Consider the following 72089-nt stretch of genomic DNA (forward strand, 5'->3'; position numbering starts at 1 on the left):
ACTGTGGTGCTGTAGAAGACTCGAGAGTCCTTTGGACTGCAAGGAGATCCAACCAGTCCATCCTAAAGGAAATCAATCTTGAATATTCATTGGAAGGACTGATGCTGAAGCTGAAACTCCAATACCACCTGATGAGAAGAACTGACTCATTTGAAAAGACCCTGATGCTGGGAAAGATTGAAGCTTGGGGGGGGGGGGGAAGGGGACAACAGAGGATGAGATGGTTAAATTGCGTCACCAACTCAGTGGACATAAGTGTGAGCCGAAAGTTGGTGATGTACAGGGAAGCCTGGCATGCTGCAGTCCACGGGGTCACAAAGAGTTGGACACGACTGAGCAACTGATCTGAACTGAACTGATGTGAATGCTACCATTAAAATATTGTAGCGGTAACTAGGCTGTATTCAACTCTTTGCAACTGCATGGATTGTATCACACCAGATTCCTCTCTCCATGGGGTTTTCCCAGTAAGAATACTGGAATAGGTAACCATATCCTTCTCCAGAGATCTTCTCAAACGGGAGGTAAAACCCAAGGCTTTTGCTTCTGCTGCATTTGTAGGTGGATTTTTTACTGCTGAGCCACTTGGGAAGCATTAAAATAATGAAGTATATCTACAAGATTATACACAAAAGTTACTTTGATAAGAGTGTTAAATAATTTAAGCAGGAAAAATAAATCATGTTATATGTAATTTTATAGAGATCATAGTAAAATAAAAGTAACTAGAATTGAATACAGCAGATTATTAGCAATTATTTCTGATATGACAGAGGTGATGGTATACACTTAGATTATCACTTTTCTTTGTGGATTGACAGGAACACCACATTTCTCAGCCACACTTTCAGTCACAATGAGGTTAGGTAGCTCAGTATTTTATGAAAAGCGGTCATGGGTTAAGATTGATATAAAACACTTCCACTGCAGGCCTCTTAAAAATTTCAGACACAGACCTCCAGTAATAACCTTGAGGCCCTATGTTTTAAATAGAAAAGTTAAAAGATAGATGAAGCCACATTAACTTACATTAAAGTTTGGGTGAGTGAGAAATAAATATTTATTATGGTAAGAGACTGATTAATATACCTTTGAAATAGGATAATGAGAACATTTTCTTCCTACTTCACATGTTACTAAATTGCATGCTTTAACAAATTAACCCATCAGCTCAGTGGCCTTGTTTCACCATCCAGTATATTAAAAAAAATTTTCCCCACACACTTGTAGATGAAAATCTCCAAATGTAACACATCTCTTATGGACTGAATTGTGGCCCCCACCCAAATACATATATTGAAGCCTTAACCCCCAATGTGACTGTGTTTGGAGACAGGTCTTTACAAGAATAACTTAGGTTAAATGTTCATAAGGATGGAAACTTAATCCAAAATGACTAGTGCCTTTAAAGTAAGTGAAGAGACACCAGGGATACACAGGCACAGAGCAAAATCATGTGAAGATAAAGCAAGAATGCAGCCATTTGTAAAGCAACATATATAAATATTGATATATATCACATATGCATACATATACACACACATTCTAAAGCACAGTCAAGACACAGACTAGGCTTTAGCACAATTAGCAGCCACTCATATTTCACTAAAGGAGAAACCAAACTGATCCCAGTTGAAAGCTTACTCTTGAACTTCTAATCTCCAAAACTGTGAGAAAATTAATTAACTATATTGTAAGTCACCTACAAACAGAGCTAGTAGAGATTATGGAATTCCAGCTGAACTATTTCAAATCCCAAAAGATGATGTTGTTAAAGTGCTGCACTCAATATGTCAGCAAATGTGGAAAACACAGCAGTGGTCACAGGACTGGAAAAAGTCAGTTTTCATTCCAATCCCAAAGAAAGGCAATGCCAAAGAATGTTCAAACTACCATACAGTTGCACTCATTTCACATGTTAGCCAAGTTATGCCACAAATCTCGTTAGGTTGCAACAGTACGTGTACCAAGAACTTTCAGATGCACAAACTAGCTTCAGAAAAGGCAGAGGAAACAGAGATCAAATTGCCAACATATCCTGGATCATTAAAAAAGCAAGGGAATTAAAAAAAAAAAATCTACTTCTGCTTCACTGACTATGCTAAACCTTTGACTGAATGGATCACAATAAACTGTGGGAAATTCTTAAAGAAACGGGACTACCAGACCACCTGACCTGCCTCATGAGAAACCTGTATGCAGGACAAGAACAAACAGTGAGAACTTATTGTGGAATAACAGACTGGTTCAAAATTGGAAAGGGAATACTCCAAGGCTGTATATTGTCACTCTGCTTATTTAAATTATATGCAGAATGTGTGTGTGTGCTAAGCAACTTCAGTCATGTCTGACTGTGCGACCATGGACTGTAGCCTCAGGTTCCTCTGTCCATTGGATTCTGTAGGCAAGACTACAAGAGTGAGTGGTCATGCCCTGTTTCAAGGGATCTTCCCCACCCAGGGATTGAACATAGTTCTTTTGCATTGCAGGTGATCTCTTTACCAACTGAACCACCAGGAAAGCCCACAGGCAGAGTATATCATGTGAAATTCTGGGCTGGATGACTCACAAGCTGGAATCAAGATTTCCAGGAGAAACATCAACAACCTCAGATATGCAGATGATACCACCCTAATGGCAGAAAGCGAAGAGGAACTGAAAAGCCTTTCAATGAAGGGGAAAGAGGAGAGTGAAAAAGTTGGTTTAAAACTAAACATTCAAAAAATTAACATCATGGCCTCTGGTCCCATCACTTCATGGTACATAGACGGGGAAAAAATGGAAACAGTGGCAAGGCTCTAAATCACCACAGATGGTGACTGCAGCCACAAAATTAAAAGACACTTGCTCTTTGAAATAAAAACTATGACAAACCTAGACAGCATATTACAAGGCAGAGGTGTCACTTTGCTGAGAAATGTCCTTATAGTCAAAGTTAACAGTTTTTCCAATTTTCTAGTAGTGTACAGATATGAGAGATGGACCATAAAGAAGGCTGAGCACCAAAGAATTGATACTTTCTAACTGTGGTGCTGGAAAAGACTCTTGAGAGTCCCTTGGACAGCAAGGAGATCAAACCAGTCAATCCTAAAGGAAAGCAGTCCTGAATATTCCTGAAGGACTGATGCTGAAGTTCAAGCTCCAGTAATATGGCCACCTGATGTGAAGAGCCAACTTACTGGAAAATACCCTGAAACTAGACAAGATTGAGGGCAAGAGGAGAAAAGGGTGACAGAGGATAAGATGGTTGAGTGGTATCACCTGCTTAATGGACTTGAGTTTGAGCAAATTCAGGGAGATAGTGATGGACAGGGAAGCCTGGCCTGCTGCAATCCATGGGGTCGCAAAGAATTGGACACAACTTAACGACTGAACAACGATAACAATAATCTGTGATAATTTATGAGAGTCCTAAAAAAGTAATGTAACATCTAAAACTGATTTTTGTAGTTTATATATGTATATATATTTAATTCTATATTTGATATTTATATATATGTTTTCTGAAACACTCATAATTTACTTTACACTGAATTCTCTAGGTATTATCTCTAACATTACTTACTATGTTGAATCTTTCTCCTTGTGCATTTTAATTTCCACCACTTTGTTCATACCCAGTCTTCTATTGTCTGAACTTATGCAACAGCCTTATAAATATTGTCCTCATTTCCAGTTTCTCCTTGTGTAAATCTATCACTCATAACTGTGACCAGAGCAATTATTAAGGAATAAAAATCTACTTATATAAATCACTTGTTTAAAATTTAGTTGACCCCAATATTTGATAAATTATCAAAAAGTACCTTCACAGTTTATTTCCCATCTACTGTTGAGCCTTTATCACAAGACCAAGTTTAAATATCACTGTTTCTTTGAATACTTTTCTCATTAACTAAAAATGATTCTCTTCCCTTCTAACTGCATATAGATTACAGCTTATCTTAGTATTTAGCATGTTGTTGTAATTATTTTCCTGTCTGCCCTTTTACTAAATAGAAGCAACAGTGTCTTATTTATCATCTTACTGACTACAGTGTGGACATTTGCTCAAGCATGCTATACACTTAAAAATTGTGTTCTGATTTAATTAACGAATTCTTCATTCTTGGAGGTTCTTTATGTCTTCTGTAACAAATGGAAAGATATCCTAGACTTTTACCAACAACTCCAGTATTAATAGACATTGCATTACAATAAATGCTAAAATACATGGTTTGACTAAACAAGTATAAGATTCTTAAATATAATGTATATGTTAGCTGTGGCACACAAGATTATTCAGCATCTGTGACAATTCCTTATTAAGGCTTACATAATTTAACGAACCCCTTGCTTGCATTTCATGATTAACAAAAATATTTTAATTGTGTTTATGTGCATAATGTAGACCTATTCCTTTTTATTTAAATTTAGAATTTTAACATTTTAAGCAGGATAGCAAATTTTATTCATTCTTAGCTGTCATGCTCCCTTCAAGCCATTCCAATCATATGCTTCCCTATTATATTTCTCTCCTTTTCAAGATAATAATAATAAGAAAGATTAAGTTCTCTTTCTGCACACAGTGTCAACCATGCTCTGTAGAATGAATTTTATGGTAAAATTCATTTTAAGAAATTGTGTCCTTATTCATTCAGGACTGATTTTTCAGGATTTAAGAAAGAATGAATTTAGGAAATCAGAGACATTGTGCAATATTGAAGCCATCTTTTTCTTTAAAGTCACATTGATTTATTCATGTCACTCAGAAGACCTTTTTTTTAGATTTTCAGATAGAATCTATTACTGCAAAAGCAAATTTAGCAAGTTTATTATATGCTGTATGGATCTTTGTTTAGCTATCTAATTATAACAGAAATCTGAGATAAGATCCTTTCCCTATAAATTAAATCCATTGCAATGAAATATATTGTTCAAATACTTTACCTTGTAAATATTGTTACCTTGTATTTCTGTTCAACTATACCAACTTTTATAATAGATAACTTTTAATTTCTTTTGAAATCTAAGGACTATTGCTCCCCAAATTAATTAATGGGGGGTGTTTCTTTTAAAATTATACTAGACTGGTATAGCTAATTATCTCAGTTTCTTTCTTTTAAAAATGTATTTGGAACAAAAAGGAAAATTTGAATGAAAGTTGCAATTGAAGGAAAAAAAAAAGATGAAGTTAGTCAATAACTATTGAGTAAGGGTAATTTTTATATCTGCCCTTAGGAATTGTAGCTTCAGAAAAATTTGATATCTTATATTTATGAAAGATTTAAATTCTAATGCATTTTGAAATCAAGAAACTAAATGAATGACTCTATCTTACTAACATATATAGATAAAAATGGACATTCTGATCATTGAAAATAATCAAATGTAAGCTACATGGCTTATGTTTTATCAGCCTGAATATTTAGAATATGATTTTTCTTTTTTAAAATATCTGTAATAAAAATTCCCATTCATATGTAATTGTCCAGTATCAGAACTTGAACCAGATTTTTAATTCCTGAGATCTTTAAAAATTATTGGAGAGTGCCTTTATGGTCCATGTATCCATTCTGTGTGCCCAAAGCCCCATCAGAGGCATATCTTATTTCTCCCTATTAGTGCATCTGCTGCATTCTTAGTCAGTTTCCATCATGTTTTACCTGTCTTCTTGTTAGAGAGTCACAATTCTGTTCCTAGTGTCAGTAACTGACCATCCACTGTAACTTTTACTGTTATTCCTAAAGAAAAGGATAGGTCTAATAATAGTTACTATAAATAGTTATTCTTGAAACTAAATGTTAAATATACCCTAAGAGTCTTTTCCAGCCTTGCTGCCCAACTTCACATGGCAGGCAGAAACTCATTGTCTCTCTTTCCCCACTACTGCCAGGGATATGCAGGCAATTCTTTGACTATATCCCAAGCCCAATTGGACATTTGCCTCTTAGGTAGAGTTTCATTTACCAGATTAGTGAATGCAAAAAAAAAAAAAAAAAACAGATGGGATCAATTTGCTGTAAGGGGTCTGTGGATAGAGAGCAGGGGATGGATTGTGAAATAAGAAATATTTATATTTAAATATATATATATGTAAAAAGACATTAAGAAAAGATAAAAAAATATTTTATCTGTGCCCCCTCCCCATTTCCTGTTGATAGTTGGTCTTTGACTTAACTTCTTGACACAGAATACATAAAACTCTTGTAGTTTCCTAAGAGATAGGAGCATTTGACACTGAGATCCTAACTCCCTTGGAATTTCCTGGGTGATAATAAAGTACCATTTGTTCTAATGAAGTGGAGCTCAGTGGGCTGGGTTAGAAGGACCAAGACATGATTAGAATATTTTCAGCCCTATGCCTCCACCAAGGGAGTAGTGGGGCTGGAAATGAGTTGATAATCACTCATGAGTACATAAATTTCCCTAAGGTATGGGATTTAGATAGCTTCTAAGTTGGTTTACACATCCAGTTGCTGGGGGGTACTCCAAGTCCAAGGGAATGGAAGCTCCTGCAATAAGCACCCTTCAGGACCCACCCCATGCATCTCTTTATCTGTATATTTATTTGCATCCATTAAAATATCTTTTGTAATTAATCAGCATTAGTAAGAAAGCTTTTTTCCTAAGTTCTGTGAGTTACTCTAGGAAACTATTGAATCCAAGAACAGGGTTATGAAAATGTTTATTTTTAGCTGATTAGTCACAGTGACAGCCTGGACTAGAAAACTGGATCTTTGGTTGGCATCTGAAGAGGGGCGCAGGCTTGTGGGACTGAACCCTTAACCTCTGAAGTCTATGTTAACTCCAATAGTGTCTGAAGTGAACTGCTCAAGGACAACCAGCTGGTGGTGGAGAACTGGTTGTTGTGGGGAAAAAATATCACACATCTGATATCAGAAGTATTTTGAGTGTTAGAGAAAAGGAAAAGGAAAACATAGTGTTTTTCTGTATGATAAACGAAGTTTAAATACCAATGAAAAAATTGGAGAAAGAAGAACTTGGATGGAACCATTAGTGAGACTGTGTCCAGAGGTAACCTGAAAAATATAACATGAGCCAAGTAAAGTTGTGTGCATGCCTGCTTAGTCGCTGGGTGGTGTCCACCTTTTTGCAACCCCATGGACTGTAGTCTGCTGGGATCCTCTACCGTGGGATTTCACAAGCAAGAATACTGGAGTGGGTTGCCATTTTCTTTTCCAGGGGAAATAAAATTGTGGTGGGCTTCCCTGTGTTTCAGATGGTAAAGAATCCACCCACAGCGCAGGAGACCTGGGTTCAGTCCCTGGGTTGGAAACATTCCCTGGAGGAGGGCACAGCAACACTCCCCAGTATTCTTGCCCGGAGAATTCCCATGGACAGAGGAGCCTGGTGGGCTAGAGCCCATGGGGTCACTAAAAGTCAGACAGGCAACTAAGAACAGCACAGCACATGGTTAAAGAAATTTTCCTGTAAAATATCAATAGTGCCAGTTGGTTTACTTTTGCTACTTTTTATAAGTTGTTTCAAGAAAGGTGATTTATTAAAGAATTGTTCATTTCTTAAGCAGGAATTGCACATATATGTCTGCCCTAAAATTTCAGAGTTGAAAGACAAAACTATTTCTATTGTCAGTCTCTACAGATGGCAACACATTCTCAGAGCAAGAAATAGCCTCAGGGAAAAGATTAAATCCAGGATGCTTTTCAGTTCAGTTCAATTCAGTCACTCAGTCATGTCCGACTTTCTGCCACCTCATGGACTCCAGTACACCAGGCCTCCCTGTCCATCACCAACTCCCAGAGTTTACTCAAATACATGTCCACTGAGTCAGTGATGCCAGCCAACCACCTCATCCTCTGCTGTCCGCTTTTCCCCCGCCTTCCATCTTTCCCAGCATCAAGGTCTTTTCAACTGAGTCAGTTCTTTGTATCAGGTGGCCAAAGTATTGGAGTTTCAGCTTCAGCACCAGTCCTTCCAATGACTATTCAGGACTGATTTCCTTTGGGATCTTCTTGCAGTCCAAGTGACTTTCAAGAGTCTTCTCCAACGCCACAATTCAAAATCATCAGTTCTTTGGCATTCAGTTTTCTTTATAATCCAACTCTCACATCCATACATGACCACTGGAAAAACTATAGTTTTTGACTAGATGGACTTCTGTTGGCAAAGTAATGTCTCTGCTTTTAATATGCTATCTAGGTTTGTCAGAGCTTTTCTTGCAAGGATCAAGTATCTTTTAATTTCAAGGCTGCAGTTACAAACTGTAGTGATTTTGGAGTCCCCAAAATAAAGTCAAAACTGCTGCCACTGTTTCCCCATCAATTTGCCATGACGTGATGGGACCACATGCCATGATCTTAGTTTTCTGAGGTTTAGTTTTAAGGCAATTTTTTTTCGCTCTCCTCTTTCACTTTCATCAAGAGGTTCTTTAGTTCTTTGTTTTCTGCCCTAAGTGTGGTGTCTTCTGCATATCTGAGGATATTGATATTTTTCCCACCAATCTTGATTCCAGCTTGTGCTTCATCCAGCCCAGTTTTTCATGATGTACTCTGCATATAAGGTAAATAAACAGGGTGACGATATACAGCCTTGTCATACTCCTTTCCTGATTTGGAACCAGTCTACTGTTCCATGTTCAGTAATAACTATTGCTTCCTGACCTGCATACAGATTTCTCAGGAGGCATGTCAGGTGGTCTGGTATTTCCATCTCTTTCAGAATTTTCCACAGTATGTTGTGATCCACATAGTCAAAAGCTTTGAAATAGTCAATAAAGTAAAAGTAGATGTCTTTTCTGGAACTCTCTTGTTTTTTCAATGATCCAGTGAATGTTGGCAATTTGATCTCTGGTTCCTCCGCTTTTTCTAAATCCAGCTTGAACATCTGGAAGTTCATGGTTCATGTACTATTGCAGCCTGGCTTGGAGGATTTTGAGCATGACTTTACTAGCGTGTGAGATGAGTGCGATTGTACAGTAGTTGGAGCATTCTTTGGCATTGCCTTTCTTTGGGATTGGAATGAAAACTGACCTTTTCCAGTCCTGTGGCCACTGCTGAGTTTCCAAATTTGAGTGCAGCACTTTCACAGTGTCATCTTTTAGGATTTTAAATAGCTCAACTGGAATTCCATCACCTCCACTAGCTTTGTTTGTAGTGATGCTTTCTAAGGCCCACTTGACTTCGCATTCCAGGATGTCTGGCTCTAGGTGAGTTATAATACCATTGTGATTTTCTGAGACATGAAGATTTTTTTGTATAGTTCTCTGTATTCTTGCCACCTCTTCTTAATATCTTCTGCTTCTGTTAGGTCCATACCATTTCTGTCCTTTATCGAGCCCATCTTTGCATGAAATGTTCCCTTCATATCTCTAATTTTCTTGAAGAGATCTCTAGTTTTTCCCATTCTAAGGTTTCCCTCTATTTCTTTGCACTGACACTGAGAAAGGCTTTCTTATCTCTTCTTGCTATTCTTTGGAACTCTGCATTCAAATGGTTATATCTCTCATTTTCTCCTTTGCTTTTCATTTGTCTCATTTTCACAGCTATTTGGAAGGCCTCCTCAAATAGCCATTTTGCATTTTTGCATTTCTTTTCTTGGGGATGGTCTTGATTCCAATCTCCTGTACCAATGTCATGAACCTCTGTCCATACATTATCAGGCACTCTGTCTATCAGTTCTAATCCCTTGAATCTGTTTCTCACTTCCACTGTATAATCATAAAGAATTTGACTTAGGTCATACCTGCATGGTCTAGTGGTTTTCCTTACTTTCTTCATTTTAAGTCTGAATTTGGCCATAAGGAATTCATGATCTGAGCCACAGTCAGCTCCTGGTCTTGTTTTTGCTGACTGTATAGAGCTTCTTCATCTTTGGCTGCAAAGAATATAATCAGTCTGATTTAGATATTGACCATCTGATGATGTCCATGTGTAGAGTCTCCTCTTGTGTTGTTGGAAGAGGGTGTTTGCATTGACCAGTGCATTCTCTTCACAAAACTCTGTTAGCCTTTGCCCTGCTTCATTCCGTACTCCAAGGTCAAATTTTCCTGTTATTCCAGGTGTTTCTTGACTTCCTACTTTTGCATTCCAGTTCCCGAAAATGAAAAAGACATCTTTTATGTGTGTTAGTTCTAGAAGGTCTTGTACGTTTTCATAAAACCGTTCAACTTCATCTTCTTCGGCATTACTAGTTTGGGCATAGACTTGGATTACCATGATATTGAATAGTTTGCTTTGGAAACGAAGAGAGATCATTCCGTCGTTTGGGAGACTGCATCCAAACTCAAAGATTTCAGACTATTTTCTTGACTATGATGGCTACTCCATTTCTTCTAAGGGATTCTTGCCTACAGTAATAGATATAATGGTCATCTGACTGAAATTCACCCATTCCAGTCCATTTTAGTTCACTGATTCCTAAAATGTCAATGTTCACTCTTGCCATCTCCTGTTTGACCACTTCAATTTTGCCTTGATTCATAGACCTAACATTCCAGGTTCCTATGCAGTATTGCTCTTTACAGTATCAGACTTTACTTCCATCACCAGTCACATCCATAACTGGATCCATCTCTTCATTCTTTCTAGAGTTATTTCTCCACTCTTCTATAAAATATCGGGCACCTTCTGACCTGGAGAGTTCATCTTCAGTGTCTTATCTTTTTGCCTTTTCATACTGTTCATGGGGTTCTCAAGGCAAGAATACTGAAGTGGTTTGCCATTCCCTTCTCCAGTGGACCACAGTTTGTCAGAACTCTCCACCATGACACATCTGTCTTGGGTGGCTCTACAAGGCACAGCTCATAGTTTCATTGAGTTAAACAAGTCTGCAGTCCATATGGTCTGGTTGGTTAGTTTCTGTGATTGTGGTTTTCAGTCTGTCTGCCCTCTGATGGAGAATACAACAGAGAATACAACAGGTAAAGCCTTCTGATGGGAGAGACTGACTGAGGGAGAAACTGGGTCTTGTTCTAATGGGCAGGGCCATGATCAGTAAATCTTTAATCCAATATTCTGTTGATGGTTGGGGCTGTGTTCCCTCCTAGTTATTTCAGTTCAGTTCAATTCAGTCACTCAGCCCATGTCTGGCCCTTTCTGACCCCATGGACTGCAGCACACCAGGCCTCCCTGTCCATCACCAACTCATGGAGTTTATTCAAACTCATGTCCATTGTGTCAGTGATGCCATCCAACCATCTCATCCTCTGTTGTCCCCTTCTCCTGCTGCCCTTAATTTTTTCCAGCATCAGGGTTTTTTTCAAATGAGTCAGCTCTTTGCATCAGGTGGCCAAAGTATTGGAGTTTCAGCTTCAACATCAGTCCTTCCAATGAACACCCAGGACTGATCTCCTTTAGGATGGACTGGTTGGATCTCCATGAAGTCAAAGGGACTTTCAAGAGTCTTCTCCAACACCACAGTTCAAAAGCATCAATTTTTCGACACTCAGCTTTCTTTATAGTCCAACTCTCACATCCATACATGACCAGTGGAAAAACCATAGCCTTGACTACATGGACCTTTGTTGGCAAAGTAAAGTCTCTGCTTGTTAATATGCTGTCAAGTTTGGTCATAACTATTCTTCCAAGGAGTAAGCATCTTTTAATTTCATGACTGCAATCACTATCTGCAGTGACTTTGGAGCCCCCAAAAATAAAGTCAGACACTGTTCCCACTGTTTCTCCATGTATTTGCCATGAAGTGAGGGGACTGGATGCCATGACCTTTGTTTTCTGAATGTTGAGCTTTAAGCCAACATTTTCACTCTCTTTCATTTTTTCACTTTCATCAGGAAGCTTTTTAGTTCTTCAATTTCTGCCATAAGGCTGGTGTCATCTCCATAGCTGAGGTTATTGATATTTCTCCCGGCAATCTTGATTCCAGCTTGTGTTTCATCCAGCCCAGAATTTCTCATGATGTACTCTGCATATAAGTTAAATAAGCATGGTGGCAATATACAGCCCTGACATACTCCTTTTCCTATTTGAAACCAGTCTGTTCTATGTCCACCTCTAGCTGTTGCTTCCTGACCTGCACACAGATTTCTCAAGAAGCAGATCAGGTGGTCTGGTATTCCCATCTCTTTCAGAATGTTCCCCTGTTTGTTGTGTTCCACACAGTAAAAGGCTTTGGCACAGGCAATAAGGAAGAAATAGATGGGTTTTTTTTTTTTTTCTGGAACTCTCTTGCTTTTTCGATGATCCAGCAGATATTGGCAATTTGATCTCTGGTTCCTCTGCCTTTTCTAAAAGCACCTTGAACATCTGGAAGTTCACGGTTCATGTGTGGCTGAAGCCTGGCTTGGAGAATTCTGAGCATTTTTTTGCTAGCGTGTGAGATGAGTGCAATTGTCTGGTAGTTTGAGCATTCTTTGGCTTTGCCTTTCTTAGGGATTGAAATGAAAACTGACCTTTTCCAGTCCTGTGGCCACTGATGAATTTTCCAAATTTGGGGGCATATTGAGTGCAGTACTTTCACAGCATCATCTTTTAGGATTTTAAATAGCTCAACTGGAATTCCATCACCTCCACTAGCTTTGTTCATAGTGATGCTTCCTAATGCCCACTTGACTTCACATTCCAGGATGTCTGGCTCTAGGTGAGTGATCACACCATCGTGATTATTTGGGTCATGAAGCTCTTTCTTGTATAGTTCTTCTGCGAAGTATTGCCACGTCTTCTTGATATCTTCTGTTAGGTCCATACCATTTCTGTCCTTTATTAAGCCCATCTTTGCATGAAATGTTCCCTTCATATCTATAATTTTCTTGAAGAGATCTCTAGTCTTTCCCATTCTGTTGTGTTCCTCTATTTCTTTGCACTGATCACTGAGGAAGGCTTTCATCTCTTCTTGCTATTCTCCTTGCTATTTCCTGTTATTTACCTTGGGCCAAACTATGGTGGAGGTAATGAAGATAATTGTGACCTCCTTCAAATTGTCCCATACACGCTCTGCTACACTCATTATTCCCGACCCTGCAGCAGGCTACTGCCAACCCATGAGTCCACAGGATACTCCTGGACACTCATGGGCAAGTCTGGGTCAGTCTCCTGTGGGGTCACTGCTTCTTTCTCCTATGTCCTAGTGCACACAAGTTTCTGTTTGTGCCCTCCAAGAGTCTATTTCCCCAGTCCTGGGTAAGTTCTGGCATATCTATGGTGGGGTTAATGGTGACCTCCTCCAAGAGGGCCTACTGCATACCCAAATCTGCTGCAACCAGCCATACCCAAGTCTGCTGCACCCAGAGCACTTGCCTCTGCGGCAGCCCACTGCTGACCTGTACCGCCACAGGAGACACTCTAACAAAGTTCTGCCTTAGTCTCTGTTTGGTCTCTAGGTCCTGGTGTGCACAAGGTTTGATTGAGTCCTATTAAAAGCATGCTTTTAGTAAAATATAGCCTTAGGGTTTTGGAGAAGGAAATGGCAACCCACTCCAGTGTTCTTGCCTGGAGAATCCCAGGGATGGGGAAGCCTGTTGGGCTGCCGTCTATGGTGTCGCACAGAGTCGGACTTAGCAGCAGCAGCAGCAGCAGCAGCCTTAGGGTTTAGATCAAATTATGGGTGAGGCTTTTGAACTTGTTGCTAAGATTTCAGGATGATTTAAAATGGTGCTTCATAAACTCTCTAATTTAGATAAAAAGGTCATCTATGAAGGATAAGTGAATTGTTTTAGAGCAGTCTCTCAACCCTAGGTAGACAAGTAATCTTTTGTAAACCATCTCTCTTTGTACTCTCAAGTGAATGTAGCCACATGAGTGACTTCAGCTACTTCATATAGAACACCACTGTCCTTAGTCAATTCATATGTAATAAAAAATTCCTAAGGTACATAGTATTAGATAAATGATTTATATACAATCAAAATCAATATAGAAAAATATGAGAATTTAATTTATGTTAAAGATGAGTACTCAAAATTCTTTATACTTATTAGCATTGTAAAATATTGCATCATAAACCATTTTTAAAGAAAGCTGTAATTATAACCCTGTATTAAGTTTAACAATGGCCACATGAATGATTTTCTAATCATCAAGTTATTTTTGTAATTAAAGGCATGGCAATTGAAAGCTGAAATTTATAATAGAGAATTTATGTATTCCTGTAGCATTGAGATTAATATTCCAGCAATAATTTATACTTTTAACAAAAATGCCATTTATTTAATAAACACATTTTTAATGTATACAAATTGAACTGTGCTCTTCAACATTAATGCATATTTGAAGCTGACAGTCTCAAATAATCAAAAGATAAATCATAACACAGACATAATGCACAAAAACTGTCAAATCCAATTGTGTAAGAGCGTGCTTGAGATCATTCTCCATTTTTAGAAGCAACAGCAGCAGCAGCAGCAGATACATTATATACTTATTATTGACTATTGTATTTTAGTCATGAGTCTTTCCTTTTTCTGTAACTTACTTTTCCAATGGTAATTCTTGTTTTTCAGATTATTTTAACTGGTTCTACTATGAAACCCATATAACAACAATAATACGGTTTTCACACTTCTTCAATAGTTAATTTTATTGTAACAAATTCAGTAATGTTCCCAGCATACAAAGCCAACGTGCAAAAATCAGTGGTATTTCTGTACACTAACAATGAAATACCCCAAGAGGAAATTAAGAAAACTTCATTTGTTTAGAGTTCTTTGTTTCCTTTACTTTAAGAGACAGGTATAAAAAAATATTGTCATGATTTATGGCAGAGTGTTCTGCCTATGTTCTTTTCTAGGGACTTTATAGTTTCTGGTCTTACATTTAGGTTTTTAATTCATTTGAGTTTATTTTTGTATATGATGATAGAGAATGTTTTAACTTCATTCTTTTACAAAAATGTGTCCTGTTTTCTCAGCACCACTTAGTAAAGAGACTGTCTTTTCTCAATTGTATATTTTCACCTTATTTGTCACAGGTTCAGATCAGATCAGATCAGTCGCTCAGTCGTGTCCTACTCTTTGCGACCCCATGAATCGCAGCATGCCAGGCCTCCCAACTCCCGGAGTTCACTGAGACTCACATCCATCGAGTCAGTGATGCCATCCAGCCATCTCATCCTCTGTCGTCCCCTTCTCCTCTTGCCCCCAATCCCTCCCAGCATCAGAGTCTTTTCCAATGAGTCAACTGTCCGCATGAGGTGGCTGTGGGTTTATTTATGGGGCGGCTATACTGTTCCCTCTATCTATGTGTCTGTTGTTGTGCCAGTAGCTGTACTAGTGACTTCTGTAATCTTGTATTATAGTCTGAAGTCGGAGAATGCAAAACCTTGATCTCTTTTCTTTCTCAAGACTATTTTTCAATGCCATTCTCCCAAATTATACCCCCCCCACCCCAGAGTCCAAAAGACTGTTCTATACATCTGTGTCTCTTTTGCTGTCTCGCATACAGGGTACAGGAAGCTTGGGGCTGGTGCACTCGGATGACCCAGAGGGGTGGTATGGGGAGGGAGGTGGGAGGGGGGTTCAGGATTGGGAACACGTGTACACCTGTGGCGAATTCATGTTGATGTATGGCAAAACCAATACAATATTGTAAAGTAAAATAAATAAATAAATAATAAAAAAAGACTTTTTTTTTTTGCTATTTGGATTTTTTTGTGTTTCCTATATAAACTTTAAAATTACTCCTTCTAGTTCTGTGATAAATGCCCTTGGTATTTTGTTAGGGATTTTGTTGAATCTGTAGATTGCCTTGGGTAATGGTCATTTTGAAAATATTAATCTTCCAATACATGAGCATGGTATTTTTTCCCATCTCTTTGTGTCATTCAAAGTTTATTTCATCAATGTCTTCTAGTTTTCTGAGTAGAGATCTTTTACCCCTTTTGGTATGTTTACTCCTAAGTATATTATTCTTTTTGATGAGGTTGTAAATGGGAATGTTTCCTTAATTTTTCTTTATGATAGTTTTTTGTTTATATATAGAAGTGCCACAGATTCTTATGTATTAACTTGTATCCTGCAACTTTACTGGATTCACTGACAAACTCTGTTAGTTTTTTGGTGGCGTGTTTAATTCTAGGTGTCTTGAATGTCATTAAAGGAGGAGTGAGACAGAAAAATGGTTATGAAAGCAAAGAAATCAATGGAGGTAAGATTTTACAAGAATGGAGGGAGTAAATTATTATAAACTCTGAGAGCAAGGATACTTCCATTGTCCCACTTCGTTGCCCTGACAATATGCAACCTGCAAGTCAGCTTAAGGAGACATGCTTTCAAAGTAACTTTCCACATACAAATCCTAGGAGAAATATTTCCTGGTAATAAAAATTTGCATTAGTCAACAAAAGCAAATACCTTAAATAATTCATCTTTTTGTAGCTGTTTTACATTTTGTACTAAAGAATGTTATTTGATTTCTATTCTGAAATCTATGGTGCTATTTCAGTAAAGTTAAACACATATATAATAAATTATGTAATATAAACTAGTTGCAATAATGAGCACGGAATTGCAGTATTCTTAACAAATTAGTAGATTTAATTTATGAAAGAAACACAGCTGTGTATTTTTCAGTGTTTTGAAAAATAAATTTCTATTACATTTGTTTTTCTGTTCAAATAGATGTAAAGAACTAAAGACAAGAAATAGCCAATTAAGATTGAAACATATCTTTATTAATAAAAGCATTTTTTGCTCAGAAACCAAAGGCACTACTATAAGGCTGAAGCATTGTTCATGAAAAGCTGGTATATAAATGCCAGCATGTGATGTGAGGTTTCTCCTTGTGCATTTTTTCCTGTGCAAATCTGTTCTTGATTGGTATATAGACAGAACCCAGAGGTGAAGGTTAATACTAGAGTAAAATCTCACTGTAATTGGGGTTCTCTTCCTAGACTTGTCTTTTGCAGAAAAGTGATGAAAAACATTCCATAGGATTATTACAGACTTACCACAATTTCAGGGAAATCTCTGTAGGTCTGATTTATCAGATCCAGAAATGGAAGTTGAATACAGCTTCTCTAATTAGTGTAGGTGGTGCAGTAGTAGAGAATCTGCCTGCCGACTTAGAAGACACAAGAGACATGGGTTCAGTCCCTGGGTTGGGAAGATCCTCTGGAGTAGGAAATGGCAACCACTCCACTATCTTTCATGGAAAATTCTATGGACAGAGGACACTGGTGGGCTATAGTCCATGGGTAAAGATTCAGGCACAACTGAGCAACTGAGCACACACACACAGATTTAGATAACTGCTCACATTTAATTATTAAAAAGGTATTTTATTGGAAATGGCACACTTTAAATCTGATATTCCTATAACACATATCTGATTCTTAATGTTCAGATTTTTTTAGAAAAATTACATTAAAATGGAAATATGCACAATGTGTAGCTTGATAAATTTTTCAAAAATTAAGTGTGAATCCAGAATAAAACACAGATAATGCCATATACCTAAAGTGCTGCCTTCATGTTTCCCTTCCAGTCTCGCTGCATCCGTATAACAACATGACTTCTGTAAACATTGAATAAATGTCTCTTTTTGAAGTTTATACAAATTTCATGTCATAAGAATTATTTTGCTCAACATTATGTCTCTGACTTTTTAATATTTTGTATCTAATTATGACTAGTATATTGTATTCAAGGATAGTATTCTTTGGTATGAATATAATAACAGTTTATCCTCTTAATGAGTCTTTATATAGTATCTCACTATAGGATATTACATATGTTTGTTTTAAATATTATATTTATTTGTATTATTGTTGAATACATATGTGCATATTTGTTGAGTATATATTTAAGGATGAAAGAAATGTCTGGTTTATAGAACATGTACATTCAGTTATTGTTGGTAGGGCTCAATCAACAATTTTCAATAATAGCCAAATCAGTTAACAGTTTCACATTAGTAAGTGAGAGTTCTGGTTATTTCATGTGGTCATCATTTAATACTAGTATTTTTCCTCTTTTTTCATTTTAGGCACATATGCAAATATGTAAATATATCAATTTTTTTGCCTTTTTCTATTTCTTTTTTTTTAATAAAAGTACACAAAATCCACATTTAATAATCATTCAATAATTTGCTTTGAAAACTTTATGTGTGTGTGTATTTTTATATATCTGTTTACAAAAAAACAAAATATCATAAAATTATATTTAATGCTATAAAATGATTCTATACACCATTACAAATTTCAACCTTATTCCAACCTTCTTATGTTTCATTAACTCAGACCAAGAAAAGTGTTGAAATGAATGGTTTTAAGTTTTGTTTTGTTTCTTTTTTTTTGTTTTTGTTTCTTTTAATTGATTCACAGGAATCTTTGAGAAAGTAGTTAAGGACTCACTGGACAGAGAGGCCTGACATGCTGAGGTTCAAGAGGGTCTCAAAGAGTCGGATACGACTGAGTGACTGAACTGAACTACATGCATAAATGACCTTTGATCAAGGGATACCAGTTTCACTCACCTCAAGCTTTGTTTGTATGTTTGTTTGTTTTGATTTATCTGTGGCACATAAATAACAGCAAGCAGATTATGAGTCTTCCCGTGTTTGAAAACAGTCTTTCTTGAGTCTTCATCAGAATCAGTTATCTAATCTTGCAAGGTGCACTTGAACCTTAAAATTCATGACCCAGATTTTACTTTCATTAAATTTTCCTTTTTTGATCCCTTGCCATATTGATGTTTCACAGAGGCAAAAGAAAATGTTTAAAATCTTTGGGGAAAAAACAAAACTGATTTATCTTTAAGTTCACAACATTGATTATTTCTATTTTAATCATAAATTCTACATGTGATTTTATAAAAAATATATTGTAATCATTACTTTTCCCCTATTTGTTTTTCATTAACATATGTTAAAAATTACAAAATTATGAAATATAAATATCTTAAGTAATCATACAATATTTTCACTCATGGCAATGCATAAGCTTATATAAAATTTTTAAAGATTTTAGGCATTTATTTTTATATTACATGTAAAATTTTATATATTCCCAGAGGTCTTAAGGCATAACATTTTACCTTACAACATTAGATGTAGATCCAATAAAGTCTTCAGACTTGAACAAAATATTAAACTAAGAATAACAGTAAATAATAGCATGAATTGCAGTTGTAACTACTATAGGCACCATGAAAACACAAAAGTTATTATAATTGGCTTAAAGTAAAAATGCAGATTACCACAGATATACATGGTTACAGTTATATACTTATAACATTTAAAAACTTTGCTTCAGGCTCAAGATTTAGAGTTTATAAGGAAAACACATTTGCCGTTAATTTTCTGCTTGCAAACCCCCATAAAAATATATAATATAATTACCTCTGATACAATTTTTAAATTATTTGATAAAGTTTTATTCATCTAACAAGAGTTTTGGAAATCTTCACGAAGTATTCATTTATCTATTTACTTGCCAACCACATTAACAAATAATAAGTAAATGATTTTATCCCAATATCCCATCTATAAAATGATAAACTCCTTTGGAATATAAAGCATTCACAATCGTTTTTTAGTGAAAAATGAAAGTTAAATTAGATCAAAAGGATTTTACTAATTTATATATTTTAAACTGTGTATTAAATGTGTATTACTATATAGAGTCTTTTAATAACAAAGTGATGAGATCAATAATATGCTTTTGAAAATTTTACTGAAGTATAGTTGATTTCCACTGTATAATCATAAGTGACTGGATTTAGGTCATACTAAATGGTCTATTGGTTTTCCCTACTTTCTTCAATATAAGTCTGAATTTTGCAATAAGGTGTTCATGATCTGAGCCATAGTCAGCTTCCAATCTTGTTTTGCTGACTGAATAGAGGTTCTCCATCTTCAGCTACAAAGAATATAATAGACATTTCTCCAAAGAAGACATACAGATGGCTAACAAGCACATGAAAAGATGTTCAACATCACTCATTATCAGAGAAATGCAAATCAAAACCACTATGAGGTACCATTTCATGCCAATCAGAATGGTTGTAATCCAAAAGTCTACAACCAATAAATGCTGGAGAAGGTGTGGAGAAAAGGGAACCCTCTTACACTGTTGGTGGGAATGCAAACTAGTACAGCCACTATGGAGAACAGTGTGGAGATTCCTTAAAAAACTGGAAATAGAACTGCCTTATGACCCAGCAATCCCACTGCTGGGCATACACACTGAGGAAACCAGAAGGGAAAGAGACACGTGTACCCCAATGTTCATCGCAGCACTTTTTATAATAGCCAGGACATGGAAGCAACCTAGATGTCCATCAGCAGATGAATGGATAAAGAAAGCAGTGGTACATATACACAATGGAGTATTACTCAGCCATTAAAAAGAATACATTTGAATCAGTTCTAATGAGGTGGATGAAACTGGAGCCTATTATACAGAGTGAAGTAAGCCAGAAAGAAAAACACCAATACAGTATACTAATGCATATATATGGAATTTAGAAAGATGGTAACAATAACCCTGTATACAAGACAGCAAAAGAGACACTGATGTATAGAACAGTCTTTTGGACTCTGTGGGAGAGGGTGGGATGATTGGGAGAATGGCATTGAAACATGTATAATATCATATATGAAACAAGTCGCCAGTCCAGGTTCGATGTACAATACTGGATGCTTGGGGCTGGTGCACTGGGACGACCCAGAGGGATGGTATGGGGACGGAGGAGGGAGGAGGGTTCAGGATGGGGAACACATGTATACCTGTGGCAGATTCATTTTGATATATGGCAAAACCAATACAATATTGTAAATTTAAATAAAATAAAATTTAAAAAAATAATATAATTAATATCATTTTGTTACTGACCATCTAGTGATGTCCATGGGTAGAGTAGTTTCTTATGTTCTTGGAAGAGGGTGTTTTCTATGACCAGTGCATTCTCTTGACAAAACTCTGTCAGCCTTTGCCCTGCTTCATTTTGTACTCCGAGGCCAAACTTGCCTGTTACTCCAGGTATCTCTTGACTTCCTGCTTTTGCATTCTAGTCCCCAGTGATGAAAAGGAATTTTTGTGTGTGTGTGTGTTAGTTCTAGAAGGTCTTATAAGTCTTCATAGAACCATTCAACTTCAGCTTCTTTGGCATTAGTGGTTAGGCAATTTACTTGGATTACTGTGATACTGAATGGTTTTGTCTTGGAATTTCAATTTGCCTTGGAAATAAACAGAGATCATTCTGTTGTTTTTGAGATCACATCCAAGTACTGCATTTTGGACTCCTCTGCTGACTATAATGGGTACTCCATTTCTTCTAAGGGATTCTTGCCCACAGTATTAGACATAATGGTCATCTGAATTAAATTTGCTCATTCTAGTACATTTTAGTTCACTGATCCCTAAAATGTTGATGGTTACTCTTGCCATCTCCTGTTTGACCCACTCCAATTCATGAACTTAAATTCTAGGTTCTTATACAATATTGTTCTTTACATATTGGACTTGACTTCCATCACCAGTTGCATTCACAACTGGGCATGTTTTACCTTTGGGTCCAACTCTTCATTCTTCCTGGAGTTATTTCTCCACTCTTCTCCAGTAAAATACTGTGCACCTTCTGACCTGGGGAGTTCATCTTTCAATGTCATATCTTTTTGCCTTTTCATACTGTCCATGGGGTTCTCAAGGCAAGAATACTGAAGTGATTTGCCATTCCCTTCTCCAGTGGACCGCGTTCTGTCAGAACTCTCCACCATGATCCGTCCATCTTGGGAGATCCAACCAGTCCATCCTAAAGGAAATCAGTCCTGAATATTCATTGGTAGGACTGATGCTGAAGCTGAAACTCCAATACTTTGGTCACCTGATGTGAAGAACTCACTCATTTGAAAAAAACCCTAATTCTGGGAAAAATTGAAGGCAGGAAGAGAAGGGGACAACAAAGGATGAGATGGTTGGATGGAATCACCGACTCGATGGACATGAGTTTGAGTAAACTCTGAAAGTTGATGAGGGACAGGGAAGCCTGGTGTACATGGCATCACAAAGAGTTGGACACGACTGAGTGACTGAACTGAACTCAACTGATACTGATACTGGTGATAGATCCACATAGCTCCCAATGATCTTCTCCTGGAATTCCAGTCCTTGTGTAATCCCCCTGATAGTGGGTGGACCTAGTTATGTGCTTCTATTAAATAGAACAGAATTAAATATATGAGGTGTCACTTTCTCTGATGAAATATCACTTCTGTGATTAAGATACAAAAGAATATGATTTCCATCTTGCTGGACTCTTTCTATCTCCTTTTTGGCTCATACATTTTGATGAAGCAATCTGCTATGTTGCAGAAGCCCACATAATAAGGAATTCAGAAAAGCCTTGACTATAGCACCCAAGAATCTGAATCTACCAATAAAATTTGAATAAGCTTGGAAGCACATCTTTCTTCAGTCAAGCTTTGAGATGACTAGCAACTCAGCCAATATTTGACTGCAGCTTCTGTGAAACCCTGAGAATAATTCCTAACCCTTAGAAACCATGACTTAATAATGGTGACTGTTGTTAAGTTTGGGGCGTAGTTTGTTATACAGCAACAGATAACCAATACAAATGCTTTCAAAACTTAACATTTCATGGAAATTCCCTGGTTGTCAAGCCAGGTGATATACCCATAAACTGTTCAGCTCAGGACAGTTAGACTCTGTGACTCCACTGCAGGGGTCATGGTTTTGATGCCTGGTCAGGGAACTAAGATCCTATATGCTGTGCAGTGTGGCAAAAAAAAAAAAAAAAGAGAGAGAGAGAGAGAGAAAGAAAGAAAGAAATTTAATTTTTCAAATATTTAACAGAAAATTTAGGGATGTATAATCACAGATGGCTCCAATGTTATTAACATAATCATGACCTTTTCTGTAACTGACTAATAGATTATCTTTTGAATATTACAACTTTTAACTTAGATTCAGGTTATTCATTAATTACATCACCAAATGGATATAATAGCTTTCAGTGTTCACTGTTTTTTTTTTTTTTTGCCATAATTTCCTCATTTTAAGTTTGTAATTATATTTATCTTGTGTAATCAAGTGACTCAAGAATGAATGGAAATACAAGTATTAATATTTTTGGCTGTTGTCCACACATAATGATCAAAGCCAAAACCTCATGGTTTTCATGCATTTTGCAAAACTATGCAAATATTGGGTATATGTGTCTTCTAAAAATAACATTAATGGATCCCTTCAGGTTCTCTCAAATATAAAGGATCTAAGACTAAGAAAACTAAGGAATCAGAGAAAGGAGTATTTCACAAAATTTATGAGAACTATGGCACAATTTAGGGGAGATTATTTATAACATACAAACTAAAGGCCCATATTTTGATTATTATTATGGACTTAGTTATTCATGTGTTCAAAAATGTATATATGGTGCCTAGTGTGTACCCTATGCTAGATAACTGAGATACTTGGTATTCTAAAACAAACCCTAATTCTACTTATTGTGCTTACTCTTTATCCTAATTCTTCCTTTACAGATCTTAGTCTGTTATAGGTTGGATGTTATTATCCAAAATGTTTTGTATTAATATAGAATATAGTAAATGTGAGAAGTGTTGTAATAAGAATTCAAGGCACAATGGGAACACCTGGGAAGGGCAGCTAATGCAAACTTCCACAAGAAAGCCAATCCTTAGATGATCCCCAGAAGATGAGAAGGTAGACCATAGAGTGGAAGAAGAAAGGTGGATTGTTTTAGTACAGGAAATGGCAAATGCAAAGATGATAGAGAATAAGTTAAAACCTCAGAACTCAAAGACTTAGTGTGATGGGGGCACAGAATGAATGGTGGAAAAAATTTAAAATGATATAGAATTGACAGACAAAACATTATGAAGGGTTACCTGTTTGTTAGTTCAAATTTGTTTACATTAATTTCCTAAAAAAAAACAATAAAATTTGAAAATTTCTAGCTTCCAATTGAAATAAGACTCCTAGTATTTCTTTTAACTAGAAACAGGTCAATGAGCTGAAAAAAATACACACTAGTTTATATTATGATATTTGATTGATTGATTAAACTTTATTTATATAATATTTTATTGGCACATGATCATAATATGATTTGTTTTATCAAAATTCTATCTTTTACATCTGTCAATAATAAATATATTTGAATTTTATATAAAAATAAAAGCAGTTGCTCCTGAAAATATGGTACTATATAACTTAAATCCTACATAAATGGCAAATACCCTTAAACTGAAATTTTCCAATAATTTAAACTAAAGTACTCCTGAGAGATTCAAGGTATGAAGTAACTTTTAAGAATGTTGAGGCTTCAATTCTTAAATATATGACTTTATTTATAATCATAAAACAGTAATAGCTCTTTATTATGTTTGTTTTGAAATTTGTTCCTTCCATAGATAAATAAATCACCAGTTACCTCAGTGTTACCATTGACCAATCCAATTACTGTATAATATTTACACTCTCTTTGCTTCATTAATTATGTGCAAAACTTTTATTTTAACATTGCTGAGAGGTTAATTTGCACTTAAATCACAGCATTTCAATTTATCTTCTTCATTTTGAGTTTCAGGCTTTTAAATATCAAATATAATATTGCAGAATATCTCACTGCACTAGGAAAATTACATTCCTTGTCTCTTCTTGTTCAAAGCCTTTGTGCCACAAGTTGTTAAGCATCCTTTCAGTGCAAAGATACAGAAGACATCAAAGCATTTTAAAAGAGTAAATCAATGATTGGATAAATAAATTAGTATTGTTTGAGAAGTATAGCTGTCAGTTACATTGAACACTGATATTCAGAATTATATAAACAAGAGTCACCAAAATAAGACCATATAACTATAAAAGTGTTAGTCACTCAGTCATGTCCTACTCTTTGCGACCCCACAGACTGCAGTCCACCAGACTCTTCTGTCCATGAAATTCTCCAGGCAAAAATATTGGAATGGGTATCCATTCACTTTGATAACTGTACCACATATCAGTAACTGACCTTCCACCTGGAAGACATGGATGCGGGTTTTTGTCAAATTATGAGTGGCTGACACATTCTTTAAAGTGAACACAGAAAAGAGTGACATCAGCAAGATGGCTGAATAAGATGTCCCTAACTCCTATCCCCATCACAACTGCAATAATTTGGCATCCATCCACCGTGGATCACAACAAACTACGGAATATTCTTAGAGATATGGGAATACGAGACTATCTTACCTGTTTCCAGAGAAACCTGTATGCAGGTCAAGAAGCAACAGTTAGAACCTTACATTGAAACAACAGACTGGTTCAAAATTAGGAACGGAGTACATTAAGACTGTATATTGCTTATTTAACTTATATGCAGAATACATCATGAAAAAAGCAGGGCTGGATAAATCACAATGTGAAATCAAGATTGCTAGGAGAAATATCAACAACCTCAGATATGCAGATGATACCCCTCTAATGGCAGGAAGTGAAGAGGAACTAAACAGCCTCTTGATGACAGTGAAAAATGAGAATGAAAATCTGGCTTAAAACTCAACAACCAAAAAAATAAGATCATGGCATCTGGGCCCATCACTTCGTGGCAAATAGGTGGGGAAAAAAATGGAAATGGTGACAAAATTTATTTCCTTGGGCTCCAAAATCACTGTGGACAGTGACTGCAATCATGAAATTCAAAGATACTTGCTCTTTAGAAGGAAAGCTATGACAAACCTAGACAGCATATTTAAAAGCAGAGACATCACTTAGCTGACAAACGTTCGTGTAGTCAAAGCTATGGTTTTTCCAGTAGTCAGGTACAGAGGTGAGAATAGTACCATAAAGAAGGCTGAGTGCCAAAGAATTGATGCTTTCAAACTGTGGTGCTTTAGAAGATACTGGAGAGTCCCTTGGACTGCAAGATGAAACCAGTCAATCCTAAAGGAAATCTTCCCTGAATATTCATTGGAAGGACTGATGCTGAAACTGAAGCTCCAAGACTTTGGCCACTTGATGCAAAGAGCCAACTCATTGGTAAAGATCCTGATGCTGGGAAAGATGGAGGGCAGAAGGAGAAGGCGGGAAGAGAGGATGAGATGGTTAGATAGCATGACCAACTCTGGACATTAGTCTGAACAAACTATGGGAGATTGCGAAGGACACGGAAGCCTGACATGTTGCAGTCTTCAGGGTTGCCAATTTGGATGGGACTTAGGGACTGCACAACAATAACAAGTATCCATGAACAAAAGTGTCTGCATGGGAGGCACTTGAGAACTAGAAGATTGTTAAACTTCAGTGCAGTCCATGGCCAAAGAGCCATTTTTAGAAGTCAAGCTGACATCCAATGGCCATGGTCTCAACTATGGACCTGGAAACAGTTCTGTAACCTGAGAACTCAGCTACAGCCCATCAGCTCTGGTTCTGTCACCAGCACTGTACGCCAAGGGACCTGGGAGGAGTTCGGCCCATCTGTAAATCAGGTGATTGGGACACAGACCTCCAGTTCCAGCAGTGTTTGGGATGTGATCCTCAGTGAGATGTCAGAGTTCTACTTTTCAGCTCTAATTTTGGGCAGGTGGGAGGAGTCCCTTTTTTCTCTAGTGTAGCTCCCTTCTTTCTGTACCTAGAAAAACTTTTGTCTCCAATTTGATGATTTACTCCCAGACTTTTGTGTGCTTCAGCTGTAATCTGTTGAAGGTCCCTAGCTTTTAGGGAATTTCTTTGCCACTTCTGACTCAGTGAAAGCCTTGAATTACTATATGGTTTTTCCTTTCTTCCACTGTTCTGCCTTAACAGGACACCACTATACTAATCTCTTTAAGACACCTGTACGGGCTTCCCTGATAGCTCAGTTGGTAAAGAATCTGACTGTAATGCATGAGACCTGGGTTCTATCCCTAGGCTGGGAATCTCCTGGAGAAGGGAAAGGCTACCCACTCCACTATTCTACCCTAAAGATTCCATGGACTGTATAGTCCATGGGGTAGGTTGCACAGTGTCAGACACAACTGTGACCTTAACTTTCAATGGTCTGCTTGCATCCCTTTGCCCTTTGCCATGTGAAGATACAATGAAAACTCTACATCTTGGAGGAAGGCCCTCTTTTAAACATGCTGGCACCATGATCTTGGACTTCCAGTCTCCAGAACTCTGAGAAATAACTTTCTGTCATTTAAGGCATTTTGCTATAGCAGCCCTAAAGGACTAAGATAGCCCAATATCCTGTGGGTATATTTTCTCAGGTCTTTTTTCCCTTTACCCAGCTTTTGTGCCCTTAGTAAATGGCACATGAGAAGGAATTAGCAAGTGGATTCAAATTATATCTGTGAGGCGCCACTGGTTTTGAATCCAACAGGATCACTCACGTGTCACATTAAAAATCTGCTGAAACTTAAGGCATTTCTTCTCATCCTTCTGTATGGTGTATTTACTTTTCCTCATCTCATATCACCAAGCATAGAAATTATTTAAGTGCTTATCTACTTTTGAAATATAGCTTTTCCAGATTTATTGCATCATCAGATTTCTGGAGGGTCCCTAATACTATGATTTTTTGCAGCCTATTTGGATTTTTCCCTGGTCTCTTGAGACTTTCTACTTCCTGACCAGAAGTATAATTCAATTTGTTTTCAACATTTGAGTGTCCTTATATGTTAGGTATATTTTAGTAAGAAACATAAGGAGTACCCTCTTTTAAAATCTGTGATGATTTTTCTTTTTAATGATTTATGCCTAAATACTAACTTCACTTCAGTCTCCTGAATTTTGAATTCTTATCCTCCCTTGTTCTCTCCCTTATTTTGAAAGATATTTTTGTGTCCTAAGTTGCATGCATAATTATGTAATTTTTAGAACAAGATAATCTGATAACTGACTAAATAATGAGATAAGTAATTGAATAACCCATCTGATTTTTTATAAAGTGATTTTTTTTTTGCATATTGATCACAAAGGGCATATATACATGTACTTCTGACCTGTATCTTCTGCAAGAGGTATATGTATTCATTAGTGTAGAAGAAATAGAATCAGTGTCAAAAACTCCCCTAGATTATTTAGTTTTAGTTTCAAAGAGTTATTTGTTCATTGTAGATAATGCTCTTCTCACCCCCAAGCAGTGCAGGTGTTAGAGTGAGGGTTCTGACTCAGAATGACCTGAAACAATATTAATATATTGCCTTTGTATTGCTGTTGAGAACAATTAGCAATGTTTAGTGTCCTAACTGCAGAATATAATCCTATATTTCATAAATCAGTCTGACATAGGTCTTACTGGACTGAATTAAGTTCGGTGTTCGTTTCTAGAGGTTCTTGGGGGGAATCTGTTTCTTTGCCTTTTCCAGCTTTTAGAGGCCATACCGTTTCTTGGCCATACTCTCATCCTCCATCGTCAAAGTCAGCAAATGTAGGTTAAGTTTTTCTCACATGACATCACTCTAAACTCTCATCTGCTTCGTCCCATGTTTCACGACCAACCCGATGATCTAGGATAATCTTTTTATTTTAAGGTCAGCTTTTTGGCAACCTTAATTCTACTTCCTTTGCCATGAATCTTTACCTGTTTATAGATTCCAGGGGTTAGGATGTAGATATCTTTGGGGGCCAATCATTCTACCTTCCACAATCCACCTCCTTTTTACAATTTCACATTTTTTTAGTAGACAGATGGGGAAAAAAAGACAAAAATGAATCACTAAAGGGGAAGTTGAACACAAAATGCATCAAAATAAGCTTTTCTCATAAATTGATCTGAAGAAAAAACATCTAAAATTTCAGTTAAGAAAACTATTAAAGTCAGGTGTGTCCTGCTGTTTTTAGAATAGTTGAAAATTGCATCTAAATCTTTGTAAATGTAAACCTTTTCTAAAATCAGGAATGAGACCAGGAGGATGGAGCATCAATTTTCAGTGGAGAACTACACATTTTCCCCTTCAGTCACATCCTGCTTCCAGACCTGGCCCACAGTCACAATCTGGCTCCAGCTCATAGCATTTGTCCACAGTATTATGCCTTTAAAAGCTTCAATTCCTTATTTGCAAAGTAGCATTAATCTTTCTAGCTATGCTTATTTGGTGTTAGGAAGTAATGCAGTGATATATGTAAAGTGTTTAGGGTAGAACAAATAAGAAATAGTAAATAAATGTTAGTTACACTATTGATAATGAGTACAACTAAAGAATAAAGACATATGGAATCGATCCTTAAAAATATACATATTTTTATCTATTCCTCCTGCAATTTGCTGATTCGCTATAAATAGTGCAAAGGTACACGGGGAATGCTTACATATAATTTAGAAAACTATGTCATTAACATCATTTTTATAGTTTAGCACTGCAGACAAAATTGATAATCAAAAAACATTAGATTGTTCAACAATATTTCTATTACTGCAACCTAAACAGCAATAAACGGGCCCACAGAAAGCTCATCACTGTCCAGACAGACCCCTTAGACATTTCAAGGATCCAATACTGCCCTGGCATCAGCCATGGAAGCAGATGCTGTTTGCAGCTGTTTCCTATGACAGTCACCTAACGTGGCAGGAAAAAAAAAAAGACCTACGTTTTTAACACAAGCTGCTCAAATATTCAAGAACATATTTGGCTCGTCAAGGCACTTTTAAAAAATACTGTAAGAGATGAGATTTATAGGAAATGCAAATTGTAAGCTACCAAGAAATATATTTTCCAGAATTTACCTGTGAATAAATATATTGTGTATGATTTCTAATCAATTGTTGTCACTAAATTGTGAAGGACAATATTTTTAAGCAAAAGGAATAGGGAAAGGAAATACTTGTTCTTTCATTTTTAAAACTTATTCTAATATTATTGACCAAATTTACCATATATTGTGTTCTTGAAATTTTGTTTCATAGATATATAGATTAATATAGTTTCATCTATTTATTTCTTTTTTTACCTCTAACAACTTTGCTAACTTAGCTCCAATCCCATTGGAATTTTTAAGTAAACTCAACCATACGATTGCTTCTCAAGCAGACTGAGAAAATCCTGACAGTCTAATTTTCCAAGGGGTCCTTGAAGTGGTTTTATCAGTCCTAAACAGCAGAAGCAAATGTGCAATAGTAATTTTTAAGTGTTCACACAGTCCAGATATTCTATATGCAAAAATAGCAGGAAAGAATCTTAATGTTGGGATATTATAACACTAAAAATTAGGAGTATAACTGTATGTGCAGAGCAAGAATTTTAAAGTTGATTAAAACATAATTTTATACAATAATTATAAAGAGGATATAGTAGAGTTTGTCATATGACATTTCTTGGTAAATAAGAAATTATTCTCCCTTTAATTCAAAAGAGCACATTCCTAGAAGATATCCCAAGCCTACAAGGTGTGTCAGAATGTAACTTTCTTGTGACGTTCTATTTGTATATTATGCTTATAGAAAACTGTCTTAGCATCTGGTGTTTTATTCAATATCCTTTTAATCATCACTGTCTAAGATGGTTATTGCTGTCAATATGATTTGCAATAATGATGTCTTGTGATTATGTTTAGCTCTAGAAATTGTATCCAGATGTATGTCAGTTTGCCTGGACATAGAATCAGTTTGCATGGACATTTTAGTTTAAGGATGTTCTGGGCTTTTGTGGACATAGTAAAGCCATCATTGCTGTCCAAATAGAAAATGGTTAGATCTCTAGACAGAAAATAAAGAGAGATAGCATGCAACTTCCTATGGAAAATTTTTAAAAGTATCATTTACAACAAACTGGTTGCTCACAAATCTTCCTGTTTAACTTTTTACCCAAAGTGTGGGATTACATTCTTCAGAGTGCAAGGATGTCCCTGGGAAAATGGACATTAATTAGGAAACTAAAGATATAGATTAACATATAAGCAAAGCTCTCTCTCTCTTTTAGTTTTTTTTTTGTTGTTGTTGTTCTCAACCTGTTTAATGTGTAAAATAGAAATATGAGTACTAGGCAGAGTTCTGGTTTGAATACCTTTTCGGAATGCTGGCCATCTAGAGCATTATTCTGAATAGCTTGATTATCTTCTGTGACCCAGAGAGTTTCAGTTTTGAAAAGACCTAATTCCACAGGATTATGGTGACTAATTTATCATGAGAATTAAATACAGAAATGTAAAGGCTCCAAGCTAACAGCAGGGGAAGAACTAGTGTAACAGTAATAGCTGGGGTTGATGGGACAAGAAGCAACTGATTATAAAATCACTTTTCCTTTGTAACGAAGTATTCATAGTTTAACATAAATTATACATTCATTGTGGTGTTTAAAAACAGTCAAGCCTAAATATATTCATACTGTCAAAAAGATACACATACTGAAAACCTGTTTAAACACAAAATTCTCAGCCAGGGCCATGAACATTTAGAAGAAGTTTTTGCTTCTCAAGCTTAATGAGAGCCTGGGAATCATTTTATTAAAAAATAAGACTAAATTTAAAATCTCACCAAATTAGGAATCCAATGTAGAAAATTGATGACAACAGAGTAGCTAAAGCTAGCAGTTCTCAAATTTTAGACTAGTCACCTGGAAGGCTCATAGAAACACAGCTCCACGGCCCCACCTCTAGAGGACTGAACGGGGCCTGAGTCCCTGAAGTTCCAATAAGTTCCCAGGAGGTGCTGGTACTGCTGGTCCAGGAACCCCAAGTGAGAAACACTGGCCAGAACACCTGTAAAAACATAGCACTGTCTCTATCTCTGCTCAGCACAGACAGTGTCCACACACTGTCAGCCGAGGTTATCCTGAAGGAGACAGCATGAAGGGGGTGCTCAGGAGGGACACCACTGCCTGCTACTTCATGGTCAGAGAGAAATTCTGGGTTTGTTCTCAGGTCACATGGAGCACTGCTCTGCCAGCATGTGATGAGGTTTACAACCAAAGCCATATACAATATATCTGAAGTGTTTATTTAATGCTGAAAATTTACCTTAGGGGACAGAAGAATGTAAATAGAAAGAAAAAGTCACCTTAATTAAGTCATCCTTGGAAATGATGAGTTGTTGGTTTTTTTTTTTTCTTTCTTTCAAATAATTTCACTGTAATGTAACTTCAAACATTCTGGGAGGTAAACAATCTTGGTAGCTATAAGGGAAGAGAGAATGCTGGGGTCTGGCCATCCTACTGACTCTACTGCAGGGTCTTGGACACAAGAGCCCCAAGCAGCTGGAAAACAAAGGATTCAAGTTCCAGTAGGAAGGTACAGTGCATGTCCACGAAAAAGCACCCCTGAAACCATCTTTAAACAGAGTTGGGCAGAGCCACCCCTGAGTCTGGTTCAAGACAGTGACCTAGTGAAGCAGTGCCCAGGCTTAGAGGCCTCTATGGGCCCCTCCCACCGTGGCCTAGCCAAGTGCCTGTTGCCACCCAAATAAGACACATAGCCAGTCTCAGTGAAAGAGGTACTTGCTACTGGGGTGAAAACTCTGGAGGGAGCTAGTACCAGGACTCAAAACTCTCAGCCATGAGTTTCCTAAAATGAGTTCTTCCAGATACAATGCACACAAGCTTTAAGAGCAGCAAAAGCACCCCTAGTAGAAGAAGCTTAATGTTCTGACAGTCTGCGTTGGTCCCTGCATCCCCAGAGACCTAGGGGAGCCTGCTGAGGGCTGCTGCTCCTCCCATGGTGAGCTCCCCAGCAGTCGGTTTGGGAGTTACAAGCTCAAACTCTGCCACTTCCAGTAGTTACCGGGAAGCTCAGTTTAGCCAAATTGTGCAACACCAGATTCCTCCTTGAAAAGTCCCTGTGGATGCCCACCCTATCCTTCCCTGGCCTCTCTTTCACCTACCCTGCCCAGCCCCCACCTAAAGTGCCACATGCCAGGCTGTGCCAGGCATTGTGGGTGGCTGTGGGCAGCTGGCAGAGCTCAGGTCACAGGGTGAAGCTGGTAGCACTGCAGGGAAAGATTTGCCTCCACCCACAGCACAACAGTCATGAACCAATGGAAAGAAAGTCACAAATAAACATGAATTTTCAAATTTCATCATAATATTCTCCAAATTGAACACTTAAAGGCAATTGTCGTCATAAAGTACTAGGTTTAGGACTAAGTTAAAATATACATGTATTTGTCTCCTCCTTGATCGACATAAGATTGTTACTGTTACTTCTTCAGAGAACTATATAAAGAATTTAAATTCTAAGGGAAAAAAAAATAATCAACTCAATTTGTTAAAAATGAGCAATAATGGGGGGGAAAGGTGTTTCCTCTCCACCCCTCCTCCTACACCCCTTGCCATTTTGGCTTACAAGATTTACAGCATCATTCCAGCTTTCACAGCTACAGCTTAGGAAGGATCCCTGGATATACTTAAAATCCTTTTCTTGAGGACTTTGTCCAAAGAGCCCAGAAGCTGGCTCTTAGAGGGGATGTCTGCCTCTTATGGAGGTGGTTCTTGAAGATGATGGTCTTCATGGTCCTGTAGCACATGGGGATTAAGTTCAGCGAGCTGGAGAGCACCTTCTCAGCATCCAGTAGGGGCTTGGAGCTGGGCAGGTTCTGGGTGGCAGTGGTCTCGCCATCCTAGCCATCCTCCTTATCTCACTTGGTGCCTGCCTCAATCTTCTTCTTCCTCTTCTTGCACTTGTGCTTGGCCACCTTATGCTTAGCCAACTCCTCCATCTTGGTGATGCCTTTGTCCTGGTTCCACTGCAGCTGCCGAATCTTGGTGCACAGCATCTTCTTTTTGTGCATGTTATGGAACAGGTTGTCAAACTCCTCACAGGAAATGAACTGTGTGAGTGGCTGAAGCTTCAATCACAACTCCTCCTCCCTGGTGATCTTGTGCTTAGCCTCCTTCTCCTTGTTCTTGCCTAGGAAGGCAGGCACCAAGTTGTAGTCACCTGTGATTTTTTGCACTGCTGACACTCCTTGAGCTTCTGCAGGCATATGTCCTTATGTGCGAGCTTCAGCTCTATCTCCACATCATGGTAGTCTTAGTTGAGAGCCAGCTGATAAAGATCTCAGGGTCCTGGTCATACTTCTGTATCCTGTTGTTGTTGTCCCACAGGGGCAGGTAGTCCAGCTGTTGCTGCTCAGCCACTACTTCCTGGGGAGTCTGGAAAGCTTCAATGTGAACAGCCATATCCTCCCATTTTCCAAAGCTAAACTGCTCAGTGGCATCCAGCAGCAGCTGTCCTTGTGGCCACCAGCTGATAGTGTTACTACATCCAAGCTCGTTCTGCAGGCTGCATGACAGGCCAATGAATTGGAGACGAGGTGTTGAGGCAAGATGTTATTTGGTAATTTGGCTGACCAAGAAGATGGCAGACTAATGCCTCAAAATAACTATCTTCTTCTGGATACTAGGTTCTTTTATGGATCAGAGATGGGAAGAGAAGGGGAAACAAAGTACAAAAGCCATTAATCTTGCAAATATCTCCTAGAATGACAAGTCTCAAGCAGTAGATGTGTTCATTTCTTTCTTCTTGCCATCCACAGGTGGGCAGGATCATGAACAAAGGCACTTTAGTTTAAGAGTCAGGCAGAGAGGCCGAATTCTCTGAGGCAGGCCATTATGTATAATTATAATAACCAAAGCAACAAAAAGACATGTCAAAGAAACACTTCTAACATGGTATCAGAATTGGATTTTCCTTGTAACGGTAGCCATGATAGCGGCAGTGGTGGCTGATCTCTGTACCAGCTGAGAAGCACTCAGAGCACACAGCTCAATGCCCTTGCAGTTGATACGGCGGAAGTGCAGTGAGCTCACCTCCACCAGGCAGTACAGACAGTACTTCTTATCAAGTTCCACTGTCTTACTCCACCTGCCTCCTTGGCCCCCACTACTGCCACCCTCTCTGCATTTTTTAAAATTGGGGGTACAAAGGTATTCTCATGCAAAATAGAATCCAAACTTTATTATTTTAAACATATAAACCTATAGATGTTGTTCAGTTGCTAAGCCGTGTTCCATTCCTTGCAACCCCGTGGACTGCAGCACGCCAACCTTCTCTGTCCTTCACTATCTCCTGAAGTTTCCTCAAACTCTTGTCCATTTACCTCAATCAAAACTTATCTGAATCTAATTAGAAAATAGTAAGCTAAATAAATTGTCCCATGTTTAAGGTGGATTGATATGCTTTATAGTCTTCCTCTTCTTCCCTCTCTTGGAATTGTATACATACATTTGACATGACTGAACTTTATTATGAAAGATGCACAATTATATAGGGTCCTAAAGTCTTGGTTTATCATTTACTTATTTATATTATCTTCTATTTGGGAAACAAAATATAAAATCTGAGATTAAAATAATTACTTTAGAAAGAAAACAAGGTTGTAAAGAATATCTTAATTCTGCTTTGTGTCAAGATATGAACATCATATATGCTGCTGCTGCTGCTTCTAAGTTGCTTCAGTCGTGTCCGATTCTGTGTGACCCCATAGATGGCAGCCCACCAGGCTCCCCCATCCCTGGGATTCTCCAGGCAAGAACCCTGGAGTGGGTTGCCATTTCCTTCTCCAGTGCAGGAAAGTGAAAAGTGAAAGTGAAGTTGCTCAGTCGTGTCTGACTTTTAGAGACCCCATGGACTGCAGCCTAGCAGGCTCCTCCATCCATGGGATTTTCCAGGCAAGAGTACTGGAGTGGGGTGCCATTGCCTTCTCTGTCATCATATATGAATGGAGCACAAATAACAGTGCAAAAGTATACCCTACTGAAAGTATAATTAGACCTATAATTTAACACATATGTATTTTAATTGTTTTCCTTTAACAAATGAATCACTCCTTTTTTCCTAAAGTTGGATTGGTTAACATTTTCATTATAATTAAATACATATAAGATTTTCTGTTTATATGTAGAATATTTTATAGTAACCACACTTTTTCAAAATAACCTTTAAAAAGAAGCTTCAGATGTTCACTTTACAAGTGTATTACTTTTCCCTAATATATGCAATATATTAAACTTTCAAAAACCAGGATATGTGAGATCATTAACCATCAACATTAAGTAAAGTAAGCCACAACCAAATAATAGTTTGAAATATAGAACAAGTTAATCAGAAGGATAGTTTTCACATTAATATAGAGTAGGAAAAATCATGACTTATCAGAAAATTCATGTATTATGGAAAGTTTCAATTGTTATATGTATTTCCAAAATATGAATGCTATCATTGAGACAAGATAATAGTTTAACATAAAGATAGAGACACTCACACACAAATACACTCCAAACTTAAAAACTATTGGGCATAAAAGGACACTGTCAACAGAATGAAAAGGAAACCTACAGACTGAGAGACAATACTTACAAATCAAATTTCTGATAGGGGATTAATCCAGAAAATACAGAGAACTCCTACAACTCAACAACAATCAGATTTTAAAATGGGAAAAAGACCTGAATGTTTTTTTCAGAAATGATATATAGACGACCAACAAGCATATGAAAAGATGCTCAATATCATTAATCACTAGAGAAATTCATATCAAAACAATGAGATATCACCTTGTCACAGGAAGGGGAACCCCTTCCAGGGCCTGAAAGAGGGTTCTTGTCTAACACTTGGAAATTAATTCTCTGAGGAGCCACACATCCTGACAAAGCAAGAGACTTTATTGGCAAGGGGTGCTGGGTGGAGAGCAGGAGGGTAAGGGAAACCAAGAGGACTGCTCTGCCACCTGGCTCACAGCCTCGGGTTTTATAGTAATGGGTTAGTTTCCAGGCTATCTTTGGCCAATCATTCTGACTCAGAGTCCTTCCTGGGGATACACATATTGTTCAGCCAGTATGGATACCAGCAGGGATTCTGAGAGGTAGTAAGACACATGGTGTCTCCTATTGACCTTTCCAAACTCTTTTGGTTAGTGGTGGCCTATTGATTCCATGTTCCTTACCAGGACCTCCTGTCATAAAATAACTCATGCAAATGAATACTGTGGTGCCTGGTCAGGTAGATTGTTTCAGTCAATGTATCCCCTAACAACTTCACACTTTCTAGAAAGATTATTATCAATAAAACAGAAAGTAACAAGTGTGAGCAAGGATGTAGAGAAATAAGAACATTGTACCTTATAGAGGGGAATGTAAAATGGTGCAGCTGCTATGGAAAGCAATATGGTGACTCACCAAGAAATCAAAATAGAATTAACATATGTATTGGTCTGCTCAGGCTGCCATAGCAAAATATCATGGACTGGGTGGACTTAAATAACAAAAATCTATTTCTCACAAGTCTGGAAGTTGAGAAATTCAAGATCAATGTACCAGTGGATTTGGTTTATGGTAGGAAACCTTCCTGGCTTGCAGATGGTTACCTACATTCAGAAAAAGAGAGAGAGAGACAAAGAAAGACAGGGGCTAAGGAGAGGGAAGTTTCTTGATGGGTGTAGCGTTTCAGTTTTGTAAGATGAAATAGTTCTGGAGCTCTGTCGCACAATAATGTACATAAACTTAGCACTCCTCAACTGTATACTTGAAAATGGTTAAAATGATAAATTTCATGTAATGTATTTTTTACCACAATTGAAAATAAAAATGTTCAATTAGGTCCCATTTGTTTATATTTGCTTTTATTTCCTATATTTTAAGAGACAGTTCCAAGAAATTATTGTTCTAAGTTATGTCAAAGTATGTTATGCCTATGTTTTCCTCTAGGAAGTTTACAGTATCTGATCTTACATTTAGGTGTTTAATCCACTTTGAGCTTATTTTTGTATATGATATTAGTGAAATATCATTATTTTACAAGTAGCTGTCCAGTTTTCTGAGCACCACTTGCTGAAGAAACTTTCTCCATTGTATATTCTTGCCTCCTTTATTGTAGATTAATTGACTGTCAGTGTGTGGGTTTATTCCTAGGATTTCTATTCTGTTGCACTGATCTGTGAGTCTGTTTTTGTGCCAATACCATACCAGTTTGATTACTGTAGCTTTGAAGTTGTTGGGATGCATCCTGCAGGGCTACAAGGCCTAGGATTGCCCAGAGTCAAAACCAAAGAAAGAGCCCAGAGTCAGTCACAGACACATCAATAGTGTATTTGCTAGCAAGCTCTTACATGTCTGAAGCACAGTCCTGGAGGGACACTATGCCATGTGTGTGTATGGCAGATGGTGGACAGGACTTGCGGGCAGACTTTGCTCCTGAGAGGAAGAGTTTACCAGTTACAGGGAGAATTGAGTCAGGTTACTTCATTGGTTACCTGGCAGAATGGCATGCCCCTCACTACGCTTTTGATGAGCTATCAATTGTGATGTTCTGATCTAAGAGTTAGAACAGTCACTAGCTGGGGTGGGATAAGTAGGTAGGAAGTTCAGTTAGATAAGTAAGATGTAGGTGAAGCAAGTACTGATCAAGCAGGGGGTGGACAGAGAGCAAGAAAACAGTCATTTGGGGTGGCCTGACCATATACTGGCTTCCCATGTGGCTTAAGTGGTAAAGAATCTGCCTGGCAATACAGAAGATGAAAAAGACGCAGGTTCAATCCCTGGGTCAGGAAGACTCCCTGGAGGAGGACATGGCAACCTACTCCAGTGTTCTTGCCTGGAGAATCCCACAGACAGAGGAGCCTGGCGGGCTACAGTCCATAGGGTCACAAAGAATCAGACATGACTGAAGTGACTTAGCACGTACGTACGCACCACCATATACCAATATAGTCTGAAGTCAGAGGGCATGGTACCTATAGTTCTGTTCTCCTTTCTCAAGATTGTTTTGGCTCTTCAGGATCTTTTATGTTTCTATACACATTTTAAAATTTTTTGTTCTAGTTCTATAAAAGTGTCCTTGGAATTTTGTTAGAGATTTCACTGGATCCATATATTGCCTTGGGTAATGTGGTCATTTAAAAATATTAGTTCTTCCAGTCCATGAACACAGTATACCATTCCATCTATGGTCTTCAGTTTCTGTCATCAGTGTCTTACAGTTTTCTGAGTACAAGTCTTTTACCTCCTTTTGTAGGCTTATTCCTAGGTTTCTACCATTTTGATGAAGTTGTAACTGGAATTGTTTTCTAAATTTATTCTTCTGATAGCTTTTCATTAGTGTATAGAAATGCAACAGATTTTTGTATCTTGCATTTTTGCATTTTGTATCCTGCAATTTTACCAAATTCACCGATCAGCTCTATAGTCTTCTGGTGGTATCTTTAGGATTTTCTATGTATCATATCATGTCATCTTCAAACAGTGAAAGTTTAACTTCTTCCTTTCCAATTTGGATTCCATTCATCTTTCTTCTTCTCCTTTGCACAGCAAAAGAAATCATCAAAAAAAAAACAAATAAAAGGACAACTTATGAAATGGGAGAAATTATTTGTAAATGATATGACCCATAAACAATTAACAGCCAGCGTATATAAAGAATTCATACAACTCAGCATAAAAGAAATAAGCAACCCAATTTATTAACATGTACACACTGTTATATTTAAATTACATAACCAAAAAAAAGTAAGCTACAAGGAAATATTTTTTGAGGGAATATAGCCAATAATTTATAATGACTATAAATGGATTATAGCCTTTAAAAATTGTGAATCACTCTATCGTACACCTGTAACTTATATAATATTATAAACAACTATTATTCTATAAAGTTAAAAAAATTTAAGAAAAAGAACTTCATCATTGAAAATAATGAGCAGAAACACTGAATAGACATTTTTTTCAAAGGGGAAGTGCACATAGCCAACAGGTCCATGAAAAATGCTCAATACTGCTAATTATTAAAGAAATGCAAATCAAAACCACAGTGAGACAGTACCTCACACCTGTCAGAATGGCCATCAAGAAAAAGAACACAAATAGTGATATTGGTGAGAATGTGGAAAACACGAAACCCTCAGATACTGTTGAAGGGAATGTAGATTGGTGCCACCACCTGGAAAACAGTATGGAGGTTTCTTAAAAAAAAATTAAAAATAGAACCTCTATATGAACCAGCAATTGTACTTCTTGGTGTATACCAAAAAACAAAACAATAATACTAAAAGATACATGCACCTGATGTTTATATCAGCATTATTTATAACTGCCAAGAAAGAGAGCAACCTAACGGTCCATCAACAGATGAATGGAGAAATAGATGTTGTATACACACTCACACACACAATGGAATACTACTGGGCCATAAAAAAAGAATGAAAATTTTGCCATTAGCAGGAACATGGGTGGACTTGGAGGGCATTATGGTAAGTGAAATAAGTCAGACAGAAAAAGACAAATACTGTATGCTATCACTTACACGTGAAATCTAAATAATAAAACAAACTAGAAAATATACTAGAGAAGAAGTACACTCATGTATATAAAGAACAAACTAGTGGTTACCACTGGGGAGGGGGAAGTATGGGAAGTCAACATAGGGGTAAGGTGTTAAGAGGTACTTCTAGATGTTCAAGCTGGTTTTAGAAAAGGCAGAGGACCCAGAGATCAAATTGCCAACATCCACTGGATCATGGAAAAAGCAAGAGAGTTCCAGAAAAACATCTATTTCTGCTTTATTGGCTATGACAAAGCCTTTGACTGTGTGGATCACAATAAACTGTGGAAAATTCTGAAAAGGATGGGAATACCAGACCACCTGACCTGCCTCTTGAGAGACCTATATGCAGGTCAAGAAGCAACAGTTAGAACTGTACATGGAACAACAAATTGGTTCCAATAGGAAAAGGAGTACGTCAAGGCTGTATCTTGTCACCCTGCTTATTTAAATTATATGCAGAGTACATCATGAGAAACAATGAGCTGGAAGAAGCACAAGATGGAATCAAGATTGCCGGGAGAAATATCAATAACCTCAGATATGCAGATGACACCACCCTTATGGCAGAAAGTGAAGAGGAACTAAAAAGCCTCTTGATGAAAGTGAAAGAGGAAAGTGAAAATATTGGCTTAAAGTTCAGCATTCAGAAAACTAAGATCATGGCATCTGATCCTATCACAGAGCATAGACCTGTCCATGTGGTTTTGCCTTCACCTGTGAGTTGGGTCCCCGAGGTCTGCCCCAGCTCTGGGAAAACAGCCCCTGAGAAAAGGTCTCCAGGAACCGCTTTTCGCCCAGGCTGGGAAACGCAGTTCACAGGAGGCAAGGCAAGCGAGCCCCCTGCAGGGAAAAAGAGGCCTTACTGTCCATGGAGGAGCAGGCTGCCAGAATGTGCGAGACCTGACTGGTGCCTTACTGGCCTCAGCTCCGCCATTGCATGTTCATCCCAACTGGGACCCAGGCCTACTTGGAGAAGGGTTTGGGAGCGGATTTCTACAAACTGCCAAGGGCTACAGCAATGAGAACACTCTCAGCCGGAAGGGAGAGCATTGTATGGATTCTCAAGCTGTTTTCAGGCTCCCTGTGCCCCAGTGGGGAAACAATAGAAACAGTGTCAGATTTTATTTTTGGGGGGCTCCAAAATCACTGTAGATGGTGATTGCAGCCATGAAATTAAAAGACGCTTACTCCTTGGAAGGAAAGTTATGACCAACCTAGATAGCATATTCAAAAGCAGAGACATTACTCTGCCAACAAAGGTCCATCTAGTCAAGGCTATGTTTTTCCAGTAGTCATGTATGGATGTGAGAGCTGGACAATAAAGATAGCTGAACGCCAAAGAATTGATGCTTTTGAACTGTGGTGTTGAAGATTCTTGAGAGTCCCTTGGACTGCAAGGAGATCCAACCAGTCCATCCAAAGGAGATCAGCCCTAGGTAGTCTTTGGAAGGAATGATGCTAAAGCTGAAACTCCAGTACTTTGGCCACCTCCTGCGAAGAGTTGACTCATTGGAAGAGACTCTGATGCTGGGAGGGATTGGGGGCAGGAGGAGAAAGGGACGACAGGGGATGAGATGGTTGGATGGCATCACTGACTTGATAGACGTGAGTTTTAGTTAACTCCTGGAGTTGGTAATGGACAGGGAGGCCTGGCATGCTGCAATTCATGGGGTTGCAAAGAGACTGAACTAATTAAGAGGTACAAACTATTTGATATAAATTACTTTGATATATTGCACAAGATGCAGAATATAGCAAATATAATAATTATAAATTGAATATAAACTTTAAAACAACAATAAAATAAAGTTAATATTTTAACTATCAACTGTTTCAAAATATAGATATAACAAAGCAAATATTCAGTTACAGACTCTTTCCCTAAATATTTCCCTCCAATGTCCCATCTTTCTCCAATATCTTTTTGAGATTCACTTTTAGCATTTTTGACCAGGATCTCCAAGTATTATGACTTAATCTATAAGAATATTTATATATATAATATATTCATAAATGAACAATATTTTAAAGGTAGTATTTCTGTTTTCATGTTATAGATGAATTTTCTCTAGATCTAAGGAAATGATTTGCCATAAGATATTTTTAATAACTAAATCAGGTCATAATAAAAGAAAATCAATACTATTTCAGATCAGATTAGTCGATTAGTTGTGTCCAACTCTTTGCGACCCCATGAATCGGCCTCCCTGTCCATCACCACTGAGACTCGTGTCCATCGAGTCAGTGATGCCATGCAGCCATCTCATCCTCTGTTGTCACCTTCTCCTCCTGTCCCCAATCCCTCCCAGCCTCAGAGTCTTTTCCAATGAGTCAACTCTTCACATGAGGTGGCCAAAGTACTGGAGTTTCAGCTTTAGCATCATTTCTTCCAAAGAAATCCCAGGGCTGATCTTCAGAATGGACTGGTTGGATCTCCTTGCAGTCCAAGGGACTCTCAAGAATCTTCTCCAACACCACAGTTCAAAAGTATCAATTCTTCGGTGCTCAGCCTTCTTCACAGTCCAACTCTCACATCCATACATGACCACAGGAAAAATCATAGCCTTGACTAGACGGACCTTAGTTGGCAAAGTAATGTCTCTGCTTTTGAATATGCTATCTAGGTTGGTCATAACTTGCCTTCCAAGGAGTAAGCGTCTTTTAATTTCATGGCTGCAGTCACCATCTGTAGTGATTTTGGAGCTCAGAAAAATAAATACTATTTACTATCATGCAAATTTCATCTAATTAATTACTGTTGATATGTATAGCTCTTCTACTGTAGGTACTGCATTAAAATACTTTCACATAGGACATTAAATAAAATGTATCATTTAGCTTACAGAAGCAAAAACAATTGCTAGTCTTTCCAATATTACAGATTCTATTTCTTTCATTTATCAAGGAAGGAGAGGAAAAGAGGAAAAGGCAGGGAGGGCATGCTTGGATTAGCTGAAGGAAGCATCGTTCTGACTCATCTAAAGCCGCATCAGAGAAGGTTGATTCTTTCAGATGCATTCAAGAGGAAGTTATTTCCTAGAGTTTTTGGAACCTTGATCTCATGATCCAAAGAGCAGATTCTCACTTCATGCTAGTTACTGAACATCATGTTTTGTCACCTGGCTCAGCTGGTAAAGAATCTGACAGCAATGCGGGAGAGCTGGGTTCGATCCCTGGGTTGGGAGGATCCCTTGGAGAAGGGAAAGGCTACCCACTCCAGTATTCTGGTCTGGAGAATTCCATGGACTGTATGGTCCACGGGGTCGCTAAGAGTTGGACACAACTGAGTGACTTTCATTTGGTAACACAACACTCATACTTAGTTTCAAAGACTCCTAGCACTTATTTTTCAGTATATTTTAGTTCTCACTTATGAATATAACAAAAAAAGACTTTGCCAAAAATATTATATTCTGAATACATCTGAATACATCAGGTGAATTGTTGTCTCTAATGAAGTAGTCAACCCTCTTAACCATGTAAGAGTCGGCACAACAGAGGGACTTTCACTCACTCACTTAGGTCGCCTGTTACTTGGGGCAGGGACACAGGTGAATCTGGTTAGAGTCAAAGGCACAACCAGGACCTGGTGATCTGGTTGAGATGAAGAGTCGGTTTCCCAGAAGGGAAACAGAGGAGGAAGGACCTCATACAAAGTTGCAGCCCTCCCTCCATCTAGGCGCTCTGCCCCAGCGCCTACCTCTCAGGCCTGGAGGAGAGCGCGCTCAGCGGGCGGGAGCGCGCAGACTGCAATTCCCGACGCGCCCGGCAGCGCTGGGGGCGCGCTCGTCCCGCAGTTGGCCGCCTCTCCGGCTCTCAGATCGGAAGCTCTTGTGGAAGAAAAGGTCTCTTGGAGCCCACTCACCGAGTTCGTGGGAGAAGCTGTCAGGCATTTGCTTCCGGACGCCTAGACTACAGCCGGGATCGTCCCGGTGGCTGGCTGAGGCTGCGTGCTTGTGTCTGTCCCAGACACCGTGGCCCGCTGCTGGCACAGCGCGCAGAGGTTGTTGCGCAGGGGCTCAGATTCCGGGTAGCTCCGGGCATTCGCCTGGGCGCAGGCGTTGGAGGGGACAACAGAGAGTGAGGCCTTTTCTGTGTCCTTTCGAATCAGAGACATCTAATCGTGTGTGTGTGGGTAGAGGTGGGAGTGAGGTGAGTGCTTCATTGAGCACTCATTGAGCACATTGAGCAACATTGCGCGCTAGAAAATCTCCCGTGAGCATTGCCGCCTTTGCTAGGTCTACCGTTCCTCTTCTGGGAAAGCGACTCAACCCCTAAGCGGGGATTAGACTCGGATTTCGTACCTACTTGGCTGAGGGAGCCGCTGGCGTCGGGTCTTGCGGCGCGTGACGATCTGATCCGTAAATGGTTGGCGTATCTCTTTCCTCCTAATGAACCAGCACCAGCCCAGCAGCTGAGGCCAGGACACCCTGAGGCTCCTGTCCAGAAGGGAGTTCCCGCTATGTGCTTTCACGGGTTTGCTCCCACCAGACCTGAGATATGGACGCCTACGTGTTTCCCCCTCCATCCAGGGCTGTCCCTCACCCCGTACCCTGACTCTGAGTCAGATGGAAAGCCTGGGGATTCGCCAGATAGGCTTGCCTCCGCTGGTCACAAGTGAGGATCCCTGAAGTCAATGGCCTCCCAAAAAGCCAGAAAACCGTGGGGTGGGAAGGGACCCTCTTGGTTCCAAGGAGACAGGCGCAGGCCTTCAGTTCTTTTTACTGTGATGAAGCCCTCCCCCAACCCAAAAGCGTTTTGAGGGAGTGCTGAACTTGGGGAGACTTTGAACCAAACGGAGTACAAGGTACAGGCAACAACAAAACAAATTAACTCTGTCCCGACTTCTTAGGAAGGTTCATTTATTTGAAGAAACACTGGTTGGTTTATGCTGTTGATGTTTTTCCAAAGTCCTTGTATTAGGCTCCCCTCCCCAATCCCAACTTGTAACTTTTGGGATATATTCACTACAAAGAGCAAAAACACTTTCGCTGTCGCCAGTTTCCAACACATTTACAGCAATGCCTCTCTAAAATAAAGTTTGGTAAGACCCTCCCAGCTCAAGAAAACGAAACTCTTTAAACTGCAGTGTACAGGTGACTAGTGGGTTCTCTCAGTGATCAGTCTTCCCACACAAACCAGCACGCACACAAGATCGTGTGTAGACACACACACGGACACGAGTGTTTCCTGTAGACGGCCACTAGAGGGAGGACCATTGGGCAGTCCTGCATGAAGGCGCAAATATGGAGCCTGCTCAGAGTTGGTATTTGCCACTTTTAAAGGGCTTGGACTGATTGTGATAAAGGGGAATCTACCTTGGCTAGGTTGGACATGCACAAAGGGAGAAAATGTAAGTGCTCTCTTCTCTTCACAATCACGGGTTCCTTTGATCCTGGGACTTCCCATTCTATTATCCCTAGGCAGGACACTGAAAGTCACAAGGTGCCCAGAATAGAGCCTAGACACCTACTCCCTTAATTGCGTTCTTCCTGAAGGAAATTTAGGAAAGGGCTGTGGAGGTGTGAATCCTGTTTTCTGAATTATTTTTCCACCCTTGTCTAATCTTACTCTATTACTTCAAAAATATAGCAGATACATGTTACATTATTGTTCAGGCAAAGTGTAAAACTCAGTTGGAAACATACTTGGTCGTTTTACAAAGGATAAAGAAACAAAATTCTTTTTTAATAACAGTTCTGACTTTGAATTAAATTCCTTGCTGCCGACCTGGAAATGGCCACAAAACCGTTAGAAAATGCCACTTAAAGTAAGTAAGTAGAAATACCATGTCCTTGTGCAAAGGCTCCAAAGTTCCTAGTGAGTGTCTAAGCATGAAAATCACTTAAGAAAAAGAGTTCAGGGCTTTTTTTTTTTTTTTTTTTTTTAACTCGAAGAGTTTCATCCGTTGTAACTCTGAATTAGGAAATATGCAAGTGGGGATAAAGCAAAGATTTGAGTATTGTCTTGATTGGAATTTCAAGATTGAAAATTTTAAATCCCTTTATATTTTAAAAGGCGTCTATTTCAACTAACTTTGCAAAGTGAATCAGAGCGATGACTCAAGCCATCGCGAAAGAGGGAGGTGAGTTCCCTTGAAGTGTTGAGCGCCTGGATGACCTAATGCTGATTGCGCGCAGAATGGTCAGATCCCACTCACGCAGCTCTGGCTCTGTTCAACTTGGCAAGTGCACCTACGCAGTAAATACCACCGGTACATCACTTACGATGGGCTTCACGATGGGCTCTGGGAATTGACAAACAGCCACCAACCAGCGCTGTGTTCTACTCTAGGTCACTCAGCGGCGCAAGCAGGTCGCCCTCTGCGTGCTACAGCCTGCGGGGCGGGAGCCTTGGAGCTCACCCCTGGAGCTCAGCTGGTGCTGACGTCTGTTCAAGCCCTTAAATGTGCCCGTCCCTGAGTAGGAGGGAACGGAGTTTGTAGCAGTCGCTTTGCCCGAAGGGAGTCGCGCCTCTGCTCTAGCAGGCGCAACCCTGGTTGCCCCTCGCTCTTCCTGGATCTGCGTTTCTGTCTGACCTCTTTGTACTGACTCTCCCGCCAGGCTCTCCAGCTGGAGGCACATTTGGTTTTGCATCCCAGGAGAGATCCAACAGGGCTTCTCATACCCTGTGCTTTTCCAGTAGACTCGAAGACCAGATATTACGAAGTGCGCTCTGGGATCGCTCGAGGAGCACAGAGCTTCCTCTCCCTGTTTTGGTCGGGGGTGATTTATCTCAGAGCTGGCGAAAGCGTCCTCCCCGCCCCGGCACCTGCAACTTGTTAGGGTTTCTTCTCAGTCCTGTGTGTGCATTTCCAACATCAAAGTTTTTCTTCCCCTACCCGAGAAATCTATCCGTTTAATCCATTCTCCTCCCCCGGCGCTGTCTCTGCCAGGCCTCCTCTCTGTGCGGTGAGTGGATAGCGGTGCGTGCAGGGTGGCAGCGGCGGCGGAGATTGGAGGGATCAGGCAGAGCAGAAGAGAAGGAGCTGCTGCCAGGGGCTCGCAGGTCCCTGGGTAACCGTTTGCCAGGCGAAAGAGCTGGGTAAGAGTACAGAAGAAGCGTCGGAACCTTCTGGGACGCTGGTGCCTAAAACCTGGATTTTAACCACCATCCTGGTTGCGCGTCTCTGTCCTTTTTCTAATTTGATAACTAGTGGAGAGAAGCGCTTGGCACGAGCGCTCTGCAGGACCCAAGCTTCAGGCTGCACGGGATCCGTGTGTCCGCTGCTGCGGAAGGAGCTGAGGGGAGGAAGCCAACCGCTGCTTACTGGAGCCTGGAGGTAGGCAAGGGGGTGGGATCCAGATTCTAGCGCTCAGCCCAGATTCCAAAAGGGTGTCTGGTTTCACGGAGAGGAGGCATTCTTCTCCTCATTTCCCATCGCACTCTCTCCTTTAAGGATTCAGGCTCAAGAACAACCAGATAAGGAGCACTCTCAAGGTGGACTGCCTTCTGCCTCATCGCCTGAATGCCAGTGCTCTTTAAATTGATTTGATTGCGTTGGGGGTGTTTAAGCTTTTCCAGGAAGTTGATAGCTTGCAGATTTTGAAAAGGTCCAACTTGATTTTATTCAGTTTCTTAAAGGATGTGTTTCCTGTGGGCAAGAATTATGGGAAATAAATGTCAGTGTCATATACAACTGCAATAGCAGCTTAAAAATCACCTTCATTTCCTCCCCAAAAGTTTTCCCCATGCAAGTTTTCTTATTGCCTAGAAGCAGTGCATGGAGACTTGGTTTACTTTATTATATGTGTACTGGGGAGGGGGCTCTCCTATTTTTAAAGTGCAGGATATCAAGGACATTGTCATTATCTTGTATTTCTTTCTAGTTTCCCCTATGCTGCCCATATAACAAAGCACTGTGAGTGTAGAGAGAATGGAACACTTTTAAAATCTGCAAGAATGAGGAAAGACTTTGCTGTTCCCAGCCTTGCTTGAAGTTTTTATTTAAATACCAGATCTTTTTTTAGTTAAGAGAAGTAATTTGAAATAAGACTGGACTAATATTGTCAGTGCAATTCAGCATGCTAAGATTTTGTGTGAAGCATGTGTAACTGATCCCTATAGTTGCACATTAGCTGATGACAGAAATTGCTTGAGATGATAGAAACAGCACTTGATTTTTTGGCAAATGAGACTCTTGGACTGGGGGGAAATCTTAAAAAATTTGAAGTTATAATTTGAGGCAAGAATATGAATACATTGATGAAAATAGAAGGCAAGTTAACTTAAAAGTGTGGTTTATTGAAAATCAGTGCCTGATGTGTCACATCTACATATGGTAATCAGTGAAATAAATGAACCAGTTAGTATTCCGAGCTTGCAATACTTGGCTCTGTAGAAAAACTGCTGTTACATTTTATTTCCAATCTCATTTGTGAAAATAGAGTAACATTGGATGTGTTTATTAACTTCGTTACACATGTGTGCTGTAGATCCCAGGATATTCTGTAAAGCAGAGAGAGACAAGGTCCGAGATCTGGCCTCCTTACTTCTTGCCATCTCTTTGCTACTTGGTATTCTTCATTTAAGCTGCAACTAGTGGAATCTTCCTTTCCTTCTTCTTCTCTTGCTCTATACACTTGTAGCTTCCAATTTGGACCTAAATCTCCCCGCAGTAAGCCCTATCACTCATGTATTCATCCTCACAGGCAGCTTTGAATTGGGGTTTTCCTGAATTGAAATAAGTCAATATCCCAATAATAAAGTGTATGTAGTTGTTATGTAGTTGTTGGATAGATTCTGAGTGTGTCCTGCTAAGCCAAGTCGGGTGACAAGGTGTCTGGGGGGAAGCTAGGGCACCACTGAAGTGGTGGGAACGTGGCTAGGAACGTGGAGAGTAACTTAAAGAAAATTGGAGCTGTGTGGATAAGAAGGAATAATGCTAAAATCTGAGGGTGTGTGTGTGTTGTGTAGAAGGATGGATTATCTTCAGCAGGAATCAACCTTCTCTTAGATCTGCATGGGTAAGTTTACCTGAAAGGTCATACTCCTTGCCTGATAAAAGCTTTGTAGAGAACTGAGAATCCTGTGAAAATAAACAGCTCTCATTTGTAGTTATTGACTTTCAAATAAACTCTTCAGTGCTAGGGTCTAAAACCGTTTTTATGAAATTTTACTGCCTAAGAATGCATAACAATGGAGATTTATGACCCCTAACACAGGAGAAATTGGTTCAAGAGGATCCAATTAACTGCATGTTTAACGCCATGGGTGATTCCAATTCCCCTAGTTCAAAAATTATCTGGTAAAAAATATAGGCTTGGTGTGCTAATGAACTTCTTTTGTTAGGGAGAGTGTTGTAAACTTATATTAGTCTAAATTCTTTCTTATTTATCTTTTCGGTCTTCCTTGCTTTCCATTATCAATGTCATTTTTATTGTCATGTCTGTCCTGTGAGATGATGACTATTCTTAAATACCAAGCTTCTATCATTTGTGTATTTGAAGTGCTGGATGGTGGCCATTTGAGACTAAAACCAGGAGGCACTAAAACTAAAGTGATGGAAATGCTTCACAATTACTGTGCATTAATAGTTTTTTTAAAAAAATCAGTGTGCTGATGGTTTGATTAAAGGATAACTTTAAGTAAATGTTATGATTATCTCTTCCTCACTGAATGGAGGACAATTTTGAAAAGATATAAAATCTGTAAAAGAGTTTAACATGATAATCTTTTTATTTCATATATTTACATGATTTCCTAATAATGCAAAGTAATCAAGTAGTTTATGTGAAATTATAAAAAGACAAAGTAAGCTTAAAAATCCCTACAGTCAGATTTTTTTTCTACTATTTATCTTTGTTTTCATTAATAAAACTTCACAAGTGGACCATGAAAGTGAAGGAACTGATTGATGACATTCTGAAACCAGTGATAAATTTGGTCATTTCTTTTGGGTCTCTTCCTTTGCAACTGACATTTTCATGAAATTCTTAATTTCCCCCATTCTTTCCAAGCAAAGGAAGCTGGTTATTGTTGGGGTCATTGTTGAGGTCATCAATATGTGTGGCATTCATTGACATTCTGGTATCAGTATTCTGATTTCTCTTTCTTTTTTTTTCCTTTTTCATAGTATTTTCTTATACAGTGCTGCTTGTACATAACATTTTCACAATAGTAAACATTTACGGCTTTTTACTACTCACAAGGTTTGCACAAAATAGCACAGCATCAAGTATAAAGGAAGATTATACTGCATTTCTTATTTTGTTTTAAAAAAAGAGACACTTTATTCAACTGCATATATATTGGTAACTACTGTTTTAGATTATGTGCATGTTGAAATTTTAAAAATGCATGCTTTAAGAAAATATGGCCTCTCAAGTAAGGCAAGATACAAATTGATGTGAATTATGTGCTAATTTTTAGGTGGAGTTTTTATTTTGTTTTTCTTGAATCTCCAACAACCTCTTTAGATATTTAGTTGATAACACCCCCAAGAAGTGGGAAATTTGAGAAAAAAATCACAAAGCTAGTTTTATCCTAGCAAGATAATCTTAACCTAAATGAAAGGAATGGTTTTGCTTCATAGTAATCCCAAATAACAATGTTATGATTGACATATAGAGATTGAAACATGATGCCACATGGTCCAGGATTCCTGCCACATATTAGGTTTTTGTAAAGTAATGATATCATTGATAGAAAATACAATCCATTTCTTTGTATTAAAATATATAGCAGTTTCTTGGAAGTTCTAGGTACTTCTTTTTCTGTTATATAGCTCCTCTCCCCATGGGGTAAAAAAGAGAGAATCCCATATGGTGGAGCCATTGTGATCAATGATATTTTGCATAATTCTATCTTTGAACCATCTTTTATTGTTGTTGTTTAGTCACTAAGTCTTGAACCATCTTTTGTTGTTGTTTAACTGCTAAGTTTTTGAGACCCCATGGACTACAGCTCACCAGGTTCCTCTGTCCATGGGATTTCCCAGGCAAAAATTGAAGAGGGTTACCGTTTCCTTCTCCAGGGGATCTTCCAACCAAGGGATTGAACCTTTGTCTCCTGCATTGGCAGGGAGGTCTTTTGCCACTGAACCACCAAAGAAACCCTGAACCATCTTTAATTGCCATCTATAACAAAGGAAACATTGAACTTTCCTCTAATGATATATTTTCTGACAGTCTTTTTCAAACTAGTATACTATCTATTTGAAAGTCTAAATGTTCATTAATGCTAATTAAAAAAAAATGATTTCCCAAGTTCTGTCTAAAAAAGATAAAAGTTAAGACTCATCTTTTCTCCACCCTCTTCCTCCTCTGTGCTCTGATACAAATCACATCATAACTTTAGATATTATCTCTTAAAGTAATTCCACAAATACCAGATAAATATATTGTTTTTTATCAACTACATTCTTGTTTCTGTCCTATGTTCTTAAAATCAGAATGGCTCTTCTCTCACAAACACTATTTGTGTTGATATTAAATTCCTCCATGCTACCTGAGAAAATTCATTCACATTAAGTCAGTTATTTAATGGATTCTTTAACAGTCTGCTTTGCATTTTAATAGCGGACCACTAGAGGAAGACAAATCTTCACACATATTTCAGTGAAAGTTTTAAAGTCCTCAGACAAAACCCTCTGCAAGTTAAAGCCTTACAAACCACAGTCACATGCAGATAGGCCTGAACTACAACCTGTTTGAGATCTGCTGGTCTCTGCTATTTAATCTCATATCTGGAGTGCCAGAGTCTACCCAAGGACTTCAGGTACAACCAAAGAATAGGAGCTTGAATGTGTAATTAAGATTTGTACAAGGAGAACACAACATTATCAGTAATAAATCTAGGGAGACATATCAGAAAAGTGGAGCATGTGTTAGATTCTCTTCTTGGTTTTCCTTTGGCAGGGTTTGCCAATGGAATCAGACTGGAAGACAGAATTATTATGCAGAGAATAAATCCAAGAGGCAGGAGAGATCATGGTGCCTAGGTCCAGTTCATGTTGTCTCTGGGAGTGGAGAGAGGATGTTTGTCTTCCTATTTCTTGCAGTTCTTTCACCAGACACTTTGAGATTTTGTTTTATGGGATGACAACTAAAAGTTTGATTTCCAGTGAAAAGTGATTTTTTCTTTCTTATTTTTTACTTATTAAAGCTATGATGTAATTTTCTTCTAAAAATTATATCTCCTTGGGTACTTATACAGCAAAATGACCATGGCTGGTCAACCATATAATTTAAATAAAATAACTTACAATTTATGTAAAACTACTCTTACATTGAACTTTTTCTAGATTTTATCCTATAGCTGCATAAAATAGGGTAAAATAGAAATACTGGCTTCTGCTTTAAAAATGAGTAAAACATTAGGAATGATGTATATGACATTAGGTATTTTGTAACTTTCCTACAATCTTCGTTTGTTTATTGCTTACTTAAATTTCCACCTCTTTTTTAGTGCTGAATTCCTTTCAGGTATAAAACAAGGAAGAGAAAGAACATAAAACTGTCATTTGAGACTTAAGGTAGCTAACTATGAATGATGTTTTTAAAAAAGGCTCTCAAAGTTATTTTCTTTTATTGCTTTTTTTCTTACATACTTCAAATAATAAATGGTATATATTTATGCATATGTGCATATACATTAACATGTATGTTAGAATTTTCTTGGATTTATCAAATTTTTTATTCTAATTACTAGGTTTATCCCTTTTCAATCTGAAGTCCTTTCGCCATTGCTATCAAGGACACATTTTTCAGAGAAATTAAATAATCAATTAATTATTAATGTAATATTTTGATTCAGAGCACTTTTAAAAAGATAATTAAAAATCAAACTAGTGTAAGTTAAAAATACATATTGTCCCAGGTTTTATTATATTTGCTGAAAAAAAAATCCAATGCTATTCATATCATTATTTATAATGTACATTCTTAAGATTTAATTGCTTAGAGTAATTAAAGTGTAAAAATTGTATTCACTTATTTTATGATTTAGTCATTTGATCAATCAATAAAATCTAATTACTGTCTAAAAATAATTTGACATAATTAACACAATATATGTTATTCAGAACAAATTTTAGGTAGTATATTATGTATTAAGCTAGCATCTGCATAACATTTTATGTTCTCTTAAATGGGTTCATAAATGTTAAACATTATTTTAAATTATTTAAAGGATCTTTAGTTGCAAAGATGTACCTCTAAATTGAGCTAGTATCATTATTTGCATCATATTATATACAGTTTAATGTTGTAAGTGTTAAGTCCTGGAAATAACTAAAAAATAATATCTTAAATGCTATGTATGCACTTAGTCATGTCCAACTCTTTGCAATCCCATGGATTGTAGCCTGCCAGGATCCTCTGTCCATGGGATTCTCCAGGCAAGAATACTGAAATTGGTTGCCATTTCCTTCTCCAGGGGATTGAACTCCTGTCTCCTGCATTGCAGGCAGATTCTTTACTGCCTGAGCCACCAGGGAAGCCCATCAGTTACTATACCATTGCTAAATTATGTATTTGCTTTGACTTTGCAGTCAACCTGAAATATAATACTCCAAGTTTTCCGATGTTATACTGTTTTCTCTAAGAAATATTTTATTGACTTATTAAAATATTTTGGTAAAATTTTAGGATATATATATATATTCTTGCTCACCACATTATGGAAATACGGGGGAGTATAATTTAATTCTATATTTTTTTTAATTTAATTTAATTTTATTTTTAAACTTTACATAATTGTATTAGTTTTGCCAAATATCAAAATGAATCCGCCACAGGTATACATGTGTTCCCCATCCTGAACCCTCCTCCCTCCTCCCTCCCCTACCATCCCTCTGGGTCGTCCCAGTGCACTAGCCCCAAGCATCCAGTATCGTGCATCGAACCTGGACTGGCATCTCGTTTCTTACATGATATTTTACATGTTTCAATGTCATTCTCCCAAATCTTCCCACCCTCTCCCTCTCCCACAGAGTCCATAAGACTGTTCTATACATCAGTGTCTCTTTTGCTGTCTCGTACACCGGGTTATTGTTACCATCTATAATTCTATATTTTTATAATCAGAAGTATAAAAATTATAACCCTATGCAGATGCATACAACATAAACACATAAGAATACCCATAGTTCTTAAATTCCCTACCACTATTCACTCTCTAATATATATGGTGTGTATTTAACTCTGAGATTTTCTATTTAATTTTCTATTGCTATTTCAAATTCACCTGAGCCATGATATACTGATAATTTGGCATGTATTAAGTAATTTCAGACCCACTTGTAAACATTCTATTCCCCAAATTAGCATATTAAACTTGGTGAAAAGCATAGTAAGTTTATGTTACTAATTGTATACCTATTTAAAGTAGGAGTATATTGATTAACAAGAATGGAGTAGGCGTAAGCAGTCATTCCCTTACTCATCTTTCTAATGGGAAAAGAAAAATTGTGGGCTTAGGAATACAATCTTAGGAAAGGAGACTAATTGCTCTGGGCAAAAATTTAATAAATAAAAAGTTAGCCAGTGAAGACTTACTGTAAGGAGTGTTAAACTGATGAATAATATGGAATTCTAATATTTGTAATATAAATATTATATATGATTTCTATATTAAATATTCTTCTGGAAACCTATGTGATAGGTAATCAAAAACATTTTAGAAATTTGAAAAATATATGTGATAATTTTATCTTCATTAAATATATACATAAACTAAAAAATGCAGGTTACCAAAATAATGATTGATAATGTAGTGATTATTTTATGCATTATTACTTTAAGTACTTTATATTTATAAACTCATTTAATCCTCATAACTTCATAAAGTACATATTATTATTTTCCCAGGTATAAGAATATGTTTTCAGTTATTCAGTATGAAGAGATGGAATCTGGGTTCAAATCAAAGCCTCAGACACTATGTTCTTGATTCTTACATTTTAAGGGCTTTTGACAGCATTGAAAAAAATTCTCTCAGCCATAAATTTAAGACATTTGATTGATATTACTGACTTTACATCTAGCAGTATATGATTATTTATTGCCAGCACCAATTTTATATACTTTGAGGATTTTCTATTCTGATGTAGTTTCACATTTGTTATACATTTCCCTTACTTTCAAGTGTACAGTTTGTATTCTTAGAAGTTAATTTTGTGACTGCTTGATGTTTTTCTTTCTTCACTGAAAGAAAAAAGTTCTTATTTTTAGCCTTTAAGCTACAGAGATTATTGAGTTTCATATATCAACGTATGGGGGTACCTTTTTTGTAAGATACGGATAACTTTGTGAAAAGAGAATTGTACCTGAACAGTGTTAAAATAATAAATGTATAATTGTACTTTTATTATTTGCACATATTTATTTTTTAACTTATTTCCAAACTCTATTGAGATCTTTTCTCTTATAAAGTGCATTACAAGTTCTTCTTCCTGATTTTTTTGTCACCTTGTTAGACATGTTCTCTTTATGGGTCTTCATCCAGATTGGGATATTGGATGGCAAATCATGTTCTCTAGATCATGACTTCTAATGCATTGATCTCCCTCTAGACCTTTGTAAGACAGTAAAAATAGTGGCTAATTGTATTAGGTCAGTAGTTGAACTCCAAAGTTCAGCTGCTGTGAAGCTGGACATTTTTCCCTAAAGTTTCTTTGCTTCAGTTTCCTCACTTCTGGTACCTCATGAGCTTTACAAAACTTTGATGAGATAATTCAAGTAGCATGTTTATGACAATGCCTGACACATAGTTCAGACTCTTTAAAGGTAAATGTTTTGAGCAAGTATTTGAGAGGAGAGCAGTGGAAAAGACAGTTTCAGATATGACCATGTGATAGTTTCATATGTATACAAAAACCTTCTCATAGAAATGAAGTGTTGGTCATGATCCTAAAAGGGAGCATGCATATTTTTATATATATAAATAAAAATGAATTTGAAATTTTTAATTTGTTTTTGCTATTAGGATGCTCTTAGAAATATTAAACTTTCCTGAATTGGGAAAATAGATCCACCGACAAAAAGCTACAACAAATAACACTTGCTTTAATCCTATGAGTGCATGCTGTCTGCCAGGCTCTTCTGTCCATGGGATTCTTCAGGCAGGAATACTGGAGTGGGTTTCTATGCTCTTCTCGAGTATCTTCCTGACCCAGGGATCAAACCTGCCTCTCTTACTTCTCCTGCAAAGGTTGTGCTGTGCTTAATCACTCAGTTGTGTCCGACTCTTTGCTACCCCATGGATGGTAGCCTGCCAGGCTCCTCTGTCCATGGAGATTCTTCAGGGAGGAATAGTGGAGTAGGTTGCCATCCCCTCCTCCAGGGGATCTTCCCAACCCAGGGTTGAACCCAGATCTCCTGCATTGCAGCAGATTCTTTTACTGTGTGAACCACCAGTTCAGTCAGTTCAGTTCAGTTGCTCAGTTGTGTCTGACTCTTTGTGACCCTATGGACTGCAGCATTCCAGGCTTCCCTGTCCATCACCGACTCATGGAGTTTACTCAAACTGATGTCCATTGAGTTGGTGATGCCATCCAACCATCTCATCCTCTGTCATCCCCTTCTCCTCCCACCTTCAATCTTTCCCAGCATCAGGGTATTTTCAAATGAGTCAGTTCTTCGCATCAGGTGGCCAAAGTATTGGAGTTTCAGCTTCAGCATCAGTTCTTCCAATGAATATTCAGGACCGATTTCCTTTAGGATGGACTGGTTAGATCTCCTTGCAGTCCAAGGAACTCTCAAGTGTCTTCTTGAACACCTCAGTTCAAAAGCATCAGTTCTTCAGTGCTCAGCTTTCTTTATAGTCCCACTCTCACATCCATACATGACTACTGGAAAAACCATAGCTTTGACTAAACAGACCTTTGTTGGCAAAATAATATCTCTGATATTTAATATGCTATCTAGGTTGGTCATAACTTTCCTTCCAAAGAGTAAGTGTCTTTTAAATTCATGGCTGCAGTCACCATCTGAAGTGATTTTGGAGACCAAAAAAACAATCAGCCACTGTTTCCCCATGTATTTGCCATGAAGTGATGGGACCAGATACCATGCTCTTCATTTTTTGAATGCTGAGTTTTAAGCAAGTTTTTCCACTCTCCTCTTTCACTTTCATCAAGAGGCTCTTTAGTTCTTTGCTTTCTGCTTTAAGGGTGGTGTCATCTGCATATCTGAGCTTGTTGATATTTCTCCCAGCAATCTTGATTCCAGCTTGTGCTTCAGCCAGCCCAGCATTTCTCATGATATGCTCTGCATAGAAGTTAAATAAGCACGGTGACAATATACAGCATTGATATACTCCTTTCCCAATTTGGAACCAGTCTGTTGCTCCATGTCCAGTTCTAACTGTTGCTTCCTGACCTGCATACAGATTTCCCAGGAGGCAAGTCTGGTGGTCTGGTATTCCCCTCTAAGAATTTAAAGAAAATTTCCACAGTTTTATCACAGTTTGACTGTGATCCACACAGTCAAAGGCTTTGGCATAGTTAATAAAGCAGAAGTAGATATTTTTCTGGAACTCGCTTGCTTTTTTGATTATCCGACAGATGTTGGCAATTTGATCTCTGGTTCCTCTCCCTTTTCTAAATCCAGCTTGAACGTCTGGACATTCTCAGTTCACATACTGTAGAAGCCTGGCTTGGAGAATTTTGAGCATTACTTTACTAGAGAGTGAGTTGAGTGCAATTGTGTGGTAGTTTGAGCATTCTTTGGCATTGCCTTTCTTTGGGATTGGAATGAAAAAAATGACCTTTTCCAGGGAACCACCAGGGAAGCCCTTTAATCCTATGAGAGTTTATCTGAAAAATTTTGTCTAAGGTAACTTTCTTAGTGAATTACTAGTACAGTTAAAAAATGAAAAAAACATAGCAAATGAGCAGGATGATAGTAGGTTTTCTGGTGTTCAACATCTTTGACACTGAGTAGCTACAATTTAAGAAAATAAATAAATAGTGCTGTTAAAAAAAAAAGCTGACTTTTTCTGGAATTGTGTTTATTCTCTATCACTGTACTTGTTGAAAATTATCTGAAATGAAAGCACAGTTAGAAATAATTATATTTTGATATTTGGCAAAACTAATACAATTATGTAAAGTTTAAAAATAAAATAAAAAAAAGAAATAATTATATTTTTAATAAGGGAAATATACTCTATTCTAATTTTATTAAATTGTATTTATAGAAATTACATATCTTTCTTTCTTCATTTGTTTTTCAAAACAAAACAGTGGCCTTCAGCTCCTTTACTATTCAGTAGCATCAGTTGAATTTTAGAGTAAAATTAACATAAAAGTTTAGATGGAAAATAATCATGGAACTGTGTTTAGTTCTTAAAGCTGGCTACTATGAAAGTGAGATTTGTCTGTGAAGTTGAGTCTCCAGTTTAAGACCTGCCTGTAGCCAAAGTGTCCTACCTGTTGCCATTCTGAACTGAAGGATGTACTGTAATCAGAGCTTTCTCATTTAAATGGTCATTATCAGACAGATAATTAGGAGGATAAGAATTAAAAGAGATCAACAGAGGAGTTATTAGCCAATTTCAATCTAAAACAATATGGAATCAATACCATTTCTCTAAATGTGTGTGCACTAGTTATTAGAAAGAGAAAGTAAATATAAATGCAGGGATTATCCTGCCACAGGACTATCTGATTATGTCACTGAAACGTTTGATGATATAATTTTGCTGATACTCATTGATCTACTGGACTAGTCTTTGGCTGTTTTGTAGTTTCTTAACAGCAAAAATATAAGCATATAATTGGGCTTTCATGAACACACACTTCAGAGTCTTTCCTTCCTTGCAGTATTTGTAGTGATTATACATTTTTATAAGAAAAATATTACTAATATGAGTGTTCCATAATGTTGTGTCTCTCCGTGGGGGTCTCTTCTTAATCCAGAACTTATGGATAAAATCTATCTGCTCTACCTCACCTTCAATGTATAATATGAAACAGGTACAGGATAACTATTGCAAACACCCTTATTCAGAGTGAAACAGAATGGGAGATACATTGCAGACTATGTTCCATCTCATTCTTGCTTGTAACCTGGTCATGTATTTCCAAGGTCATCTCTTTCTGATAATACCTCCCTAATGCAGTTATAACCTATAATAAAATACTAATATTCTGTATTCTTACCTATGCTTACTAACACTAGAACTTCATTAGGTACAGCTCTACTTCCCAAGTTACCTCAGTTTACAGTGTTATCAATTTTTCAATGCCATGCATCAGGTGTCACTATCTTCCCAGATTCATAAGTGCCTTGCTGCCTACTAGCTGACTCCAATATGTGATTTTGTACAACACACTTTACTTCTCAGTACCCATTCCCATATCACTCAGAATGTTACTTTTTTTCTAATTTCAGAATGCTAAGTCACTTCAGTTGTGTCCAACTCTTTGCGACCCTATAGACCGTAGCCCACTAGGTTCCCCTGTCCATGGATTCTCTGGGCAAGAATACTGGAATGAGTTGCTATTTCCTCCTCTAGGGAATCTTCCCGACCCAGGGACTCAACCTACATCTCTTATGTATCCTGCATTGGCAAGGGGTTCTTTACCATCAGCACCATCTGGGAAGTCCCAATTTCAGAATAATATTTCCTAATAATGAAAACTTGAAAAATACAAAAAGAAAAAAATATATATGTAATCAATCCTATTATTGACAGATATAACTATTAATTTCTAGTTGACTGTAATTTTTTTGTCAAGTTCATTCTTTTCAATTAAAAATTTTTAATTGGAGTATAGTTGATTTACAACATTGTGTTAGTTTCTGCCGTAAAACGAGTGATACACGTATCTCACACATATGTGAGTAGATATATATATATATCCGCTCTTTTTTTTTTAAGAGTCTATTCCCATTTAAGTCATTACAGAGTATTGAATAGAGTTTCCTGTGCAATTCAGGAGGTTCTTGTTAGTTATCAACTCTCTAAATAGTAGTGTGTTTCTTTCAATCCCACTCTCCTAGTTTATCCTTCCTCTGCCCTTTTCCTCGCTGGTTTGTTTCCTACATCTGTGACTCAACTTCTACTTTGTAGATAGGTTCATTTGAATTTATGTATTTGTTTTTAAAATTATTATGTCAAGGGGCTTCCCTAGTGGCTCAGTGGTAAAGAATCCTCTTGCCAATGCAGATGTGGGTTCCATCCCTGGGTCAGAAAGATTCCCTGGACAAGGAAATGGCAACTCACTCCAGTATTCCTGCCTGGAAAATCCCATGCACAGAGGAGCCTGGTGGGCTACAATCCTTGGTGTCACAAAAGAGTAGGACACGACTTAGGGACTAAATAACAATGAAATATACATAACATAAATTATTAAGACAAATCTATTGATATTTCCCATTTCTTTTGCCTTTCATGATTTGTATAAATTGTGCCATCACTTGAATATTCACAGTTATGTCTTCTGTTTTTAATTTTTATTTTAGATTTTAGTTATAGCTGAGTTACCTATAAGATATTGATAGGAATCTGAGTTTTTAAATAATTTTCCAAATAATTAACCAATTATCAAATGGCCATTTATTGAGCAGTTTAAATTATACTAGAAGATAGCTCTAAATTAATGTTAAGGACTTTCTATGAAAGGAAAATTATTTCATATTTTTCAAAAGGCACACTTTGAATTTGTATAAGACATTTTGGGTATTGTAATCAGATGTTATTAACAGCATTATATCACCCTCCTACCAAGATAACCTTGGTTTCCTACTAACTTAGAATGATTAATGTAGTATTCATTATTAAGTCAAGTTTGACTAAAAGGTATAGAATTCTCTTATGATGGTTTGAGGTTGATCATACAGGAACAGTGACCAAACTACTTTAACAAAATATGCTCTATCAGTGAATCTTTAACATCAGTACAAAATATTTTTCCTTCAAAACTCATTCAAATTCATATCATAATAATGTGCTGTTTAAAACTGTGTTCAGATTTTATGCAGAAATCACCTTCAGAAGACAGTGTTTTGAATTATTTTACTATCGGTCATTTCTGTCATAGAAGATACTAGTAGAATGAAACTGTACAGCAAAAATATTTCTAAGTCTTGCTTTAGCACTCATGCATTTAAAACAGTAGAACAAATTTCTTCTCATCAAGTATCAAGATAGCTACTTGATATTCTTTCCAATAAGATAGACCTTTTTATGTTTCACTGTGAAACTGAAAGAGCTGCTATAAAATTAATGAGTATTCCTGAATTCATTACAGTCCCTAAAAAGAATGGCTCCCTCTGTCTGCTGGTCTCTATTTTAGAGATGAGTTTAGGAAAGTAAATATTTATATTTTAGGTAATGTCTACTCAGAGATTGAGTTTACTGTATACTTCCTAGCTGTTACATAATACACATTTGATATTTTAAAATTAAAATTTCAATGATAAAAAGTTTAATTTTCTTTTATTTCCTATTCCTATTGGAATATAAATATATATCATTCCTTAAATATATGCTATTTACAATATAATGAGCTGTAAATATATTTAACAATTGAAACTTTCATTAAAATTTGTCCTTTGAGTGACATGTGTCTTTTCTATTCTGCCTGAGCTACTTGAGTAGGACTTTCTAGAGGATCCATCCAGTGCGTGCTCAGTCATGTCTCACTCTCTGTGACCCCATGGACTGTAGCCCCTACCAGGCTTCTCTGTCCTCAGGCAAGAATACTGGAGTGGGCTGCCATTTCCTATCCAGGGGATCTCCTCAACCCAGGGATAGAACCCACAGCTCTTACATCTCCTTCATTGACAGGTAGATTCTTTACCAACTGCATCACCTGGGAAGCCCCTTTTAGAGGACAGGAAAGTATAATGCTAAGAACTTAGAACAGGAACTTTTACAGACTCATTCAAGATACTTAATTTTCAGAGCATCGGCAAGTTCAAAAAAGCAGGAGAAACAAGGTTCATGATCACATTTATCACAAATATATGTACACTGTGCATTATATTTTGCTTTCTTCTGAAGCCTTTGGATAGAGGGGAAGAAGGGTATTGTTATTAATACAGAGCATATCTGTTTGAAATTTGAATGTCTAAAAGTGAATTATTAAAATATTATAAAATGTGACATATATTCCATAGTATCACAATTATGCTTTATGTTTGTGCTACTTCCACATGACCAACTAAATCTAGCAAGAAAATTTAAAGATGCCTAGGAACCCTGGATCTCAAATTGGCAGCCAATGAAAGGCTGTCACCAATTCCTTTCAGAAGATTTAGATAATTAAGCAACAATCAATCTTTACTTGGAGTTCAAAATAGGTTGAGGGGAAGAAAGTTAGGCCATCTGAGGCAAAACTAGCCATGGATTACCAACAAAATCTATCTGAAATCCCAGGAGAATTCTATTTTGGTAGTAAGCATGTGTTGTGGAGTCCCAACTTTCCTACAGGGAAGAACTACTATGATATGATACTTTGACAGCATTGTTGCATAGCATATGTAATGAAATTTGGATAATTGCTTCAAAGTATAAAGTGTGCATATTTGAATTCAATTAAATCATATGGGGACCATATAGTTATTAAAAACAATGATCAAAGAGTTTAGGTGAATTAGATTAGGTTACAAAGACATGTATTGGCAGAATTGGGATGAGACACCAAGATTTCTGACTTTGTTTTTAGTATTTTGCCTTTCCACAATTTTACCATTTTGTATACTAGACTCTTAAAGACATACTGATGTTTTTCTAGTTTGAGAGATTTTAATTTCAGAAATTCAACAAAGATCTTTGTATATATCTTATTCATTTTAGATCAACTACACATTTTGCAGGATTTAGGTTAGTCATAGAAATTCAGTATACTGGGAGTAATAAACTTTTTTTGAATACCTGTTTTTTTCTTCTTATAAGATCTTACATAGCTAATTAAACAATATAAGGCTATATGCAGCAGTACCCCAAATCCCTATTTTTATGATGCATTTTAAGACATACTATATTTAACTTTAATTTCCAGGCAGTACTTTGGCATGATAGAAGGAAAATCAAACATCTGAATTAAGAATTTTGGATTGTTGCCTCAGCTCTGTGTTTTAACTTTTTTATTTTGGAATGTCTGAATCTCAGTTCCGAATTTTTTTTAAAAATGCAAAGCTTGATTTAAATGATCTCAAATATGCTTTCAAGCACTGACATTCTTTGATCTTACAAATATGCATTTTGTTATTCAAGAGTATCTTCTCTTTTGGTAACATGCATGAAGGACGTAGGTATAATTTTAATTCTTTTAGCTAAAGTTCCAAATTGACTTTAAGTGCATTAGACTAACACCCAATTGTTCTGTTCAGTTGTTGCAATGACAGAATTCTAGAGTATGTGGGTTTGTTGTCACCTCATAAACACTCAAATCTGTAGACATCTTGATGACGTGCTAGTTTGATTGTGGGGGCATAATTGAGTCATCATTGAGCACTGTCAAAATAAATGTCTAATCACACCATTCAATAGGTTGACTGCTGGATTCTAAACAGTACTTTTAAAGCTCTTAAATAAATGTAACAGAAAAGTCTTTGCCCCTCATTTAAATAGCTATAGAATTATTTGAAATAGTGTGCGTGATTTAACGAAAGCTTCAGCAACTTGAAATGTCTTGTACTTATCCTTTCCCATCTACCAAAATGTTATTTTCCCAGCTTTAACACAGTCTGTAACTGAGGTTGGAAGTAAAAGTGAGATAAAAACCAGTGACTCAAAGCCAAGCTAAATCATTAGGATAGCTTTTTTCTCCTTTCTGTTAGCTGAACATGTGAATAATCACATGGAACCTAAGGGTATAAAACCTGTATCACAGTGAATAATGAATGATTTAGTTCCAATTAAGAAGTTTCCTTTTGAAAAGAACAAGTGTAATGGCCCTCTTATGAATAAATTAAAGTTAGTTTGAAAACGTGGTTTTGTTGAACAAATTTGAAGTCTTTTTTCTTCACTTTTGGGAGTCCCTGATATTGCCTGTTCAGTCTTCCAGTTTTTAATTTAGGGCTAGCAACTTCCCCTTGATGTGGCATCAGCCATGACATATCCAACTGATAAGTTCAAGCTAGAATTTTTTTGTTTGGTGTCTGATAAATACCTGAGCAGTGTCTCTAGAAGTTTTAAGTACAAAATATATAATGTTTGAAGAGAATATTCTGATTTGTGTAATTTTTAAGGATGGTTTGAAGTTTTTCTTCTTATTAAGACAGTTTTAATATTGTTCACAGAGCTATTTCTCCTTGCTTCTGTATTGCAGTAACAATGTCTGTTCGGTACTTATTTTCCAAGTCTTTTACAGAGCAGTGCTTTCTCAAAGCAATTCTACACATGAAACCTTTGTGTAGAATAGCAATATTATTTACATGTAAAGTTTTAGGTTATGTCCGGAATTTATTATTTCATACATATATTTGGGCATAAGTACTTCCCAGGTGGCTCAGTGGTAAAGAATCTGTCTGCCAATGCAGAAGATGCAGGAGACACGAGTTTTATCCCCGGGTCAGGAAAATTGCCTGGAGAAGGAAATGGCAACCCACTGAAGAGTTCTTACCTGGAGAATTTCAAGGACAGAAAAGGCTGCCAGGCTTCAGCTCATGGGGTCACAGAGACGGACACAACTGAGTGACTGAGCATGCTTGACTGAGCATATACTGCTAGACAGGGAGAGCTTGAATTATTATTTTACTTTTACTTAAGTATTGATTTTGCATATACCATATTATGGACAGTGTATAACTTAAATATGTGATGATAATACACAGTTTCTTTATATATAAAAGAAGATGTTTTTAATTAAGACAGATAATTGCAATTGTGAGATGTACAGGAATATATGAAAGTCTCAACAGGGTGTACAATAATGCCCAATAGTACTTACAGATTACAAAGTACTTTTTAATATACTACCTTACATGATTATTATGAGAGCAGTGAGGATATTAGGGCCGGTATAATTATACCTGTTTAAAGATATAAAGACTCAGTCGCATCTGACTCTTTGTGACCCCATGTAGCCCTCCAGCTCATCTGTCCATGGGGATTCTCCAGGATAGACTATTGGAGTGGGTTGTGATACCCTCCTCTGGGGATCTTCCCAACCCGGGGATCTTCCCAACCCAGAGATCTAATCCAGGTTTCCCGGATTGCAGGTGGATTCTTTACCATCTGAGTCATCAGGGAAGCATAGTATTGTATAAACCCATATGCACACAATAACTCTAAAACTGCCATTGAATTACATACCTCTTGACTTCTGGTATAGTGTTCTTTTTATATAATGCAATATATAATGCAATACATTTAAGTTGGTTAAAGTCATCTGAAGAACTGCAAAGTCTCCCTCATTTCTTTTGCATATATGAGTTGCAACTGTTTGTAATCAGGTAAGATTCCATTTTTACATTCAGGAATAGCCTATTATGAAGTATTTAGGAATGAACATAAGTCCAGAAAAGTTACCCAAATATTATGTGTGTAGGTAATATATATATATATATATATGTTTGAATAACTTAATACACATAAACAGTTGAATATATATATACACATATATACAAATTATTCATAAAATCCGTAATTTGAAATACATTCATATAAAAAGCGATCTAATTTTTAACTAGCTGATTTTTTCCACTGATGGGGATTTTATTTATTTATTTATTTTGGATTTCTTTTTTTGTTAATTATTTATTTATTCATTTATTTATTTTACTTTACAATATTTTACTTTACAATATTGTATTGGTTTTGCCATACATCAACATGAATCTACCACGGGTGTACACGTGTTCCCAATCCTGAACCCCCCTCCCACCTCCCTCCCCATACCATCCCTCTGGGTCATCCCAGTGCACCAGCCTCAAGCATCCTGCATCATGCATCGAACCTGGACTGGTGATTCATTTCTTATATGATACTATACATGTTTCAATGCCATTTTCCCAGATCATCCCCCCCTCCCTCTCCCAAAGAGTCCAAAAGACTGTTCTATACATGGAAGCAACCTAGATGTCCATCAGCAGATGAATGGATAAGAAAGCTGTGGTACTATACACAATGGAGTATTACTCAGCCATTAAAAATAATACATTTGAATCAGTTCTAATGAGGTGGATGAAACTGGAGCCTATTATACAGAGTGAAGTAAGCCAGAAAGAAAAACACCAATACAGTATACTAACGCATATATATGGAATTTAGAAAGATGGTAACGATAACCCTGTATGTGAGATAGTTTTAAGACTGAACAGGTCCACAGATCCTCCACTAGGCGTACTTCAGGTCTGCTTAGTGACATTTTGACATCAGAGGGCTCCAAAACTCCACCCTCGGATGCCATTAAGGGACTCCTTTATGCACATGCAGAGGCCTGCGGCTTAGTTACACCTGTGCAGAAGGACAATTACCACACCTTTTGCTAATCACCTTGCTGCTCCTCATGCAAAAAGAATCGGATTGGTAACACTTTCATTTCTGACTTTGTCTTCTTTCTTTTTCCATAATATAGATAAAGATTTGTCAGTTTAACTTATCTTTACAAACAAAGTTTCAATTTCATTAATCATTTTTATTTTTCTAATCTATTTCATGTATTTCTAGTGTTTATTTCCTTATTTTTTCTAATTTGGGTCTTGGTTTGTTCTTTTTCTAGTTCCTTATGTAAAATTAGGATGTTTAATATATTTCTTTTTTTTCTTCTTACTGTAGGCATTTACTTCTCTAAACTTCCCTCACAGAACTGCTTTTACTGTATCCCATAAATGTTGTTATGAGGTGTCTTCATTTGCCTCAAGTGTCTCCGTCATTTGATTGCCCCTTTGATTGTTCAGGATTGTGTGTTTAATTTCCACACATTTGTTAATTTTCTAGCTTCTCTCCTGTTACTGAGTTCTAGTTTCATACAATTGTGGTTATAAAAGATACTTGATATTCTTTCATTGTTCTTAAATCTGTTAAAACTTTTTGGTGACCTAATGTATTATCTATACTGGAGAATGTTCCATGTGCACTTGAATATGCATTTTACTGCTGTTGGATAGAATGTTCTGTGTATCTGTTTGGTCCATTTAGTTTAAAATGTGGTTTGAGTTTAATATTCCCTTCCTGATTTTTGGTCTGAATCATCTATCAATTGTTGAAAGTGGGGTATTGGAGTCTCATACTATTATTGCATTACTGCTTCTTTCTACCTTCAAATCTTTTAATTTATACTTAATATATTTATGGCCTTTGATGTTGGATATATATATATATATATATATATATGTATATAGTATTTTAATTTGATGAATTGACTCTTTACCATTATATATTGATTTTATTACCTTTTATTTATCATATAAATGTAGATATGTTGTTCAGTACCTAAGTCGTGTCCAAACTCTTTGCGACCCAATGGTCTCTTTGCGACATACCAGGCTTCTCTGTCTTTCACTGTCTCCCAGAGTTAGCTCAAATTCAAGTCTATTGAGTCAGTTATACCATCCAGCCATCCCATCCTCAGTCACCCACTTCTCCTTCTGCCCTCAATCTTTCCCAGAATCAGAGCTTTTTGCCAGTGAGTTGGCTCTTCACACGAGGTGGACAAATTATTGGAGCTTCAGTGTCAGCATCAGTCCTTCCAATGAATATCCAGGGTTGATTTCCTTTAGTCTTGACTGGTTAGATCTCCTTGCAGTCTAAGGGACTTTCAAGAGTCTTCTGTAGCACCACAAATTCAAAAGCATCAATTCTTCGGTTGCTCAGACTTCTTTATGGTCCAATTCTCACATCTGTGCGTGACCACTGGAAAAATCATAGCTTTGACTAGAAGGACCATTTTTGGCAAAAGGTGATATCTCTGCTTTTTAATATGCTGTCTAGGTTTGTCATAGCTTTTCTTCCAAGGAGCAAGCCTTTTTAATTTCACGGCTGTAGTCATCATCCACAGTGGTTTTGGAGCCCAAGAAAATAAAATCTGCCCCCGTTTCCATTTTTTCCCCATCTATTTGCCATGAAGTGATAGGACTAACAGAGAAGGCAATGGCACCCCACGCTAGTACTTTTGTCTGGAAAATCCCATGGACGGAGGAGCCTGGTGGGCTGAAGTCCATGGGGTTGCTAGAGTCGGACACGACTGAGCGACTTCACTTTCACTTTTCACTTTCATGCAATGGAGAAGGAAATGGCAACCCACTCCAGTGTTCTTGCCTGGAGAATCCCAAGGACAGGGGAGCCTGGTGGGCTGCGGTCTATGGGGTTGCACAGAGTCGGACACTGAAGCAACTTAGCAGCAGCAGATAGGACTATAGATATTCCATATTCTTTTTAGTTTCTGTTTACATAGAATATCTTTTTTCATCCCAGAGGCTGAAAGCCTCTGTAAGTCTTTAAAGCTGAAGTGATTCTTTGTATACAGTGTATAGTTTGGCCTTTTTTTTAATCCATTTATCTAACCTAATTATTTTTTAAATTACTGATAGGTAATGAACTCTAATACTTTGGCCACCTGATGCAAAGAGTTGACTCATTGGAAAAGACTCTGATGCTGGGAGGGATTGAGGGCAGGAGGGGAAGGGGACGACAGAGGATGAGATGGCTGGATGGCATCACTGACTCGATGGACTTGAGTCTGAGTGAACTCCAGGAGTTGGTGATGGACAGGGAGGCCTGGAGTGCTGCAATTCATGGGGTCGCAAAGAGTTGGACACGACTGAGCGACTGAACTGAACTGAACTGAACTGAGGTTATTTTCAGTCATGAAGTGAAGTGAAAGTCACTCCGTTGTGTCTTTCCCTTCTTCAGGGGATCTTCTCAACCAGGGAATTGAACTCAGGTCTCCTGCATTGCAGGTGGATTCTTTACCAGCTGAGCCACAAGAGAAGCCCAAGAATACTGGAGTGGGTAGCCTATCCCTTCTCCAGCGGATTTTCCTGACTCTGAAATCAAACTGGGCCCCCCTGCATTGCAGGTGGATTCTATACCAACTGAGCTATAGACAGCTATTTTTGTGTTTGTAATAACAGCTGATATCTTATTATACCCTACCATCTTGTTGTTGTCCTTAAGTCCTCTTTTTTACTCAGGTTTTAACAATGTTATCGAGACTATCATTTATCTAATCATCTTTCCAGGCATTGCTATTCCAATCCACTTGATTAATATCACTGACTTCTCATTGATTGTCTTATATTGTAAAAAAAGTTTCTAGTCTTGTATATATATCTACATAATCTAGTCTAAACCTACTTCACGCAGCTCATGTCTGTTATTCCCATCTGTGTCTCTCTTTCAACCAGTGGCTTATCACCAAAATAACACTGGTAAAGGTGATATTGGTCATCCCATTTCCATAGAATCTTCCAATTCTCTTATTAAATTTATTTCCCTAAAAGATACAGTTCAAAGGCCATCTCTTATGGGAAATCTTTCCTAATCACTCCAGATAAAATTCAGTATATCTGTATGTGTTGTCACACCATTCTATTCACAACTTCCTCACAGTATTTCTGCATTTTATTGACGTTTTCTTTGCCCACTTTGCCCCCTTAATATATTTGAGAGCTCTCTGGAGTGGGTGGTGAGGAACTATGTATAATACCACCATGAAGTCCTTGCACATGGTACAATGTAAGGGATTGTAAATGCTCCTAAATAGTTCACTGAAGCAATAAGAGGTCGTGGAGAAGGCAAAAGATGGTAACTCTTCACTTTTATTACTCACAGACCTCAGGTGAAGTGGGAATTGCCATAAATATGAATGAACATATCCTAATCTCCATTTTATTGCAACTCTCAGGCTGAATCTGTAGTTAGAGGCCAAAAGTTATGGAGAAGGGCAGTGTGGCTGGGTAGAAAGCATAATAGCCTGGAATTCATGGGCTCTGGTTTCTGCAATACTACTTAATAGCCAAGTGACTCAGCCATTTTCTTTATTCTCTTTTACAAATGAAAGAAATAGATGGTAAACATTGCCATGATGGCACTCAAATTTTCCAATATATTTAGAAAGAAAAAAGTCAATAGCTTAAAAATGTTTGTGTGATTTTACATAGAAAAGTGCTTCAGTGAAATCTTAGATACTGCAAAAGTCAGTTTTTCAAGTTTCTAAATTTAATGATGTCTTTTTTCTGGGCATGAATTGTTGGATTAATATAAACTTCTATGGCTTATGGGCTTCCCTGATGGCTCAGTGGTAAAGGATCTGCCTGCAGTGCAGGAGGGGATTCGATCCCTGGGTCAGGAAGATCCCCTGGAAGAGGAAATGTCAACCCACTCCAGTATTCTTGCCTGAAAAATCACATGGACAGAGAAGCCTAGTGGGCTACAGACCATAGGGCCACAAAGAGTTGGAGGCGACTGAGCATGCATGCCCTATGCTCACATTAGCATGCATGCATACTATGTCACTTCAGTCATATTAGCATTAAGTATATTAATTTAATAACAAACTACTATTAATGCCAAATGTAATAAAACTTTGAAATTTATAAAGTGATTTTTCTTTCATTATATCTTATAATGATCTTATGGTATAGATGAAGTAGAAATTTTTCCTGTCTTACATGGCCTGAAAAATGACGGAAATGTGTTATTGGACTTTTCAGTGTTAACAAGCTACAGTGGTGCAGAACTAAAAATTGACTATTTGCAGTACATCACAATTTTTCTAAAATGTTGTGAGGGTGAGGCTTTGAATATAATACTTATCTTTCCCCGAACATTTCTCAAGATATAGATTTATCCTTTTGTTCAGACAGAGTAGGATCAAATTAGACAAGCTAGGATATCTTGTTAGTTGTAGGATCTCAAATTTCCTGAAGTCGATAAAATGTTACATTGTTTTTTTTTATGATTTTTAAATTTATTAGTTTTGGTATCTCTGCATGATAGCATAATCAACAAAACTACATAGTTCTCCTCACACATGTTCTAATTATAATCAACATAATTTTAGAGTAAGTTTTGAGCAAGACTCAAATTTAACTGATCCTAAAACTTTAGGAGAAGGGGATGACAGAGGATGAGATGGCTGGATGGCATCACAGGCTCGATGGACATGAGTTTGAGTAAACTCTGGGAGTTGGTGATGGACAGGGAGGCCTGGTGTGCTGCGATTCTTGGGGTTGCAAAGAGTCAGACACGACTGAGTGACTGAACTGAACTGAACTGAAAACTTTACACTCCTATCTGTACTTATGACTCCATCTTAGATAACTGTTGATTATGAAACTAGGATTAACAATAAACCATTTTCAATGTATTGTTTAGCAGTAAAAATTATCAGAATTTCTTACTCAGCACTAAAATCTAAGTTGAGTCTGTCTCTTTGTGACCCCATGGACGGTAGCGCTCCAGGTTTCTCTGTCCTTCACTGTCTCCTAGAATTTGCTCAAATTTTTTTCCACTGAGTCAGTGTTGCTATCTAACCATCTTATCTTCTGTGAACCCCTTCTCCTCCTGCTCTCAATCTTTCCTGGCATCAGGGTATTTTCCAATGAGTTGGCTTATTGCATCAGGTGGCCAAAATGTTGAAGTTTCAGTTTCCAATGAATATTCGGGGTTGATTTTCTTTAGAATTGAGGTTTTATCTCCTTGCTGTCCAAGGGACTCTCAAGAGTCTTGTCCAGCACCACAATTTGAAAGCATCAGTTCCTTAGTGCTTAGCCTTCTTCACAGGTCCAACTCTCACATCCATACATCAGATCAGATCAGATCAGGTCAGTCGCTCAGTCGTGTCTGACTCTGCGACCCCGTGAATCCGAGCACACCAGGCCTCCCTGTCCATCACCAACTCCCGGAATTCACTCAGACTCACATCCATCGAGTCAGTGATGCCATCCAGCCATCTCATCCTCTGTCGTCCCCTTCTCCTCCTGCCCCCAAACCCTCCCAGCATCAGAGTCTTTTCCAATGAGTCAACTCTTCACATGAGGTGGCCAAAGTACTGGAGTTTCAGCTTTAGCATCATTCCTTCCAAAGAAATCCCAGGCTGATCTCCTTCAGAATGGGCTGGTTGGATCTCCTTGCAGTCCAAG

General features: G+C 37.6%; 1 pseudogene; it reads right to left on the reverse strand.

Moving 5' to 3' along the window:
* Nucleotides 1-33170: 33170 nt before the first annotated feature.
* On the reverse strand, nt 33171-38513 carry LOC133239075 (transcriptional adapter 2-beta-like; annotated as a pseudogene).
* Between the last annotated feature and the right edge of the window lie 33576 nt (nt 38514-72089).

Source organism: Bos javanicus, chromosome 26 (genome assembly GCF_032452875.1).
Source record: "Bos javanicus breed banteng chromosome 26, ARS-OSU_banteng_1.0, whole genome shotgun sequence".
Lineage (NCBI taxonomy): Eukaryota > Metazoa > Chordata > Mammalia > Artiodactyla > Bovidae > Bos > Bos javanicus.